Below are 72,089 nucleotides of genomic sequence, written 5' to 3'. Positions count from 1 at the left end.
ATTCCTGGAAAACTATAAACTCCCAAAATTGAACCAGGAAGAAACTGACAACCTGAATAGACTGATGTCTCGTAATGATATTGAAACAGTGATCAAAAAACAAGAGCCCAGGACCTGACAGATTCTCTGGGGAATTCTACCAAACTTTCAAAGAAGAAATAACACCAATTTTTCTGAAGCTGTTTCAAAAAATTGAAGCAGAAGGAAAACTTCCAGACTCTTTTTATGAAGCCAGCATTACCCTGATCCCCAAACCAGGCAAAGACCCCACCAAAAAGGAGAATTTCGGACCAATATCACGGATGAATATGGATGCTAAGATTCTCAACAAGATCCTAGCAAACAGGATTCAACAGCACATTAAAAAGATTATCCACCATGACCAGGTGGGATTCATCCCTGGGTTACAAGGATGGTTCAACATTCACAAGTCAATCAATGCAATAGAAGAAATCAATAAGAGAAGAGAGAAGAACCACATGGTCCCTCAATTGATGCAGAAAAAGCATTTGACAAAATCCAGCATCCGTTCCTGATCAAACGCTTCAAAGCACAGGGATAGAGGGAACATTCCTGAACTTCATAAAATCTATCTATGAAGACCCACAGCAAATATCATCCTCAATGAGAAAAAGCTCAGAGCCTTCCCGTTGAGATCAGGAACATGACAAGAATGCCGACTCTCACCACTCTTATTCAGCATAGTATTAGAAGTCCTAGCAACAACAGTCAGACAACAAAGAGAAATAAAAGGTATCCAAATTGGCAATGAAATAGTCAAACTCTCTCTCTTCGCAGATGACATGATACTTTATATGGAAAACCCAAAAGACCCCACCCCCAAACTACTAGAACTCATACAGCAATTCAGTAACATGGCAGGATACAACATCAATGTATAGAAATCAGTGGCTTTTTTTACACAAACAATGAAAATACAGAAAGGGAAATTAGAGAATTGATTCCATTTATTATAGCACCATGAACCATAAGATACCTGGGAATAAACCTAACCAAAGAAGTAAAGGATCTGTACTCGAGGAACTACAAAAAATTCATGAAAGAAATTGAAGAAGACACAAAAAGATGGAATACCATTCCATGCTCTTGGATTGGAAGGATAAACATTGTTAAAATGTCTGTACTGCCTAGAGCAATCTATACTTTTAATGTCATGCCGATCAAAATTCCACCGGTATTTTTCAAAGAGCTGGAGCAAATAATCCTAAAATTTGTACGGAATCAGAAGAGACCCCGAATTGCTAAGGAAATGTTGAAAAACAAACATAAAATTGGTGGCATCACGTTACCTGATTTCAAGCTTTACTACAAAGCTGTGATCACCAAGTGATCACATGGTACTGGCATAAAAAGAGACACAGAGACCAGTGGAACAAAGTAGAGAGTGCAGATATGGACCATCAACTCTATGGTCAAATAATCTTCAACAAAGCAGGAAAAATATGCATTGGAAAAATGATAGTCTCTTCAATAAATAGTGCTGGAAAATTGGACAACTATATGTAGAAGAATGAAACTTGACCATTCTCTTACACCGTACACAAAGATAAACTCGAAATGGATAAAAGACCTCAATGTGAGACAGGAATCCTTCAGAATCCTAGGGAAGAACATAGGCAGTAACCGCTTCGATATCAGCCACCACAACTTCTTTCAAGACATATCTCCAAAGGCAAAGGAAACAAAAGCAAAACTGAACTTTTGGGACTTCATCAAGATCAAAAGCTCTGCACAGCAAAGTAAACAGTCAACAAAACAAAGAGACAACCCACAGAATGGGAGAAGATTTTTGCAAATGACACTATAGACAAAGGTCTGATACACAATATCTATAAAGAACTCCTCAAACTCAACACACACAAAACAAGTCATCACATCAAAAATTGGGCAGAAGACATGAACAGACACTATTACAAAGAAGATGTACAAATGGCTAACAAACTCATGAAAATATGTTCATCATCATTAGCTGTCAGGGAGATTCAAATTAAAACCACACTGAGATACCCCCTTTCACCATTTAGAATCACCCAAATTAACAAGACAGGAAACAATGTGTTTTGGAGAAGATGTGGAGAAAGGGGAACCCTCTTACACTGTTGGTGCGAATGCAAGTTGCTGCAGCCACTTTGGAAAAGAGTGTGGAGATTCCTTAAGAAATTAAAAATAGAACTTCCCTATGACCCTGCAATTGCACTACTGGGTATTTATCCCAAAGATACAGATGTAGTGAAAAGAAGGGCCATCTGTACCGAATGTTCATAGCAGCAATGGCCATGGTCGCCAAACTGTGGAAAGAACCAAGATGCCCTTCAGTGGACAAATGGATAAGGAAGATGTGGTCCATATACACTATGGAGTATTATGCCTCCATCAGAAAGGATGAATACCCAACTTTTGTAGCAACATGGAGGGGACTGGAAGAGATTATGCTGAATGAAATAAGTCCAGCAGAGAGAGTCAATTATCATTTAGTTTCACTTATTTGTGGAGCATAACAAATAACATGTGGACATAGGGGGATGGAGAGGAGAAGGGACTTGAGAGAAATTGGAAGGGGAGGTGAACCATGAGAGACTATGAACTCTGAAAAACAACTGAGGATTTTGAAGGGGCAGGGGTAGGAGTGTGGGGGAGCCAAGTGTTGGGTATTAAGGAGGGCACATATTGCATGGAGCATTGGGTGTGGTGCAAAAACAATGAATTTTGTTAGGCTGAAAAGAAATATAAAAAAATTTGTTTATTTAATTAGACATGAGTTTATTGTTTAAATACTTGCTAATAGAAGTTTCTGTAGTACACATTCAATAAATATCACCAAAGTATATGGTTATCTTCATAATTTTATAAAGATAGATATTAACATTTCAATTGTTTTCATGTTATAAATTTTCATTTGATAAAAACCTGTGTACTTTCTCTATGTCACACTCTGAATCCCAACAATTTCCTTATGTTCTAAGCCTAGTCTCTGAACTGCTAATATAGGAACGCTTTCAAGCAGAGTACATTGGAAGAGAGTTTTGTTTTTGTTTTTTTCTTTTTTTTTCTTTTTAGACTCTTAAATTTTTCTGACCTTTGAATTAAGATCTGTCTTGTTTTAAAGAATCAGTGAAATCTGATCAGAAAGATTCTTAAATTCTGTTAAGTGAGGGAACTAATTTTGCATCATTATGCTACATGATATATTATTAGCAGCCATTTTCCACAAACACCCTGTCAGTATTTAAGAGTTTCACCATGAGCCTCCATTCTTTGCATCCAACAGTATCTCTACTTCACTCAGCAGAATAGAGATGAACTTACTAGTAAATGTTCTTGAATGAGAAGTAATCACCCCACAAAAATGTCAGTGTTCCAAATTTCTGTAACACTGCTGATCACTATTTTTCATCTGCTAGATTATTTAATACAATCTTTTTATATTTAAGAAAATCCAGTGATGCAGGTAATTATCATACAACTTATTATTTCACTAGAGAATCCCTTAAGAGGTCTATAGAAGATCAATTATAAGTTGTTACATAAACTTTTTTAAAAAGTTCTAACATGGAGGTATAAAGAAAATATTTAACTTTTTTTTTTCTTTTAACTTCCTTACCTCCAAGGCAATGGAATCTTCACTTATCTTTGCCATAAGATTGAACTCTTGTTCAAAACATTTTAAATCTGAGAAGAGATACTAATCAATTTTCAACACCTTCCTGAGAAGAGAAGAGTCAAAAAAATCCATACACAAATTATTCGTATGTTAGGAGCAGCCATTCCTATTGCTAGTATGTTCCACAGTAGCTAATACTACTAAATCAAAATGAATTGACCCTAGAAAGTTTTAAGAGAATGTACAATATGTCAGATGTTTCCCCAAAATACATGAGATTCCCATCCTGGCATTCTTCCAGTTCTCTGTTTGAGGACAAGTACAAAAGAGAGGAATGGTGAAAGAATGATTTAGAGAGTTAAGAAATTCAGGCAGAAAATAACAATATAGCTCTGGATCCTCTGGAAAATGTAGGGAGAAACAATTTTGATAAATGCATTAAGTGTCTGTAAGGATTTCTCATTCTTTTTTCAGAAGTTTATACTCCTGTGCTTAAAACAAAATCTATTGGAGGCATTATGAAAACTTCAATTACAATTTTGTGTCATCTTTTCTATTGGGCAAACTAGACAAATTATTTATTCATGATGATCGCTTTTTACCTTCTGTAATCCGAAGGGCATGCTCATCAGTTGTTGAGAAAAGGAATTTTTACAATCTTGGGAGGAGAGCTTATTCTTCAATGTAGTATACACTTCAACACCTATCTGTAATCTTGAAACAAAATGGAAATTTCTTGCAACAGACAAATCTTACATCTAACAGAAAGCTATGTGCAGGTAAAGGACTTCAGTTATTGGAGTTTCAAGATGAATGAGAACTGTGACTGCTCTTGAGTGCCCTGGAGGTGGATTATAATATTTCAATCACAAGGATATCAATGAAAGAGAGAAGGAAAGATGGAAGCCATTAAAAGACTGCTTGAGGTAGCATATATAGCTCACCATGGAAATGAAAGATAAAAAAAATGTAAGAGAGAACTCTAGGACAGTGAACTTGTCACAAAAAAACAAGTACAGAAGACATACTAACTTTCTAACAGTTATAGTAGAAAAAAGGAGTGGGGAGAACAGACATGTTATGAAAGGGAATAAGAGCTGTTACATATTTGCTAGATCTTACAGGAAAAAGAGATCAAGGAAATAGTATTATAACTTTGGGGTTAAATTAATAATATTCATGAATCAAATACTTCCTTATAACTAGAAGCTATAGGGTTTTATAACTTTAAATTAATTTTAAAATATAGCCTTTATAACAATATTTTTCAGGGATCAGATTTACAACTTAAAAAAAAAATGAAGACTATATACTTACATTTCTTCCCTTCCAAAATATCTCAATGAAGTTATGTTAATTACATACAAAGAGGAATAAATATATAACATAAGTGATAACTAAAGATGACTTGGTTTATTGTGGATCAGCAGCGGATATATTTCTTAAGAACAGGGTATGAGAGATAGAAAAGGAAAGGGGAAATCCAGGATAGAAAACATTGCAACTAGAATATATACCTAATAAGGCAGCCTCAAAGGTTGTACTTTTCTTAATGACAGATACCTGAAAATGATTACAGCCTAAATCAGATAGCATAGATAGCATAGACAGCAGGAGGAGGCTGCAGCTTAATAATGAGTTTAAATAATTTGAGCACTACATATGGAATAGTGTTCCATATTAGTTTCTCATCCCTGTGCTCACAGAGAAATTTTAATTATTACATAAGAACTGAGGCTCAAAACTGATACCTGGTCTCTAAGATACTGACTCATTTTTTTTTAAGGAAATACAAAAATAAAAATAATTCTGGCACATAATTTTAAAATAAATTTCCAGTGCAGAGAACAGAAAAAAAAAAAAAAAAGATGAAGAGGTGGAAATAATCAGAAAAATAACAGAGGGAAATCAGTCCAGAATACTGTATATTCAAATAGGAAACATTCTAGAAGGAGAAGAAGAAGAAGAGGAAGGAGGAGGAGGAGGAAGAAAGTATACAGAAAATGGTGGCTTAAGAGGGAGACAAGCAGAGCAATTATACATAAAAATAATAATAAAACTTTTGAGAAGTGAGTAGATTTATCTATAGAGAAATGTGCCTGTTGAGAATGAAGCAGAATGGAAAATTGTCCACACCTAGAGTCTTGTGGAACTTCCTTATGCCAAAAGTATAGATGGAATTTTTAAAGTTTCCAGAGTCATAGATTTGTATGACTAGAAAGAAATAGTTGTGGTGACATGAGATTTCATCAGTAGAACTGAATGCCAGAGAGGATGTAGAGCAGCCAGAGTGTCATCCACCTGTTGGGTTGTGGGACCTTAAAGAAGTTATTTAAATTCTTTATTTAAAGTTTAAAGTTTATTTTAAGTTTAAAGTTTAAATTTTATTTAAAGTTTAAAGTTATTTCAAGAAGTAATTTAAGAGACTAGAATACATTTGACTTTGTGCTTTGAAAGGCAAAGTTTTAGTGACAAGGATTATGCCAACTGAAATCCAATTAATATTATTTTATATTGAAATTAAGAACCAATAATGGTCACTTTAAAAAAAATAGGTATCACGTTGTTTTAAAAACACTGGAACAAAATTTAAATGTGATTTAAGAGAAAAGATTTCTAATGTAACATTTCTATTATAAAGAAGAGAAAAAAACATTTAATAAACTGTGTTAACTACCTGCAAAATATGATGGAAAAGAAACAAAATATTCTCCACATTAAAGGAGGTAATATTTTTCATTCTTTTTTTCTTTATTATTTCTTTTCAGCATAACAGAATTCATTGTTTTTGCACCACACGCAGTGCTCCATGCAATACTTGCCCTCCTTAATACCCACCACCTGGCTCCCCCAATCAACCACCCTCCACTCCTTAAAAACCCTCAGGTTGTTTTTCAGAGTCCATAGTCTCTCATGGTTCACCTCCCCTTCCAATTTCCCTCAACTCCCATCTCCTCTCCATCTCCCTATGTCCTCCAGGTTCTTTGTTATGCTCCACAAATAAGTGAAACCATATGATACTTGACTCTCTCTGCTTGACTTATTTCACTCAGCATAATATCTTCCAGTCCCATCCATGTTGCTACAAAAGTTGGGTATTCATCCTTTTATTTATTTATTTATTTATTTATTTATTTGTTTGTTTGTTTGTTTGAAAGGGGAGTGGGGAAGGGCAGAGGAAAGTCATTTTTTTTAATTTTAATTTTTAATTTTTTTTTTAATTTTTATTTTTTTAAAATAAATATATAATGTGTTTTTATCCCCAGGGGTAGAGGTGTGTGACTCACTAGGTGTACACATCTCACAGTACCCATCATAGCACATACCCTCCCCAATGTCCATATCCCCACCACCCTATCCTGTCCCCACTCCCCCCAGGAAACCTCAGACTGTTTTTTGAGATTGAGACTTTAATGGTTTGTTTCCCTCCTGATCCCATCTTTCATTTTTTCTTTTTCTAACCCCCCAAACCCCTCATGCTGTATCTCTATTTCATCATATCAGGGAGATCATATGATATTTGTCTTTCTCTGACTGACTCACTTCGCTAAACATAATACCCTCTAGTTCCATCCACGTAATCACAAATGGCAAGATTTCATTTCTTTGATGGCTGCATAGTATTCCATTGTATATATATACCACATCTTCTTTATCCATTCACCTGTTGATGGACATCTAGGTTCTTTCCATAGTTTGGCTATTGTGGACATTGCTGCCATAAACATTTGGGTGCACAAGCCCATTCAGAGTACCATGTTTGTATCTTTAGGATATATACCCAGCAGTACAATCGCTGGGTGATAGGGTAGCTCAATTTTCAGTTTTTTGAGGAACCTCCACACTGTTTTCCAGAGTGGCTGCAACAGCTTGCATTTCCACCACCAATGTAGGAGGGTTCCCCTTTCTCCCCATCCTCGCCAGCATCTCTCATTTCCTGACTTGTTAATTTTAGCCCTTCTGACTAGTGTGAGGAGGTATCTCATTGTGGTTTTGATTTGTATTTCCCTGATGCTGAGAGATGTGTAGCATTTTTTCATGTGTCTGTTGGCCATCTGGATGTCTTCTTTGCAGAAATGTCTGTTCATGTCCTCTGCCCATTTCTTGATGGATTGTTTGTTCTTTGGGTGTTGAGTTTGCTAAGCTCTTTATCGATTTGGAACATTAGCCCTTTATCTGATATGTCATTTGCAAATATCTTCTCCCATTCTGTCAGTTGTCTTTTGGTTTTGTTAACTGTTTCCTTTGCTGTACAAAAGCTTTTGATCTTGATGAAATCCCAGTAGTTCATTTTTGCCCTCGCTTCCTTTGCCTTTGCCGATGTTCCTAGGAAGAAGTTGCTGTGGCTGAGGTTAAAGAGGTTGCTGCCTGTGTTCTCCTCAAGGATTTTGATGGATTCCTTTCTCACACTGAGGTCCTTCATCTATTTTGAGTCTACTTTCATGTGTGGTGTAAGGAAGTGGTCCAATTTGATTTTTCTGCATGTGGCTGTCCAATTTTCCCAGCACCATTTGTTGAAGAGGCTGTCTTTTTTCCATTGCACACTCTTTCCTGCTTTGTCAAGATTACTTGACCATAGAGTTGAGGATCTATTTCTGGGCTCTCTATTATGTTCCATTGATCTATGTGTCTGTTTTTGTGCCAGTACCATACTGTCTTGATGATGAAAGCTTTGTAACAGGGCTTGAAGTCAGGAATTGTGATGCCACCAACTTTAGCTTTCTTTTTTCAATATTCCTTTAGCTATTCGAGGTCTTTTCTGGTTCCATATAAATTTTAGGATTATTTGTTCCATTTCTTTGAAAAAAATGGATGGGATTTTGAAAGGGATTGCATTAAATGTATAGACTGCTTTAGGTAGCATAGACATTTTCACAATATTTATTCTTCCAATCCAGGAGCATGGAACATTTTTCCATTTCTTTGTGTCTTCCTCAATTTCTTTCATGAGTACTTTCTAATTTTCTGAGTATAGATTCTTTGCCTCTTTGGTTAGCCTTATTCCTAGGTATCTTGTGGTTTTGGGTGCAATTGTAAATGGGATTGACTCCTTAATTTCTCTTTCTTCTGTCTTCTTGTTGGTGTAAAGAAATGCAACTGATTTCTGTGCATTGATTTTATATCTTGACACTTTACTAAATTCCTGTACAAGTTCTAGCAGTTTTGGAGTGGAGGCTTTTGGGTTTTCCACATATAGTATCATATCATCAGCAAAGAGTGATAGTTTGACTTCTTCTTTGCCAATTTGGATGCCTTTCATTTCTTTAAAGGTGTGGTGTGATTGCTGAGGCTAGGACTTCTAGTACTATGTTGAATAGCAGTGGTGATAATGGACATCCCTGCCGTGTTCCTGACCTTAGAAGAAAAGCTTTCAGTTTTTCTCAATTTAGAATGATATTTGCAGTGGCTTTTCATAGATGGCTTTGATAATATTGAGGTGTGTGCCTTCTATCCCTACACTTTGAAGAGTTTTAATCAGGAAGGGACGCTGCACTTTGTCAAATTCTTTTTCAGCATCTATTGAGAGTATCACATGGTTCCTGTTCTTTCTTTTATTCATGTGTTCTATCACATTGATTGATTTGCGGATGTTGAACCAACCTTGCAGCCCTGGAATAAATCCCACTTGGTCATGGTGAATAATCCTTTTAATGTACTGTTGGATCTTATTGGCTAGCATTTTGGCGAGAATTTTTGCATCTGTGTTCATCAAGGATATTGGTCTGTAGTTCTCTTTTTTGGTGAGATCCTTGTCTGGTTTTGGGATCAAGGTGATGCTGATCTCATAAAATGAGTTTGGAAGTTTTCCTTCCATTTCTATTTTTTGAAACAGTTTTAGGAGAATAGGAATTAATTCCTCTTTAAATGTTTAGTAGAATTCCCCTGGGAATCCGTCTGGCCCTGGGCTTTTATTTGGAGATTTTTGATGACTGTTTCAATCTCCTTACTGGTTATGGGTCTGTTCAGGTTTTCTCTTTCTTCCTAGTTCAGTTGTGGTAGCTTGTTTGTTTCTAGAAATGTATCTATTTCTTCCAGATTGTTGAATTTGTTGGCATAGAGTTGATCATAGTATGTCTTATAATTGGTTGTATTTCTTTGGTGTTGGTTGTTATCTCTTCTCTTTCATTCATGATTTTATATATTTGGGTCCTTTTTCTTTTCTTTTTGATAAGTCTGGCCAGGGGTTTATCAATCTTATTAATTCTTTTGAAGAACCAGCTCCTAGTTTCATTGATTTATCCTATTGTTTTTTTTTTATTTTATATTTCATTAATTTCTGCTCTGATCTTTATGATTTGTCTTCTCCTGCTGGGTTTAGGGTTTCGTTCTTGTTCTTTCTCCAGCTCCTTTAGGGGTAGAGTTAGCTTGTGTACTTGAGACCTTTCTTGTTTCTTGAGAAAGGCTTGTATCACTATATATTTTCCTCTCAGGACTGCCTTTGTTGTGTCCCACAGATTTTGAATCATTGTGTTTTCATTATCATTTGTTTCCATGATTTTTTTTTTCAATTCTTCTTTAATTTCCTGGTTGACCCATTCATTTTTTAGAAGGATGGTGTTTAGTCTCCATGTATTTGGGTTCTTTCCAGCTTTCCTCTTGTGATTGTGTTCTAGCTTCAGAGCATTGTGGTCTGAAAATATGCAGGGAATGAACCCAATCTTTGATACAGGTTGAGACCTGATTTATGACCCAGGATGTGGTCTATTCTGGAGAATGTTCCATGTGCACTAGAGAAGAATGTGTATTCTGTTGCCTTGGGATGGAATGTTCTGAATATATCTGTGATGTCCATCTGGTCCAGTGTGTCATTCAAGACCTATATTTCCCTGTTGATCTTTTGCTTGGATGATCTGTTCATTTCAGTGAGGGGAATGTTAAAGTCCCCTACTATTATTGTGTTACTGTCAATGTGTTTCTTTGATTTTGTTATTAATTGGTTTATATAGTTGGCTGCTCCCATGTTAGGGGCATAGATATTTAAAATTGTTAGGTCTTCCTGTTGGACAGACCCTTTGAGTATGATATAGTGTCCTTCCTCATCTCTTATTATCATCTTTAGCTTAAAATCTAATTGATCTGATATGAGGATTGCCACCCCAGTTTTCTTCTGATGCCCATTAGTATGGTACATTGTTTTCCACCCCCTCACTTGAAATCTGGTGGTGTCTTCGGGTCTACAATGAGTTTCTTGTAGGCAGCATATTGATGGGTTTTGTTTTTTTATCCAATCTGATACCCTTTGTCTTTTGATTGGGGCATTTAGCCCATTAACATTCAGGGTAACTATTGAGAGATATGAATTTAGTGCCATTGTATTGCCTGTAGGATGACTGTTACTGTATATTTTCTTTGTTCCTTTCTGATCTACTACTTTTAGAGTCCTTCTTTGCTTAGAGGACCACTTTCAATATTTCCTGTAAAGCCGATTTGGTGTTTGCAAATCCTTTCAGTTTTGTTTGTCATGGAAGCTTTTTATCTCTCCTTCTATTTTCAATGATAGCCTAGCTGGATATAATATTCTTGGCTGCATGCTTTCTCGTTTAGTACTCTGAATATATCATGCCAGTTCTTTCTGGCCTGCCAGGTTTCTGTGGAGAAGTCTGCTGCCAATCTAATGTTTTTACCCTTGTATGTTACCAACTCTTTTCCCAGGCTGCTTTCAAGATTTTCTCTTTGTCTCTAAGACTTGTAAATTTTATTATCAGGTGATGGGGTGTGGATCTATTTTTATTGATTTTGAGGGGTGTTCTTTTTGTGGTGAGTTTTTCCCCCTTGTCATTTTGGCCAGATAAGAATATAGAAAGGAGCAAATAAAATGTAAAAAGGGTGGCAAAGACCCCAGAGAAATGTGCTTTAACCAAATCTGAAGAGATCCCAAATCATGGGAGGGAGAAAGGGGATAAACAAAAAAAACAAAAAAAAAAAAATAAGAAGAAAACAAAAGAAATAAGGAAAAAATATTTAAAAAAGAAAATATATGTATATACAAAAAATATAGTTAGATGCAATGGAGGATTAAATATGACTTTAATTGTGAACTTTCAAAAAAAGATTATTATTATTATTTTATTTTATTTTTTGGTATGGTATAGGTAAGATAAACTAGTTAAGAAAAAATGTTAAAAGAGGAATGGGTAAAAGTTAAAAAAATTAGCAGAAGAAAAAAGGAAAAAATATATTGACTGCAAGACTAAAGAATCATGGGGAGAAAGCCATGAATTCCTTGCTTTGCTTTCTCCTCTGGAATTCCACTGTTCTCCTTGGTAAGTGACGCTGGTCTTGGCTGGGTTTCTTGTTGATCTTCTGGGGGAGGGGCCTGTTGTAGTGATTCTCAAGTGTCTTTGCCCAAGGTGGAATTGCCCCTCCTTTATCAGGAACCAGGCTTAGTAATCCACTCAGGCTTGCTTTCATGAGCTTCCCCCCCCCCAAAGCTTTCTATAGAGTGCAGGAGGATGGGAATGTTAATGGCAGCCTCCCGATCTCCCGTCCGGAGGAGCCCAGAGTTTGGGGTCCCACTCCTCAGTGCACCCTCAGAGAAAATCACCCAATCGCTCCCATTTCCCTGGCCTCTGGTCACGTTTGGAGAAAAAAGTGCCCGGTCACTCACACCTGGAGAAAAGCACCAGGTTGATCGCACCTGGAGAAAAGGGCCCAGTCGCTTGTGCCTGGAGAAAAGCACTCAGTTGTTTCCTTCTCCATGGCCTCTGACCGAGCTCTGAGCTCACCCAGCCTGCGACCAGTTCAAGATAACTCAGAGCTGAGAGGTAGCCAGCTTTCCTGCTCTAATATCTGCGAGCTCTGTGACACTCAGACACCCCCATTCCTTATGTGATCCCGTGGGACCTGGGGTTACACTGACCCCACGTGGGCTTCCCCCTGGTTTAGCCTCTGGAGCAATGTCTCTCAGTGGAGCAGACTTTTAAAAGTCCTGATGTGCTCCATTGCTCTGCCACTTGCCTGGAGCCAGCCCCTCCCCCAGTGGTCTCTCTTCCCGTTGCTTCGGACTCACTTCTCCGCAGGTCCTACCTTTCAGAAAGTGGTCGATTTTCTGTTTCTAGAATTGTTGCTCTTTTATTTGATTTCCCATTGGATTTTTAGGTGTTTGCAATGTTTAGATAAGCTATCTAGCTGATCTCCTGCTACCTGATGTCATCTCAGCCTGCTACTTCTCTGCCATCTTGACCTCACCATCTAAAGTGAGGTAATTTCTTAAAGATTTTACTTATTTATTTATTTGGGAGAGAGAGTGCACAGAGGAAGAGGGAGAAGCAGACACTTCATTGAGCAGGGAACCCAATGAGCCCAATGTGGGGCTCATTTCCAAGACCCTGGGATCATGACCTTAGCTGAAAGTAGATGCTTAACTATCTGAGACACCCAGGTGCCCCAAAATGAGATAATTTTTAAAAGCAAAAAAGTTCTAATTATAGTTCTGTATCATAGTGGAGGCATAGTAAGGACTCCTTGGAAAGTACTGGGCAGGAGGCAATGTGGGTAAGAGAGGGAAAAGAGAAAGAATATTAGTCTTATGTAAATGTATATATTTCATCGAGTATGTTTGAGAATTTCCTGGCAAATCTGTATCACAAGTGTTATCTGACTCATAGGTTGAATTAATTACCCTTATGACTTATTTACTTAATTTTTAAAAGATTATTTATTTGGGAGAGAGAGGGTAAGAGAGTATGAGCAGGGAGGAGGAGCAGAGGAAAGGGGAAAAGCAGACTCCCCACTGAGAAGGTAGCCTAAGTAGAGCTCAGTCCCAGGATCTTGAGATTATGACCTTAAATGAAGGCAGACACCTAACTGATTGAACCACCCAGGTACTCCTACTTTGGTTCATTTTGATTAAATTTCTTCCATGAAGAAAATAACATTGGGCATAAAGTGAAATGAAAAGCTACTTTCTTGGTAAACTGGTCACTCTGGAAGTGGTCTAAGCTATTAAAATTATTTCCCTTCTTCTTTATCATGCCAGGAAGATTATGAATGACCAAAAGTTAGAGTTTAACACTCAACAATTACGTTAACATGGTGACCATTTTACAAGCATTTTTTGTTTTGTTTTGTTTTATGTTTGAGTGACTTAAAGTACCAACAGCAGATGACTCAATTGCATTTATACACCTAAAATAACTGTTGGTGGAAATGCAGACTGGTGCAGCTAATATGGAAAACAGTGTGGAGGTCAATAAAAAAATTAATAATAACCCAGCAATTGCACTACTAGGCATTTATCTAAAGGATACCAATATAGTGATTTGAAGGGTCATATTCACCACAATGTTTATAGCAGCCATGTCCACAATAGTCAAACTATGGAAAGAGCCCATATGTCCATTGACAGATGAATGGATAAAGGGAATATGATATATACATGCAACGGAATATTATTCAGCCATCAAAAAGAATGAAATCTTGCCATTTGCAACAACATGGATTGAACTAGAGGGTATTATGGTAAGTGAAGTAAGTTGGTCAGAGAAAGACTATGCCGTATGCTTTCACTCATATGTGGAATATAAGAAAAAAACAGATGAACATAGGGGAAGGAAAGGAAAAATAAAATAAGATAAAAACAGGGAGAGAGACATAACATAAGAGACTTAACAATAGGGAGCAAACTGAGGATTGAGGCAGGAGAGGTAGGAGAGGGATAGGGTAATTGGATGCTGGGCATTAAGGAGGGCACTTAATGTAATGAGCACTGGGTGTTATATGCAACTGATGAATCATTAAATTCTACTCCTGAAGCTGATAATGCACTATATGCTAACTAAATTGAACTTAAATAATAAATAAATAAATAAACCTAAAGTAAATATCCCATACTTTGACACTATAAATATAATAATTTAACAAGTACAATTTAAGTAGAAGGAGAAGGGTAGGGTTTGGTACAGGAATATAATTTCTTAGCCTTTCAAGAGTGAGAAATGGTATGGCTTATATGTGATAGCTAGAGAAACAGAAATGTAAATATACTTACAGAAATGAAAACAGTAAATTTAAAAAATCTAACTAAAAAACTTCAAAAATAATAGAGGAGGAAAATTTTGGATATCATATGACGGTTAAGTACCATATTTTTAAATGTACAACTAGAATATATTCTACTTAAAACTGATTAACTTAAAAGTGGCAAAAATGCATTAAAAAAAAAACTGGTGCATGCAAAAGTGCAAAATACCTTCCAGATGATCCCAAACCGAAAGGTTTTAATGTGATCATTTTGGGGCAAGCCTAGACCTAATCACTGAGGCAAGACACACACCTGCATTTAAATGTTTTACATTTATTAAATTAAGATATACTGTTAAATAAAATAGAATCAATTCTTCTACTTCATAACAACAACAACAACAACAACAACAACAAAAGAATAAGAAATTCATCAATTAACCAAGGCAATGAACTCATTTTTTACTGTGTCTCTCTCATTATATGTTGATAAGTTAGTGGTATTTTATGGAATAAAATGGAGATGCACATAATTCACAAAGAATTACATATATTTTCTAAAATTTCATCCAATGATTTGAATAAAATCACTTCTTGCAGGATTTTAATATAACTACCATTTTACTGTGGGTGAAGCCAAATTGAACAAATGTTTTGAGTATATGTAGTTTTCACAAGTATTTTTTAAATAGTTATTTCAGTTTGAAGAAATTTTCATTCTGCTGAGGTGGAAACAACTGATATTAATTATATTTTAAAACAATATTTAGAAGCTGAGATAAAATTTCCATTCATTTTAGAACACTGGAACAGAATCTGTCCTAGATGTGCTATGTGTTCACCTAATTCCCCTTTTCTGTTCTTTATATCTACCCAGTAACAACTCACACATGTCCCCTTTTCTGGTGAATTGCCCATGACCAAATGATAGCTGCCTTGCCTGGGTGGACACACTGATTCCTCCACCTCCCACCTCAGCCAACTAGGGTTTGTACAAAAGGCCAGTCCCTTGTCACAAGGTGATGCTAAATCTGTGTTGTTACCTGTACTGCTGAGATCGCCTTCTTGCTACCTTTTGGTCTCCTGCCTCATTCAGTTTCTCTCACTCCCTTCCTGTGGCAAATAGCATTCAACATGTCACTTGAACAAAAATCTTCACCTGAGCCTGCTTCTAGGAGTTGTAACTTAAATTTGGATCTAATATGATAAATGATCATCATAGATAAATTTAAAATATTTCAATTTTACATATAACTTACCATTTTCATATCCTATATCTTTTTTTTTTCTTTAAGACTTTATTTATTTATTTGGGAGAGAAAGAGATAGCACAAGCAGGAGAGAGGAGCAGAGAGAGAGGGAGAAGTATCCCTGCTGAGTTGGGCATCCCACACAGGTTTCAATCCCAGGACCCTGGGATCATGACCTGAGCCAAAGGCAGATGCTTAACCAACTGAGCCACCCAGGCACCCCTTCACTGTTTCTTTCTTTTCTTTCTTTCTTTCTTTCTTTCTTTCTTTCTTTCTTTCTTTCTTTCTTTCTTCTTTCTGTCTTTCTGTCTTTCTTTTTTAAAGATTTTATTTATTTATTAGACACAGAGAGAGAGAGAGAGATCATAAGTAGGCAGGCAAAGAGAAAGGGGGAAGCAGGTCAGAGCAGAGAGCCTGACATGGGGCTCCATCCCAGGACTCTGAGATCATGACCTAAGCCCAAGGTAGAGGCGCAACCCACTCAGCAACCCAGATACCGCCCCCCCTCACTGTTTCTTAAAGCAAAATATGGATCTATAAAGGAAGGTAAAAAATAATCATTTTTACATATCACACCTATTACATCTTGTCCTAAGGTGTACAATTGTTTAAGATTTCAGTTTCATGTTAATAACAACAGTTGATAATGGTGTCCTAAATGGTGAGAACCTCTGCAAAAGTAACATGAAAGACATTTAAAAAGGATTCCCAGTGTAAGACATGGAACCATGCTTATGGTTAGATTCCCTGAAGAAAATGCCACTTGAGATGATATTTTTTAAATGAATAGGTGGAAATTTTGCAATTCTGACATAATAACTGAGATAAGGAGGAAATTTGCCATGGAATCTCAGGATGCACTTTTCTATAATAATTTAGAATAAAAAATGACTAGACTTGATGGACATGCTTAAGTTTTAAAAATAAATCAGGTTATTTTTCTGAAGTTTCTGATTTACACTGCATTTTCAGAAGACTATGGTTAAAGGAAAAGTTAGAGACTGAGATTTTGGAGACCTAGTATCCTGTTCTAATTTTCTTATATACTTCTATGCTCTCAGGCAAATCAATGTCTCAGAGGCAACCAGGAAGAACATGCTGTCTACCATATCCAGGGCCATCTCCTATATATGAGTGAGAGGTGGGTGATTGTATCATTAGAAATGTATCAGAGTTGCCAAAACTGCACCAAATTGGCTATATAATAAAAACAATCAATCACATATGTGTTATTCAGAAACACAAAAAATGCCAATGATTTTTTATGACTTAGTACTATCCTTCTGGTTCACACATTTATCCATGTCCTCATGGCTTCAATCATATGAAGGTCTTAGACTTTAAGGCTACTGTCATTCCTGTATGTCCACAGAACAGTGTATTCAAAGATCTGCCATCTCTCAAGAGATATGCTATCATAAAACATCTCATAAATTTATTATATCAAATTACATTTCACTTATTTTCAATTCTTTCCAAAACAGGTTAGAAACATTTTTTTTCCTTCATATAGTTTCTTGAATTTATCTAAATTTACTCTCACTGGTTATGGTTTCCTTCAAAATTCTTAATAAAAGCACATAAAATCCCTTTACAAAGAGGTTTGAGTATATAGGAAACCAAATAGTGAAATCTTACAGTTCTTAGAAGATGTTTAAAATAATCAGGTATGCCCCAGAAATGAGATTTGAATGAATGAATCTTAGTATAGATTTGATTCAAGAAAAAGCAGACATATAATTTGCTGGTCTTTCATTGGCCTAGAATTCAGTACATTTTACGTAAGAGATTCTCTGCTATAAGTGTTTTTCAACGAGGTTAGTTCATGAATGGGGAAAAATTGGCTTGGGTCACAAATATTTAAAAAAAAAAGAATTTTTTCCCATTTGAAGCCATTCAAATCCACAGGGAGTTAGCCACATTTTCATTATTTTAATGACCATAACACAGTGATGTTTATTACTTCTTTTTTTTTAAGATTTATTTATTTGACAGACAGAGATCACAACTAGGCAGAGAGGCAGGCAGAGAGAGAGGGGGAGGCAGGCTCCCTGCTGAGCAGAGAGCCCGATGCGGGGCTCGATCCTAGGACCCTGAGACCATGACCTGAGCCGAAGGCAGAGGCCTTAACCCACTGAGCCACCCAGGCGCCCCGATGTTTATTACTTCTAAAGCTCAATATGCCCAATGTTATTTGAAATTGTCCTCTCACACTGAGATTATTGCCTTAAAGGTGTATTATTTCTGTCATACTACTTTCACATAAGTCAGTACAACATCTTATTTTCTGCAAGAGGAAGAATTCTTTCTAATGTTCAACTTCTATGAAAGAATATCTTAAATACTAAGAGGATACTTTCATTATTGCATCTAAAACAATATTGCTTATCATGAATTTAAATGCCCAGGGATATATGTTGAGTAAGTAATTCTTAACTTTTCTGACTTCTACAATTTTATCCATATGCCCTATGACTGCATTGGTGATTTTTTTAAATTAACATATAATGCATTTTTTTTTCAGGGACACAGGTCTGTGAATCATCAGTCTTACACAATTCACAACATTCGTCATAGCATGTACCCTTCCCAATGTCCATCACCCAGCCTTCCTATCCCTCCCACACCAGCAGCCCTCCATTTGTTTCTTGAGATTAAGAGTTTCTTATGGTTTTTCTCCTTCCCTAGTCCGATCTTGTTTCATTTTTCCCTCTCTTTCCCCCATAAACCCCCACACTGCCTCTCATATTCCTCATATCAGAGAGATCATGTGATAATTATCTTTCTCTGACTGAATTATTTTGCTTAGAATAAAACCCTCTAGATCCATCCACATCATTGTAAATGGCAAGATTTTGTGTTTTTTTTTTTAATGACTTCATATTACTCCATACACAACACATGCATGCCTGCAAGCACACACACACACACTCACACAGGGGACATCTTCTTTATCCATTTTATCCATTCATCTGTTGACAGACATCTGGGTTCTTTTCATAGTTTGTCTACTGTGGACATTGTTGCTCTAAACATTTGGGTGCATGTGCCCCTTTGGATCACTACATTTGTATCTTTAAGGTAAATACCCAGCAGCATGATTCCTAGATCACAGAATAGCACTATTTCCAACTTTTTGAGGAACCTCCATATTGTTTCCCCAAGTGGCTGCACCAGCTTGCATTCCCACCAACAGTGTAGGAGAGTTCCCTTTCTCCACATCCTTGTCAATATCTGTCATTTCCTGACGTTAATTTTAGCCATTTTGACTGGTGTAAGGTAGTATATTACTGTGGGTTTGATTTGTATTTCCCTCATGCCAAGTGATGTTGAACACTTTTTCATATGTCTGTTGGCCATTTGGATGTCTTCTTTGCAGAAATGGCTGTTCATGTCTTCTGCCCATTTTTTGATTGGACTGTTTGTTCTTTGCGTGTTGAGTTTGATATGTTCTTTATAGATTTAGCATACTAGCCATTTATCTGATATGTCATTTGCCAATATCTTCTCCAATATCATCAGTTGTCTTTTGGTTTTGTTGACTATTTCCTTGGGTGTGCAAAAGCTTTTTATCTTGATGAAGTCCCAATAGTTCATTTTTGCTTTTGTTTCCCTTACTTCTGAAGATGTGTCTGTAAAGAAGTTGCTGTGGTTGAGGTCAAAGAGGTTGCTGCCTGTGTTCTCCTCACACTAAAGATTTTTGTCTCACATTGAGGTCTTTCATCCATTTTTCATCTATTTTTGTGTGTGGTATATGGAAATGTTCCAATTTCATTCTGCATGTGGCTGTCTAATTTTTCCAACACCATTTGTTGAAGAGACTGTCCTTTTTTTCCATGGAAATTCTTTCCTGCTACATCAAAGATTAGTTGACCATAGTGTTGAGGCTCCATTTCTGGGCTCTCTATTCTGCTCCATTGATCTATGTGTCTGTTTTTGTGCCAGTACTATACTCTCTTGATGATTTCAGATTTGTAATAGAGCTTGAAGTCTGGAAATGTGATGTCGCCAAATTTGGTTTTCTTTTTCAGCATTCCTCTGGCTATTCAGGGTCTTTTCTGGTTCCATATAAACTTTAGGATTATTTGTTTTATTTCTTTGAAAAATGTTGATTATATTTTGGTAGGGATCGCATCAAATGTGTAGATAGCTATAGGTAGCAAAGATATTTTCATAATATTTGTTCTCCCAATCCATGATCATAGAATATTTTTCCATTTCTTTGTGTCTTCCTCAATTTCTTTCATAAGTACTTTGTAGTTTTCTGAGTACAGATTCTTTGCCTCTTCAGTTAGGTTTATTCCTAGGTATCTTATATTTTTGGGTGCAATTGTAAATGGGATTCACTCCTTAATTTCTCTTTCTTCTGTCTAGGTGTTAATGTATAGAAAACCAACTTATTTCTGTGCATTGATTTTATATTATGCCACTTTACTGAATTCCTGTATGAGTTCTAGTGGTTTTGGAGTAGAGTCTCTTGGGTTTTCCACTTAAAGTATCATATCATCTGCAAAGACTGAGAATTTGACTTCTTCTTTGCCAAGTTGCATGACTTTTATTTCTTTTTGTTGCCTTCTAGTACTCCATTGATTAACACTGGTGATAGTGGACAGCCCTGCTGTGTTTCTTACCTTAGGGGAAAAGCTCTCATTTTTTCCCCATTCAGAATGATATTTGTTCTGGGTTTTAAATAGATGTCTTTTATGATATTGAGGTATGTAACCTCTACCCCTGCACTGAAGAGTTTTGATCAGAAAGGATGCTGTAGTTTGTCAATGTTTTTTCAGCATCTATTGAGAGTAGCATGTGGTTCTTGTTCTTTCTTTTATTAATGTATTGTAACACATTGATAAATCCCACTTGGTCGTGGTGAATAATCCTTTTAATATACTGTTGGATCCTATTGGATAGTATTTTGGTGAGGATTTTTCCATCCATCTTCATCAGCGATATTGCTCTGTAATTCTCCTTTTTGATGGGGTCACTGTCCAGTTTTGGGATCAAGGTAATGCTGGCCACATAGAATGAGATTGGAAGTTTTTCTTCCATTTCTATTTTTTGGAACAGTTTCAGGAGAATAGGTATTAATTAATTCTTCTTTAAATGTTTGGTAGAATTCCCTTGGGAAGCTGTCTGACCCTGGACTCTTGCTTATTGGTAGATTTTTGATGGCTGCTTCAATCTCCTTACTGGTTATGGGTCTGTTCAGGTTTTCTATTTCTTCCTGGTTCAGTTTTAGTAGTTTATGTGTCTCTAGGAATGCATTCATTTCTTCCAGATTGTCAAATTTGCTGACGTAGAGTTGCTCATAATATATTCTTATAATTGTTTGTATTTCTTTGATGTTGGTTGTGATCTCTCCTCTTTCATTCATAATTGTATTAATGTGGGTCCTTTCTCTTTTCTTTTTGATAAGTCTGGCGAGGGGTTTATCAATCTTATTAATTTTTTCAAAGAACGAGCTCTAGTTTCATTGATCTGTTCTACTGGTCTTTGCTTTCTATTTCATTAATTTCTGCTCTGATTTTTATTATTTCTCTTCTCCTGAAAGGTTTAGGCTTTCTTTGATGTCCTTTCTCCAGCTCTTTTAGGTGTAGAGTTAGGTTATGAACTTGAGACCTTTCTTGTTTCTTGAGAAAATCTTGTATTGCTGTATACTTTCCTCTCTGGACAGCCTTTGCTGTGCCCTAAAGATTTTGAATAGCTTTCTTTCCATTTTCATTCATTGCCATGTTTTTTTTTTTTAATTCTTTTTTTTAATTTCCTGGTTGATCCATTCATTATTTATTAAGATGCTCTTTCAGCTCCATGTATTTGAGTTCTTTTCAACTTTCATTTGTGATTGACTTCTACTTTCAAAGCACTGGTCTGAAAATATGCAGGGAATGATCCCAATCTTTTGGTATCAGTTGAGACCTGATTTGTGACCCAGGATGTGCTCTATTCTGGAGAATATTCCATGTGAACTAGAGAAGAATGTGTATTTTGTTGCTTTGTATTGGAATGTTCTGTATATATCTGTGATGTCCATCTGGTCCATTGTGTCATTTAAAGCCTTTATTTCCTTATTGATCTTTTGCTTGGATGATCTGTCCATTTCAGTGAGGGAGGTATTAAAGTCCCTCACTCTTATTGTACTATTGTCAACATGTTTCTTTCAGTTTGTGATTAATTGGTTTATATAATTGGCTGCTCTACTGTTAGGGGAATATTTAAAATTTTTATTTATTCTTGTTGGCAGACCCTTTAAGTATGATATAGTGCCCTTCTTCATCTCTTATTATAAATGGCATAAAATCTAATCTTTGGCTTCAAATATAATTTATCTAGTGTAAGAATTGCCACCTCAGCTTTCTTTTGATATCCATTAGCATGGTAAATAGTTTTCCACCTTCTCACTTTAAATCTGGAGGTGTCTTTGGGTCTAAAATGAGTTTCTTGTAAACAGCATATTGATGGATTATTTATTTATTTACTTATTTATTTATTTTTTATCCATTCTGATACTCTGTGTCTTTTGATGGGGTTATTTAGCCCATTTACATTCAGGGTAACTATTAAAAGATATGGATTTAGTGCCCTTGTATTGCCTGTAAGGTGACTGTTACTGTATATTGTCTCTTTTCCTTTCTGATCTGTTACTTTTAGGGTTTCTATTTGTTTGGAGGACCCCTTTCAATATTTCCTGCAGGGCTGGTTTGGGGTTTGCAAATTCTTTCAGTTTTGGTTTGTCCTGGAAGCTTTTTATCTCTCCTATTTTCAATGACAACCTACTTGGATATAGTACTTTTGGCTGCATATTTTTTTCTTATTTACTACTCTGAATATATGCCAGGCCTTTCTGGTCTGACAGGTCTCTGTGGATAGGTCAGGTGCTGTCTCATATTTCTACCATTGTATATTACAGATATCTTGTCCTGAACTACTTTCAAAATTTTCTCTTTGTCTCTGAGACTTGTAAGTTTTACTATTAGATGACAGGGTATTGACATATTTTTATTGATTTTCAGGGGGCTTCTCTGTGCCTCCTAAATTTTGATGCTTGTTCTCTTCCCCAAATTGAGGAAATTCTCTGTTATAATTTGTTCCAGTATATCTTCTGCCCCTTCTCTCTTTCTTCTTCTTCTGGTATCCCAATTATTCTTATATTGTATCTTCTTATGGTATCACTTATATCTTGAATTCTCCCCTCATGGTGCAGTTGTTTATCTCTCTTTCAGCTTCTTTATTCTCCATCATTTGGTCTTCTATATCACTAATTCTCTCTTCTTCTTCTCTTCACTAATTCTCTAATTCATTTATCCTAGCAGTAAGATCCTCCATTTTTTATTGCTCTTCATTAATAGCTTTTTTGATTTGAAATTTGTTAGGTTTTATTTCTTTTATTTCTCCAGAAAGCATTTTTATTTCTCCAGAAAGGGATTCTCTAGTATCTTCTATGCTGTTTTCAAGCCTAGCTAGCATCTTCATAATCATCATTCTGACCTCTGGTTCTTACATCTTACTAATGTCTGTATTGCTTAGGTCCCTACCTATTGTTACTGCCTCTTGTTCTTTATTCTGAGGTGAGGTTTTCCACCTTGTCATTTTATCCTGATAAAAATAGATGAATGAGAGACAAAATACTAAAAGGTTAGCAATAACCCCATAAAAATATATATACTAAGCAAATCAAAAGAGACTGGAAACCAGGAGGACAAGAAAGGAGAACGATATATATATATAGATAGATAGAGAGAGAGAGAGAGATATTCTGGTGTATTTGATCTGTATGAAGAAACTACCTCCCCAAATTTTAAAGAAAAAAAAAATATATATGCAAAAATAAGGGTAACTACAATGAAGGGATAGAATATTACTATATTTTTAAAAAGTTTAAATTAAGAAAGAGGAAATATTAAAAATAGAATAGGAAATTTTAAATTAAAATATTAATATTGAAACTAAAGATTCATAGGGAAAAGGCCATGAATTCTATGTGCCACATTCCGCTAGCTCTGCAGTTCCATTGTTCTCATTGATTGGTGAACTTGGTCTTGGGTAGATGTTCTTGCTGATCTTCTGGGGGAGGTGCCTGTTGCAGTGATTCTCAAATGTCTTTGCTCAAGGCAGAATTGCACCACTCTTGCCAGGGGCTAGGCTAAGTAATCTGCTTTGTTTTGTTCTTCGTATCTTTTATTCCCTGAATGCATTCCATACAGCTTTGGGAGGAGAATGAAGATGGCCTCCCAATCTCTGACCTGGAGGAGCCAAGAGCTCAGGGCCCCACTCCTCAGTGAACTCCCAGAGAAAATCCGTCAATAACTCCTCTTTCCGTGGTCTCCAGCCATGCCCTATGATCACCTGGCCTGTGACTGAGCATTTCTATCTTTGGCACATGGCACGTTTGGAGCCTCCAAACCCAACAGGCTCCTGTAGCACATTCCTGTACCACTCCTCACTGTGGAGGAAGGGGAGTATCTCCCTGGATCTGCCACTTTTGGGTTCCCTGCTCAAAGAACAGTGGCCCGATTGTGCTGGGAATCATGGTTTATGGCAACCCTGAGCTGAGAGCCCATTCCTTGGCTCTGTGTTTGCATCCAGCTTCCCCACTCCAATACCTGGAAGCTCTGTCACACTCAGGCACCCCTGGTCTTTCTGTGACCATGAGAGATCTAAGACCACACTGTTTCAGTTAGGGCTCCACCCTCTGCTTAGTCTCTGGGGCAACATTCTTCAGTGGAACAGACTTCCAAAAGTTCTGGTTTTGTGCTCTGCTGATCTACTGCTTGCTGGGAGCTCTCCCTTGATGCCATGGACTATCTTCCTGTATATCACCTTGGATTCACTTCTCCACACATCTTACCTTCCAGAAGGTGGTCTCTTTTCTGTTTCTAGAATTGCTGCTATTCTTTTCTTTGATTTCCTGTTGAGTTTATAAGTAGCTTGACAGCTACCTACCTGAATGCTGGTACCCAGTGAAATCTAGGTCTCCTATTCCTCTCCCATCTTGCTCCTCTCCCTGTATTGGTGATTTTGAAACAACTGTTGATTTTATTGTCCACATTGTTTTAGGAAGTATTTCATGTTTTTCTAAAAGACCATATGCCAACTGTGTATACCATGTTGATTTCAGCCATTCAGATAAAAGACCTCCTTTCACTCTGATACAAGGTGAAAGCCCACCAAAATTAATATTGATTATGCCATATAAAATATACTTAAAAAATTAAGTAGGCTCTATGTTCAGTGTGTAACCCAACTCAGAGCTAGCACTCATGACCGAGAGATCAAGAACTAAACTGAGATCAAGAGTTGGACACTTAACCATCTAAGCCACACAAGTGTCCCCAACATATACTTTAAATCAGACCATCCTCAAGCATACACTATAACACTATACACTATAACATAATGGAAATCCATCCAGCTGCTTTAGCATGATATAGTAAACATTGGATTTTGTGGAGAAACTATTTTGGCATTTTGGGTTGGTTAAGTCCTTTATGTTTACTATCCACTTGAACCTTAACCAGAAACACTAAGGTATTACTTTTCATATTTTGTATGGGAAGAAAGAGGGTCTCAGAGAAGTTAAGCATTAATTATCTTACCTAAACTTATGTATCTAGGGACACCTGGGTGGCTCAGTGGGTTGAGCCTCTGCCTTTGGCTCAAGTCATGATCTCAGGGTCCTGGGATCAAGTCCCACATTGGGCTCTCTGCTCAGCAGGGAGCCTGTTTCCCCCTCTCTACCTGCCTCTTTGCCTGCTTGTGATCTCTCTTTCTCTGTCAAAAAACAAAACAAAACAAACAAACAAACTAAAAAACCTTAAAAAATAAAAATAAACTTACATATCTAAAATTTGTAGGAAAATGCATGTAAATTAAAATTGCTTATTTCTTCCATTATACCACACTGCAGTATGTTCTTTATCTTAATGAAAGTGTATAATCAGAAATACTTCACCTAATATACCAAAAGTTTAGTGGAGTAAAGATATGGTATATTTTATTTCCCCACCAAAAATTAGTGGTTGCCATCTTCCTTAGTGTATACAGGCTGAAAAATTGTAATGTTTTACTGGTAATAATTGCTTGATGCTGTTTTGTAACTTGGATCTCAAATTGTCTCTCTCTCTAACTGAATGGAATTTTTCCGCTTATGGCTTAAATGAAATACACCAGATTGTGGAGTACTAGTCTAAATTTGCATGTGACTTTAGGACATGTCCAAATATATATCCCGTGAGTAACTCAAACCTTGATAATCTTGGTAGTCCTGAACACTTACTGCATTTCCTTCCTTTATTTATCTTCACTGAGTTAAATGCAGAGATGACACCAACAGTATAGCCAAAACCATTGCCCATTCTATATGATTAGTATTCATATCATATTAGTTATGGAATATTTTGAATATCACCTTTCAGGATTTGTTCCATTAATAAAATAGCTAAAAAATGAAGGCATATATTTCAATTTTTTAAAGTTTTTCTTTTAATCATTTCAAATGAATTTCCAATTCTCATAGGACTGCATATAAATAAATCAGGATTCCGATTTTCTCTCTTCACTTTTATTTTCTCTCCCCCTGGATTCACTATTTTTATTTTCATTAATTTTTAAATATTTGTATTTATTTGAGAAAGAGAAAAGAGAGTGAGTGAGGGGGAAAGACAGAGAGAATCTTCAAGCATTCATTGGATGAAGCCCACCCAATGTGAGGATTTATCCCAGGAGATCATTTCCTGAGTGAAAACCAAGTCAGACAACCAACCGAGCCACCCAGGCACCACAACCCCCCACACCCCAGCCCAGGATTCACTACTTAATAGTTAAATAATAATAGATTCCTAATTAGTGTTCTTATGTCTCTCTCTCTCTCTCTCTCTCTCTCTCTTTTTTTTCCCCTGTTACATGGTCCATCTTACCTACTTTGTGAAGGACAGCCTGACAAATCTTTATCCATGATTATTCAAAATATGTAATTCAATATTTTTATCTTGGCATTTCATGTCTTCTATAATATAGCTACAACATGTATTTCCATTATTATTCTTCATTAATTCCCTTCTATATCTCTGCATTGATTGATTAACTCTCCTCTTTGTAATAAACCTCCCTTGTTTTTATGTCTGTGTCTGTGATGCTTCCTCCACCTTCCATGGCTGTTAACCGAAATAGTCATGTATTCAAATTCTACCTAACCTTCAATACAAAACTCAAATTCTACTGAACTGATGACATCTTTCTTTGTTCCCTCTGTTGGTAGTAGTTTTATCTCTCAATTTCTATGATTCTGTGTAACCATCCTTTGAGGTACTTATTACATTTGCAGTTCCAGTTCCAGTGTCATTTTGGTTATCTATGTTATAGCCTAGATCTATTGCATAATGAAGGACATCCTCCATTAGATTCTAAGCACTGGATCCTGATATATATATGTATAATGTTTCAGGTGTACAAGATAATGATTCAGCACTTCAACACAGCAATTGGTGCTCATCTCAAGTACATTCCTTTATCACCATCGTTTGTTTAACCAATTGCCCCACCGACCTCCCCTTTGGCAACCATCAGTTCATTCTCTATAGTTAAGAATCTCTTTCTTTTTTTTATTAATTTCTTTTCAGCATAACAGAATTAATTGTTTATGCACCACACCCAGTGCTCCATGCCATATGTGCCCTCCATAATACCCACCACCTGGTTCCCCCAACCTCCCAACCCCTCCCCCTTCAGATTGTTTTTCAGAGTCTATAGCCTCTCATTCTTCATCTCCCCTTCCAATTTCCCTTAACTCCCTTCTCCTCTCCATCTCCCTATGTCCACATGTTATTTGTTATACTCCACAAATCAATGAAACCATATGATAATTGACTCTCTCTGCTTGACTTATTTCACTCAGCATAATCTCTTCCAAGTCCCATCCATGTTCATACAAAAGTTGGGTATTCATCCTTTCTGATGGAGGCATAATACTCTATAGTGTATATGGACCACATCTTCCTTATCCATTTGTCCACTGAAGGGCATCTTGGTTCTTTCCACAGTTTGGTGACCATGGCCATTGCTGCTATAAACATTGGGGTACAGATGGCCTTTCTTTTCACTACATCTGTATCTTTGAGGTAAATACCCATTAGTGGAATTGCAGGGTCATAGGGAAGCTCTATTTTTAATTTCTTAAGGAATCTCCACACTGTTCTCCAGAGTGGCTACAGTAACTTGCATTCACACCAACAGTGTAAGAGAGTTCCCTTTTCTCCACATCCTCTCCAACACACGTTGTTTCCTGTCTTGCTAATTTTGGCCATTATAACTGGTATCAGGTGGTATCTCAATGTGGTTTTAATTTGAGTCTCCCTGATGGCTAGTGATGATGAACATTTTTTCATGTGTCTGATAGCCATTTGTATGTCTTCATTGGAGAAGTGTCTGTTCATGTCTTCTGCCCATTTTTTGACATGATTATCTATTTTATGTGTGTTGAGTTTGAGAAGTTCTTTATAGATCCTGGATATCAACCCTTTGACTCTACTGTCATTTGCAAATATCTTCTCCCATTTCGTGGGTTGTCTCCTTCTTTTGTTGACTGTTTCCTTTGCTGTGCAGAGCTTTTGATCTTGATGAAGTCCCAAAAGTTCATTTTCACTTTTGTTTCCTTTGCCTTTGGAGATATCTTGAAAGAAGTTGTGGTGGCTGATATCGAAGAGGTTACTGCCTATGGTGTCCTCTATGATTATGATGGATTCCTGTCTCACGTTGAGGTCTTTTATCCATTTTGAGTTTATCTTTGTGTATGGTGTAAGAGAATGGTTGAGTTTCATTCTTCTACATATAGCTGTCCAATTTTCCCAGCTCCATGTATTGAAGAGACTGTCTTTTTTCTACTGTATATTTTTTCCTGTTTTATCAAAGATTATTTGACCATAGAGTTGAGGGTCCATATCAGGGCTCTCTACTCTGTTCCACTGGTCTATGTGTCTGTTTAGACACCAGTACCATGCTGTCTTGGTGATCACAGCTTTGTAGTAAAGCTTGAAATCAGGTAACGTGATGCCACCAGTTTTATTTTTTGTTTTTCAACATTTCCTTAGTAATTTGGGGGTCTCTTCTGATTCCATACAAATTTTAGGATTCTTTGCTCCAGCTCTTTGAAAATACTGGTAGAATTTTGATTGAAATGGCATTAAAAGTATAGATTGCTCTAGGCAGTATAGACATCTTAACAAATTTATTCTATTGATCAAAGATCATGGAAAGCTCTTCCATCTTTTTGTGTCTTCTTCAGTTTCATTCATGAGTGTTCTGCAATTCCTCGAGACAGATCCTTTACCTCTTAGTTAGGTTTATTCCCAGGTATCTTATGGTTCTTGGTGCTATAGTAAATGGAACCAATTCTCTAATTTCCCCTTCTGTATTTTCATTGTTAGTGTATAAGAAAGGAACTGATTTCTGTACATTGACTTTGTATCCTGCCACATTACTGAATTGTTGTATGAGATCTAGTAGTTTGGAGGTGGGGTCTTTTGGGTTTTCCATATAAATTATCATGTCATCTGCGAAGAGAGAGGTTGACTTCTTCATTGACAATTTGGATACCATTTATTTCTCTTTGTTCTCTGATTGCTGTTGCTAAGGCTTCTAATACTATGTTCAACAAGAGTGATGAGAGTGGACATCCTTGTTGTGTCCCTGATCTCAATGGGAAGGCTGTGAGTGTTTTCCCATTGAGGATGATATTCATAGATAGATTTTATGAAGTTCAGCATTGTTCCCTCTATCCCTGTGCTTTGAAGCATTTTAATCAGGAAGGGATGCTGGATTTTGTCAAATGCTTTTTCTGCATCAATTGAGAGGACCATGTGGTTCTTCTCTCTTCTCTTATTGATTTGTTCTATCACATTGATTGATTTGCGAATGTTGAGCCATCCTTGTAACGCAGGGATGAATCCCACCTGGTCATGGTGGATAATCTTTTTAATGTGCTGCTGGATCCTGTTTGCTAGGACCTTTTGAGAATCTTAGCATCCATATTACTCAGTGGTTTTGGTCAGAAATTCTCCTTTTGGTTGGGTCTTTGCCTGGTTTGGGGATCAGGGTAATGCTGGCTTCATCAAAAGAGTCTGGAAGTTTTCCTTGTGCTTCAATTTTTTGAAACAGCTTCAGGAGAATAGGTGTTATTTCTTCTTTGAAAGTTTGGTAGAATTCCCCAGGGAATCCATCAGGTCCGGGGTTCTTGTTTTTTGGGAGGTTTTTGATTGCTGCTTCAATCTCGTTACTAGATATCAGTTTATTCAGGTTTTCAATTTCTTCCTGGTTCAATTTTGGTAGTTTAGAGTTATCCAGGAATTCATCCATTTCATCTAGGTTGCTAAACTCATTGGCATATAACTGTTGTTAATAACTTCTGATGATTGTTTCTGTTTCCTTGGTGTTAGTTGTTATCTTTCCCTTTTCATTCATAATTTTATTAATTTGAGCTCTCTCTCTTTTCTTTTGGATTAGTGTGGCCAATGGTTCATCAATCTTATTGATTCTTTCAAAAAAATAGCTTCTAGTTTCATTGATACGTTCTACTCTACCTCTAGTTTCTATCTCATTGATCTTTACTCTAATCTTGATTATTTCACTTCTTGTGTGTGGAGTTGGCTTAATTTGTTGTTGATTCTCCAGTTCTTTAAGGTGCAGACACAGCTGGTGTATTCTGGATTTTTCAATTTTTTTGAGGGAGGCTTGGATGGCTATGTATTTCTCCCTTAGGACTGCCTTTGCTGTATTCCATAGGTTTTGGATTGAAGTGTTTTCATTCTCATTGGTTTCCATGAATTGCTTAAATTCTTCTTTGATCTCCTGGTTGATCGGAGCATTCTTAAGCAAGGTGGTCTTTATCTTCCAGGTGTTTGAGTTCCTTCCAAGCTTTTCCTTGTGATTGAGCTCCAGTTTCAAAGCATTGTGATCTGAGAATATGCAGGAAATAATCTCAGTCTTTTGGTATTGGTTGAGTCCTGATTTGTGACCCAGTATGTGGTCTATTCTGGAGAACGTTCCATGTGCACTTGAGAAGAATGAGTATTCTGTTGTTTTAGGGTGGAATGTTCTGTATATGTCTATGAGGTCCATCTGGTCCAATGTGTCATTCAATGCTCTTGTTTCTTTATTGATTTTCTGCTTTGATGATCTGTCTATTACTGAGAGAGGCGTATTGAGACCTCCTACCATTAATGTATTCATATCAATATGACTCTTTATCTTGAGTAATAGTTTTCTTATGTAATTGGCTGCTCCCATATTGGAGCATAGATATTTACAATTGTTAGATCATCTTGGCGGATAGTCCCTTTAAGAATTATGTAGTGTCCTTCTGTATCTCTGACTACAGTCTTTAGTTTAAAATCTAATTTATCTGATATGAGAGTCACTACTCCAGCCTTCTTTTGAGGCCCATTGGCATCAAAGATGTTTCTCCATCCCTTCACTTTCAGTCTGGATGTATCCTTAGGTTTGAAATAGGTCTCTTATAGATAGCATATGGATGGGTCCTGTTATTTTATCCAATGTACAACCCTGTGTCGTTTTATGGGCGCATTTAGGCCATTCACTTTGAGAGTGATTATTGAGATATACGTTTTTACAGACATCGTGTTACCATTGAAGTCTTTATTTCTGTATATTGTCTCCATATATTTCTGTTCAATGATATTCTTACAATTTTTCCTCTTTTAATGAACCCTCTTAATATTTCCTGCAGTGTTGGCCTGGTGGTCGCATACTCTTAAGCCTTGCCATTCTTGGAAACTCTTTATCTCTCCATCCATTTTGAATGTCAGTCTTGCTGGATAAAGTATTCTTGGCTGCATGTTCTTCTCATTTAGTGCTCTGAATATGTCTTGTCAGCCCTTTCTGGCTTGCCAGGTTTCTGTGGGCAGGTCTGACATTATTCTGATGGGCTTTCCTCTGTACGTAAGGAGCTTCTTTGCTCTAGTGGTTTTCAAGAGATCGTGTCTACAATTATGATTTCTCAATTATACTATTAGGTGCCTGGATGTTTTTTTACATTCTATAATCTTGGGGAGAAACCATTCTGCCTCTAGTACATGAACACTGTTTCTATTCACGAGATTGGGAAAATTTTCATGGAGAATTTTTTCCACTTTATCTTCTAGACTTCTTTCTTTCTCCTCCCCTTCAGGGATTCCAATAATTCTGATGTTAGAACGTTTCATGGCATCATTTATTTCCCTAATTCTGTATTTGTGGCTTCTAAGCTGTTTTTCCCAGGCTTCCTCCTGATCCTTTCTCTCTATCTGTTTGTCTTCCAGATCACTATTTCTATCTTCTGTCTCAGTTACCTTAGCTTTTAGAGAATTTAGATTAGATTGGAACTCATTGAGAGCACTGTGATCATCATCCCTGGTGGCTTTCAGTTCTGCCCTAACATTGTGAACATCAACCCTGGTGGCTTTCAGTTCTGCCCTAATCAATTCCATTTTGTCATTCAGGGCTTTCTCCAACCTAGCTGTTGCCTGGATAAGTGTTAGCTTGAATTCCCCTTCTGACATATTGTCTATGTCAACAGCCATTACCTCTGTTGCGGAAGGCCTTCCTCTGAATTTTTCTTCCGTTGAACATTCCTCCTCCTAGTCATTTTGGTGAGAGATGGCTGAACGGAAGTAGCTGAATATGTTGACTGTGGTGCAGGCAAAGTGAACCCTGGAACACTTCTGAACAATCAGGAGTCCCCACCCAAATGAAAGAAAAAAGAAAGGGAGAAAAAAGAAAAAAGAAAAAGGGAGAGAGAGAGAGGAAAAATAAGAAAGATAAAATAAAAGAGAAGGTCCAGCCCAAATGGGCCCGAAGGTGAGATTTATGGAGTATACAAACAAAAACAGAGAAACAAAAAGACTGATAAAAGTAGATGAGAAGGGGCACCTGGGTGACTCAGTGGGTTAAAGCCTCTGCCTTCAGCTGAGGTCATGATCCCAGGATCCTGGGATTGAGCCCCGCATTGGGCTCTCTGCTCGGCAGGGAACCTGCTTCTCCCTCTCTCTCTGCCTCTCTCTCTGCCTGCCTCTCTGCCTACTTGTGATCTCTGTCTGTCAAAAAAATAAATAAAATCTTTAAAAAAAAGTAGATGAGAAGAGGAAAAAAATATATATGCATATATATATATATATATATATATATATATATATATATATAAAATGACAAAACAAAACAAAAAAAAGAACCTCATCAAAAAGAACCCCAAGTATAAGATTTATAAACTACCAGGACAAACACAAATACACAGAAACACTATGATAGAGGGGGATTAAAAATCTATAATAGATTAATAATCTATAGAGGTAGCATTTATTAGGGAAAAGGATTACCTTGAAGTTTAACTCTATGTGAATATTAAAAAGTAAAGATAAAAGAAAGGATAAACTTGACTAAAGTAAACTAAAATTAAAAATTAAAAAATAGAAAATCAAAAGAAAAACATAGGTATATGTATCAAAAAGTTCAGGTTAAAAGGTTATTATGGAATTCGATGTACTGGACATCTCACTGTGATGGTAAATAGGTTAAAAAGTTATCTATAAAAAAATAATGAACCAGAATAGTGGGAATGAATTAAAAATAAAGTTTATATCTATGAAGTGGTGGTGGTTGTTCTCTTATCTTTTTTTTTTTCTTTTCTGTTGCCTTTCTAGGGGAGGGGCGTGCCGCTTGGGTTTTCAGTCAGTGATGTTCCCTGAGTTAAGTCCTCCTGCCCCCATCAAGGGGATGGGCTCTGAGGAAACCTTTCCCGCTGGCCTGGGGTGGGAGTGCTCAGACTCTGCCTTTGAGAGTGCAGGACTGGCGCCTGTGTGCACCTCTCTCAGGGGAGGGTGTGGGGCGCAACTCAGACTCTTGTCATGCAGCCTACGTGTGTGGATAGTGCCAAGGGCTGTGGTTTTGCTGGCTGGTGAGGCTCACAGTCCCTCACGGGAGCTGCCACCCTGGTGCTCTCAGGTGCTCTTAGGCACGCTCATGTCTCAGGGACCAAGACCTCCTTTCTTTGCCACACTCTCTCTGGCTCAGTGCCAGGGGTGGCTCTCCTGGGTCTGGGGACTTAAGCCTCTGTCCCCAACCACCTCAATTCCCACAATTTCCCCCCACAATCCTTTGCTCTTTTTGAGTGCTTTTAACCAGACTCCAAGTTAAAGCTGGTCCCCAGTCGCAGTGCACTCTCATATTGGTGTATTACTTTCCAATGAGTCACTTCTGGTGGCTCCCTCCCCCTTTTGTTTATCTTCCAATATCAGTCCGATGTTCCCACTCCACTTACCTGCCCACTGGCATCTTCCACCCCTGTAGAGATCCAGAAGTGTGTAATTCTAATCTCAGGCTGATTTCATGGGTATCAGAGTACCTTGGTAGGTAATCAGCTCACTTTAGGGTACGGGATGAAAGAGCACCTCCTCCTAGTTCCCCATCATCTTGTCTCAAGAATCTATTTCTTAATTTGCCTCCTTCTCTCTTTTTTAATTTTTTTCCTTTTGCTCGTTTGTTTTGTTTCTTAAATTCTTATGGCATTTGTATTTGCTTTTCTCTGACTGACTTATTTCTTTTAGCATAATACTCCTTCACTCCAACGATCCCATTGCAAATGGCAAGGTTTCATTCTTTTTATGAATGAGTAATATTCCCTTGTATATATATACCATTTTTTCTTATCGATTCATCATTCAATGGACATTTGGGCTCTCTCCATAACTTAGCTATTGTAGATAATACTGCCTTAAACATAGAGGTGAATGTATTTCTTTGAATAAGTGCTTTTGATGCTTTGGGTAAATACCTACTAGTGCAATTTCTGGATCATATTTTAGTTCTATTTTCAACTTTTTGAGGTATATCTATAGTTTTCCAGAGTGGCTGCACCAATTTGCATTCCCACAGACAGTGAAAGGTGGTTTCCTTTTCTCCACATCCTCACAAATGCTTGTTGTTTCTTGTGTTTTTGATTTTTGTCATACGAACAGGTGTGAGGTGGTATCTCATTATAGTTTTTATTTGAATTCTCCTAATAATCAGTAATGTTGAATATCTTTTTCATACGTCCATTGGTCATCTGGATGTTTTCTTTGAGAAATATCTCTTCATGTCTTCTGTACATTTTTTAAATTGGAATTGGGTTTTAGGTGTTGACTTGTATAATTTCTTTATATATTCTTGTTACTTTATTGGATATCTCATTAGCAAATATATTTTCCCATTTTGTATGTTGCCTTTTAGCTTTTTAAGTGTTTCCTTTGCTGTGCAGAAGATTTTTTTAAAGATTTTATTTATTTATTTGACAGACAGAGACCATAGGCAGAGAGGCAGGCAGAGAGAGAGAGGGAAGCAGGCTCCCTGCTGAGCAGAGAGCATGATGTGGGGCTTGATCCCAGGACCCTGGGATCATGACCCGAGCCAAAGGCAGAGGCTTTAACCCACTGAGCCACCCAGGCACCCCTGTGCAGAAGGTTTTTATTTTGGTGAAGTCCCAGTAGTTTATTTTTGCTTTGGTTTCTCTTGCCTCAGGAGACATATCTAGAAGGAAGCTGCTACAGCCAATGTCAAAGCGGTTACTGCCTGTATTCTTCTCCAATATTTTAATGGTTTAAAGTCTCATATTTAGGTATTTAATCCATTTTGAATTTGTTTTTGTGTTTGGTGTAAGAAAGTGGTCCAGTTTTATTCTTTTGTGTGCTGCAATCCAGCTTCTCTGATACCATTTGCTGGTGAAACTCACTTCTTGCTTTTGGATATTCTTTTTTTTTTAATTTATTTATTTTTTCAGCGTAACAGTATTCATTGTTTTTGCACAACACCCAGTGCTCCATGCAAAACGTGCCCTCCCTATTACCCACCACCTATTCCCCCAACCTCCCACCCCTGACCCCTCAAAACCTTCAGGTTGTTTTTCAGAGTCCATAGTCTCTCATGGTTCGCCTCCCCCTCCAATTTTTTTTTTTTTAAATAAACATATAATGTATTTTTATCCCCAGGGGTACAGGTCTGTGAATCGCCAGGTTTACACACTTCACATCACTCATGATAGCACATACCCTCCCCAATGTCTATAACCCCCTCCCCCCCTCCCAACCCTACCTTCCCCCAGCAACCCCCAGTTTGTGTTGTAAGATTAAGAGTCATTTATGGTTTGTCTCCCTCCCAATCCCATCGTGTTTCATTTATTCTTCTCCTATCCCCCTCACCCCCCATGTTGCATCTCCATGTCCTCATATCAGGGAGATCATATGATAGTTGTCTTTCTCCGATTGACTTATTTCACTAAGCATGATACCCTCTAGTTCCATCCACATTGTCACAAATGGCAAGATTTCATTTCTTTTGATGGCTGCATAGTATTCCATTGTGTGTATATATACCACCTCTTCTTTATCCATTCATCTATTGATGGACATCTAGGTTCTTTCCATAGTTTGGCTACTGTAGACATTGCTGCTATAAACATTTGGGTACACGTGCCCCTTTGGATCACTATGTTTGTATATTTAGGGTAAATACTCAGTAGTGCAATTGCTGGGTCATAGGGTAGTTCTATTTTCAACATTTTGAGGAACTTCCATGCTGTTTTCCAGAGTGGTTGCACCAGCTTGCATTCCCACCAACAGTGGAGGAGGGTTCCCCTTTCTCCGCATCCTCGCCAGCATCTGTCATTTCCTGACTTGTTCATTTTAGCCATTCTGACTGGTGTGAGGTGATATCTCATTGTGGTTTTGATTTGTATTTCCCTGATGCCGAGTGACGTGGAGCACTTTTTCATGTGTCTGTTGGCCATCTGGATGTCTTCTTTGCAGAAATGTCTGTTCATGTCCTCTGCCCATTTCTTGATTGGATTGTTGGTTCTTTGGGTGTTGAGTTTGCTAAGTTCTTGCTTTTGGATATTCTTTCCTGCTTTGTTGAAGATAAGTTGGCCATATCTTGTAGGCTCTTTTCTGGGTTTTCCATCATGTTATATTAATTTATGGTCTAATTTATGTCAATACCATACTGTTTTGATTATTACAGCTTTGTAATATGACTTGAAGTCTGGAATTGTGTTGTCTCCAGCTTTGCTTTTCATTCTTGAAGTTTGGTTATTGGGCATCTCCTATGGCCCCATCAAATTTTAGAATTCTTTGTTTAGCTCTGTGAAAAATGCTGGTGGTATTTTGATAGGGATTGCATTAAATGTGTAGATTGCTTTAAGTACTGTAGACACTTAGTACTATAGACATAAGTACATAGTACTATAGACATATAGTACTTTAAGTTTATTATTATATATATATATATATATATATGTATATATATATATATATATATATTGCCCCCGGGGGGGGGGGCACCTGGGTGGCTCATTGGATTAAGCCTCTGCTGTCAGCTCAGATCATGATCTGACCCCACACCAGACTCTCTGCTCGGTGGGGAAACTGGTTCCCCTCTCTCTCTGCCTATCTCTCTGCCTACTTGTGATCCTGTCAAAAAAATAAATATTTTTAAATATATTTTTTGCTTCCAATCCATGAGCATGGAAGGTTTTTCCATTTCTTTGGGTCATCTTCAGTTTCTTTCAAGAGTATCATATAGTTTTCAGAGCACAGACCATTTACCTCTTGGTTAGGTTTATTCCTAAGTATTTTGTTGGTTTTGGTGCAATTGTAAATTTCATTGATTCCTTCGTTTCTCTTTCTGCTGCTTTACATTTGGTGTAAGAAATGCAGCAGATTTCTGTTCATTGATTTTGTGAATTTACTGCATTCATTTATCAGGGTTAGCAGGTTTTATTGTAGAGTCTTGAGTTTTCTTTCCTTTTCTTTTCTTAAATACTTATTTAGTTAATTTAGAGGAGGAAGGGACAGGGTGAGAGAGAATCCCAAAGCAGAATCTTCAGTGAGTGTGTAACATGGTGTGGGGCTTGGTCCTAGGACCCAGAGATCATTAACTGAGCAAAAACTCAAGAGTCAGTCACCCAACCCACTCAGCCACCCAGGTTCCCTGAGTTTTCTTTTTTTTTTTTTTATTTAAAGGTTATTTATTTATTTATTTATTTGACAGAGAGAGAGAGAGAGAGAGAGAGAGAGAGATCACAAGTAGAGAGGCAGGCAGAGAGAGAGGGGGATGCAGGCTCCCTGCTGAGCAGAGAACCCAATGTGGGGCTCGATCCCAGGACCCTGAGATCATGACCTGAGCCGAAGGCAGTGGCTTAACCCCCTGAGCCACCCAGGTGCCCCCCCTGAGTTTTCTATATAGTGTACCTCATCATCTTCAAATAGTGAAGGTTTCCCTTCTTCGTAAGTGGTGAGAGTGGTCATCTCTGTCTTTTTCCTGACCATGGAAGAAAAGTTCTCAGTTTTTCCTTATTGTGTGTGATATTCATTACAGGTTTTTTGTATATGGCCATTATTTTGTTGAAGTATGTTCCCCCTAACCCTACATTGCTTGAGCATTTTTATCATGAATGGATATTTACTTTGTCCAATGCTTTGTTCTGCATCTATTGGAAAGATCGTGCATTTCTTAACCTTTCTTTTACTAATGTGGGGTATCACAGTAGTTGATTTGCAAATATTGAACCACACCCCCATCCAGGAATAAATCCCACTTGAAATGGTGAATTATTTTTAATGTATTTTAAAATTTGGTTTACTTGTATTTTACCAAGAATTTTTATATCAATGTTAATCAGAGATATAGGCCTGTAGTCCTCTTTTTCTGGTGGTGTCTTTACATGGTTTTATATCAGGGTAATGCTGATCTCATAGAATGAATTAGGAAGTGTTCTTTCCTTTTCTATTTTTTTAAATAGTTTGAAAGAATAGGTATTAAGTCTTCTGAAATGTTCAGTAGAATTTCTGAAATGTTCAATAGAATTTAAAGTAGATAGCCTGTAAAGCTATCTGGCCCAGAACTTTTATTTTTGGAAGTTTTTTGATTACTGATTCAATTTCTTTGCTATTATCAGTGTATTCAAGTTTTCTACTTCCTCTTGTTTTGGTTTTGGTAGTTTATATGTTTCTAGGTATTTCTCTATTTCTTTCAGGTTGTCCAATTTGTTGACATATAGTTTTTCATAATATTATCTTATTTGCCTTTATATTGTCTCTTATAACTCTCTTTATATTGTCTTTTAATTGTTCTTATAATTGTTTTCTGTGCTGTTGATTGCTATTTCTCAAATCTCATTTGTAATTTGATTTATGTGGGTCTATTTTCTTTTGAAAAGTCTGGCTAGAAGTTTACCAAATTTATTGATATTTTCAAAGAACCAGCTCCTGGTAGTATTGATTGGTTCTACTGCTTTTTTAGTTTCTATATCTTTTATTTTGGCTTTAATCTTTATTATTTCCTTCCTTCTGTTGGCTTTAGGCTTTATTTTGTTTGTTTGTGTTTTGTTTTGTTTTCTAGCTCCCTTACATATGAAGTTAAGAAGCTTATTATAGTTTTTTCTTGTTTCTTGAGGTGGGCCCATATTGTTATATACTTCCCTTTTAGGATTGCTTTTGAGGCATCACAAAGATTTGGGACCATTGTGTTTTCATTTTCATTTGTGTCCATGTATTTTTGTTAATTCTTCTTTGATTTCTTGATCGATCATTCATTATTTAGTAGCATGTTGTTTAACCTTGATGTATTTGTGATCTTCCCAAATTTTTTCTAGCTTCACAATGTTGATCAGAAAAGATGCATGATATGATTTCAATCTCACTCTATTAAAGTCTATTTTGTGATCTAATATGTAATCTATTCTGGAAAATATTCCACATGTACTTGGAAAAAAAAAATGTGCATTCTGCCATTGTAAAATGGGATGTTCTGAATTTATCTGTTAAGTCCATCTGGTCCAGGGTGAAATTCAAAGCCATTGTTTCCTTGTTTATTTTCTATTTAGATGATCTGTCCATTGATGAAAATAGGGTGTTAAATTTCCCTACCATTATTGTGTTACTAATCATTAGTTGCTTTACCTTTGTTATTGTTCTATACATTTGGATGCTTTCTTTATTTGTGAATTGTTATTCTGAGTTCTCTGAAAAGGGTTCAAAGATGCCCTACAATTTTCTTATTGCTTCATTCCATTATATTTACCCATTGTTTTTCTCTGCATCCCTTCCTCTACCAGAACCACTGGGGCTCCCAAAATACAGCACTAGTGAACAAACAAAAATGAAACATGAAAGAAATAATTATGTTTATAATTTTCACTTGTAAATTTCTTGATTCCTTATCACAGTTAAAGAACACTAGCAAATTGTTTTTATGCCACGGTGACCCTGTATTAGGCACTCACATATACAGATTACATACAAATCTGCAATGTGAACTCAACTGATGCTGAGAAACTCACCATGTGAAATTTGCTAAAAGGCAGATTCAGATTGTTCTTTGTAATATAGGCATATTTTATTATTAAAAAAATAAATAAACATTGTGAAACTCTCATCATTACTTGATAAGACCAAAATTATAGTTTTAACCCTGTAAAGAAAGTCATAACTTTGTCATTGTACATATGAATACTAAAATATAAGATTATACTAGACATTTTATTCCAATGAAAGTAGATGAAAAAATCAACAAGGCCACAAACATTTTATGAAGCCCATTGTTTTTACAGTATGCTCTAGAAGCCAACAAAAGTCATGTTTTAGGGTATTGCAATAGTCCAGACATAGCATGATGAGAACATAAGAAAGAATGTCATTTAGAAAGAAGAAAAAAATACAGAGAAGAAAAAATATTCTTTTAAGATGATCATGAAGTCCATAATATTCTAAGTCTAAAACCAAATACTGCCAAGGTAGGATTCAAAAGAAAATGACTAAACTACATACAAGAAAGGGGGCTTTTCATACTTCTCAAAAATATAGGTATTTTAAACACTCATTCAGTTAGGGTTTTTTTGGCAGCTGTCTTTATTTAAGCAAAAAAAAAAAAAAAAAAAAAAACAAACTTGATATTTTATAGAGCCTAGAATTTGAATATATAGTACTTTGACCCCTCAAATAACCTACATATGATATTCAATTATTAATGTATTAGCTAAACAACGGTGACATTAATGTAGGCATGTAACTAGGGGAAAGCATCAATATTCACCTAACTCATTTCCAGTTCTTGTGGAAGGCTCTTCACTAGCTTGTGGCTTTTAAGAGTTTTTGGACTGCCCTTGGTTTCAAGACAATTCAATCAATTGACTTTTTATTTGAACAATATTTTCCTCACTGGTAGTTGAGAATAAAGTGATTTTATGATGGTGAAATGTTCTAATATACTGTATGTAGTTGAAACCCTATAAAACTCCCAATTTTTCTATGAATGTACTCTATTAAAAAATAAGAAACATTATGGTGTTTATATCTGTTTAGTTCATACAGAAGGGTGGGGAAAAATGCCTGTCCCCAGGGAGTGACTGACAAACTTTGTCATAGAAGAAAAGTGGTTAATTAGGAGAACTGTGAAAGTTTTCACACTCATACCAGGTTGCTTTGGACCTTGTCCTAGAAAGAAACAACACCTACTGGAAAGATAATTTTACTTATATCATATTATTACTACTAATTATATTGTAATTAATTTTCTGTCTCAGTGGGAAAAGAAGAATCATTATAAATAAAAATCAATTATTAAATTTGAGATAAAAAATTCAAGATATTCTCAAGAAAGTATTTTTAGAATTGGTGACAGAGGTCAGTCTGAGTATAAATAAAGTCTCTCATTATATATTTCTATTCTATCTTTGTATTTTCATTTGTTAAGAATCAAAACAAACTGTTTGATTCTTAAATACTTCACTATTGATAAATCTGGTTTGGTTGCCTCATATAGCTGCCACTGAAGAGGTTAATTCAACTTATTCTTTATTTTCCTCTCTAGGTAATGGTCAGAGACCATTATGTGATAATTCAGAAAAATCATCACATACTAGCATCTGTCTCTAATAAGTCAGGAAATTTATAGGTTTTCTTATGTTTTAGGCTTCCATTAGTTTATTGATTTTACCTACAAATTCTGACAATTATCAAGAATTCTTAATATTTAACATATTTTATAATTGCTTCTTAGAATCACTCCAATCATATCACTCTTCCTTTATTTAAATTATTCCATCTAAATTTGGAGCAAGCAGCTATATCTTTTATTCTGCCAAGGAACCTAAAATCTCAGACTCAGATGAAATTCTAGGGCTAAACCATCTGCTGAAATATCAGTCCCATTAGATCTCTGAATTCATCATTTAAGAACTGTAAGTAGAAAAAAAATGGTTGATTAGAGAGAGATGCTGAAATAACACTGAATAGGGTAAACATCTTTAGTTTTAAAAAATCAAATCACAACTTTTGATTGTGGATTTTAAAAAGTACTGTGACATATTTTTATGGAGTAAGTTGTCACAATTTGGAGATGTTTAAAGGCAATCAATGTCTACATAGTGAAACAACTCAATACACATTCACTGAGCACTCACATGGTCTGTCATGGTCCGTTCTCCATAAAATAATGACATTGGGGAGGGGAGGCGAACCATAAGAGACTATGGACTCTGAAAAACAACCTGAGAGTTTTGAAGGGTCAGGGGTGGGAGGTTGGGGGAACAGGTGGTGGGTTAATAGGGAGGGCACGTTTTGCATGGAGCACTGGGTGTTGTGTAAAAATAATGAATACTGTTACGCTGAAAAAAATAAATAAAATGGAAAAAAAAATAATGACTTGATATTTCACAGAGGAAGGAACTGTAGTTCCGAGAGAGAGAGAGAGAGAGAGAGAGAGAGAGAGAGATTCCCAATGTCTCACAGGCAATATTTAAAAGAATGAGGGGGAAAAAAAAAAAAAAAAAAACTTTGATTTTTAAAAAATGAAATCCACAACCTTTGGGTTTTCAAGATTTCCTTTCACATTGGAAAAAGTGAGAAGACCAGATATCATGAAAGCTTTGAAACTCTTACACGAATGAGCTGGCGATTATAACACCTCTTCAAATAGCATTTGAATTGTGCTGCAAAATTATATCTGTAGCAAAATATCAAAATATGAAAAATATCAGCAATTATGTTAAGAAACATAGAAAAGATTATCTAAAAATGGAATCACTATTAATACAGTAATATGTGTACAAAAGTCCCCATATATTATAGTCTGTCTCTTAAATGACCATGAACATATATAAAGCATATAACCTAAAACACGTATTCTCTTGTTTCACACATCAGGGAACAGTCTAGAAGTCTCCTGTGTGTATATGTGTATTTCATCTGGAAGTATTTTCCTTTTCTCTACTTTCTCCTTTCCTTTTATCCTCAAGCTATGTGTATCTGAATGGCAGATCAAAGGTTTGGAAGTCATTATTTTCACATGGTACTATTCAAATTTCATTTTAAGCATTTTCATGCTGATACCCCTACCAAAAAAAAAAACTTTTATAGATAACTCACAGACAACAAACTATTAATTTAAACTTGACACGTTATTAACTACTTGAATATAGATACACATATTTGTCCACAAGAATTAATTGAAAAAATGGGACAGTATTTCAAAAATAAGATAAAGGGAAAATTCACACTACATAGTAATATACAAAACATAGACTCATGTAAACAAAACTTAAGCAAAATAATCAAATTACATTTTATAAAGATATGACACAGTAGAAGGCATAAATTTCAACCATGCTTACTATCACAGGGTTTCCCAGATATTCTTGGTTAGTTACAAAGTAATCTGACATAATAAGAATTGAACCTTCCTATAGTCAACCCTCAGAGACCAGCTGTTGTTCACTCACATCTTACAAAGTGGTATTAGAAAATATATTCATTTGGACTTTTACTCTGTTTTATTTGTGAATAAGAATTACAATAGGAACTATGAATGTTTTGGTTTCCAAGTAAGAGACTGATTCCCTGAAATTCTGTCTAATTGTGGACCCACATTTATTTTTTGTTTTTTGTTACTGTTTTTGTTTTTGTTTTTTGACCACACTATAAAATCTTTACTTTTAAATGCCATGATATTTTCCACAAAGGAATGAACATTTAATTTTATCCATGAGACATTAGCCAAAAACCAGGACCAATGAAATCTGAAAAATGTTCAGAACTCCTTTTTCCTCAGCTTTGTAAACTGTGAAATGAATGATTGTCCAGTGCCAATTTGCAAAATAATTCCTTAACAAATTATTGTATTTTGTTTGCAGAGCCGAGACTACCAGTATATCACAATATGGTTAAAAACTAAACAAAACAAAACAGAACAAACAAAGAAACAAACAAACAAAAATCCAACAAAGGCAAATGAGAAATATAGAAGCAAAATTGGGCAAGAATATAGAATTTCATTTTAAAAAATGAGAAAAAAAATCCAGGGTGTTAAAATGGCGACTTTCTTCATTTATTTTTCACTACTTTAGCGTCCTTTGTCTTTTAATGTTATTACGTGCATTTGACTGGACTCTAGGAATTTATCGTTTTTGTTCTTCAATAAAGGGCACAACTTTGTTTCTACATTAAAAACAGATTTTTTTTTCATTTTATTTATTTTTTCAGTGTAACAGTATTCATTCTTTTTGCACAACACCCAGTGCTCCATGCAAAACGTGCCCTCCCCATTACCCACCACCTGTTCCCCCAACCTCCCACCCCTGACCCTTCAAAACCCTCAGGTTGCCCCAACCTCCCACCCCTGACCCTTCAAAACCTTCAGGTTGTTTTTCAGAGTACATAGTCTCTTATGGTTCGCCTCCCCTCCCCAATGTCCATAGCCCGCTCCCCCTCTCCCAATCCCACCTCCCCCCAGCAACCCCCAGTTTGTTTTGTGAGATTAAGAGTCATTTATGGTTTGTCTCCCTCCCAATCCCATCTTGTTTCATGCTTAGTGAAATAAGTCAATCGGAGAAAGACAACTATCATATGATCTCCCTGATATGAGGACATGGAGAAGCAACATGGGGGGTAGGGGGATAGGAGAAGAGTAAAAACAGATTTTTAATTTAAAGCAGTTTTTCTTTCTATATTACTTGAAATAATAGATTTTTTAAAGCTTATTGAGTAGAACAGTTATCATTCGTGCAAAGCTATATATCTTTCTTCAGTAGAGATAAGAGAGTTGATATTTTAATGTGTCCCCAGAATGTAAATCAAGGCTTAGTAATTAATATTCAGTAATCACTTTAAAGATAGTCCACTATAGTATTCAATATGTCGTTCTACTAATTAGCACTTAATAGTTAACATCAACGCACCAATATGTCTAAAGGGCTCTCCATTGTTTCATATACTCTAAGCAAATGCTTGTCATATGGACCTCTTATTATATTTGCATTTGAAAATGCTGGTGTCACAATTTTTTTTTCATTACAAAGATAGTATTGTGTAATGGGACACATACTGGTTTGAGAATCAACATCATAGATTTACTGATTAGCTGCATGTTCTTTGGTTAAGTCAAGCAATCTCCATTTTTCATCTGTAAACAGAGGACATTTGAGAATTAGTGTCTCCCAATCCATAATCTAAAAACAACCGATCTGAAACTTTGGTATTGTGTAATACGTACATACTAGTTCAATTGCATCATGATCCAGAATCCAATTCTAATACATATATTAGATTCCATACATATTAAAATAGAAAGTGATTCCTAAACATATTATAATATAAAAAAATCAGACTATATTAGCTCTGAGGCTCCTTCCAGTGCTGATAGTCTGTGAGTCTAAATTTTAATGAAATAATTGCATATGCAAAGTGTCAAATAAAAAAATAACTGGTCTTAGGTAAGGAGAGACTTAATTAGAAAGGATTACTGTAATGAGGACTGGGAACAATTATAATGGAGCAGTGAGGGAGACTATGACAGTAGAGAAATGGCAAATATCTCAAAGGTTAAGTAGATAAGCACTGTTTTTTTGTTTTTTGTTTGTTTGTTTGTTTTTTAATGGAGGAGTGAACACGAGTAGCGAGAATGGGTTATGGAGGTGTGGGATAACAGGATGGCATGACTTTCCAGTTGATCAGGGAATTTTTATCCTTGAAGTCAGCCAATTCTCAGGAGGGACCCATAAAGAAGGACAAATGTTGGCTTCGCTGAAAGTGGGTCAGAGTTCAAGAGTCCAAGGAAGAGCAAAGCCTAACGTGGTTTGTCCCTGAACAACTTATTCTGATTGATCGGCTAGGACAAAGAGTTGAGCTAATCTCTAGAAGGAAAGAAGAGGAATTTGAATGGTCTGTGTCTGGCCTTGTCCCAGGTAACCAAGGTGAGGCATCTGTGAATCTTATCTCGGTATATGATGAAGTGGGGGACTCCTTGCACTAAGCTATTTACTGAACACAACATTTGGGCAGATTTCTTAGTATTGCTGTTTTGCAAGGCTCAGGCACAACTCAAAATTGTGAAAAGCAACTTCTGAATTAGGCAAAAAAAAAAAACCAAACCTTTTGAGACTAAAACTCCACAGGAAAAAGCACTGTTAAAATTAAAGTTGCACTTCTTCAGCAAAAACATTAAAGATTTGAGTCTTCACAGAAGCAGAATACAGTCCTCAGTTTAGTGTAGCACTTCATTCTCTCAGGGTGCTCTCTTGTGAAAGCAACCTCCTGCAACTTTATTTCACAAACGTGAACCACTCCTCCACAACCCTGGATTAATATATTTGACCTTTTGTAGATAAGAATTGTATATGCATATATATGTATGTGTATATATATATATGTACATATACACATATATGTACATATATATAAATATATATAATTCTCTAATATTTTATTGAATATATAGAAGAAGCTCCTTGTCAGCTTAGTGTCCCCAGCATAGGCATGCTTGGCAAGCTGTGGATTTAGAACAAAGGCAATAAATCTGGGGCATCCTGCTCACTGACTGCTCCAAGCAGAGTCTAAACTACCTTGCATAACAATAGAAAGTATTAAACATTTACTAGCTGCTTGTTATCAAAATTGCTTATCTTGTAGTTTTTAATAATAACTCTTTTGATTTCCCAGAGTGCGTCATCACTACTTAGCAGAAAGAAATATCCTTTTCCTTAGGTATTCCACCTCTTCATCCGGCCTGCCTTCCCTGGCCCCCAAGATACATACATACACACATACATGCACACATGCACACACACACTTTTATAATGAACCACTCAAAAAGAAAATTGTGGAGCAGTTAGGAGAGTGTATGCTTCTCTCTCATAGAACTGAGTACTATTTTTAAGCAAGCTTGACAATTTATCTGGTATGTTTTGCTTATGGGAAAAGTTTGGTTGGTGTGGTGGATAAATGATCTCTTCATAAATGCATCTGTGTTCTTGCTTGCAGAGTGTGTCTATATATAGACTCTCCAAAAGAATTTTCTTTCTTTAGGAATTCATGAGACAATAGCAAATCGTTTTCAGCCTTGATTTCATTAACTGCTTACATATTTATTTTATATAAAAGGGTAGGATGGAGGTAGAGAATCTGCCCATACTGAGGATGCTGATTAATTCTTTGGAATTTTTTTTAATACTCTTTAAAATATACTGACATATTGGGGTACCTGGGTGGCTCAGTCGTTAAGGTTCAAGTCATGATCCCAGAGTCCTAGGATCAAGCTCTGCCTCAGGCTCCTTGCACAGCTGGAAGCCTGCTTCTCCCTCTCCCACTCCCTCTGCTTGTATTCCCTCTCTCGCTGTCTCTTTGTCAAATAAATAAATAAAATCTTTAAAAAAATATATATATATATATATATACTGACATATCAAATCACATAACTCCTGGTCCTAGTTTAGAAATTATTAAAGTAATTCTAAGAGACATTTTTAGGAAAGAAAAATCTTGGAAATATTGTATATAAACAGATTGCAATAAACTATTTTTAAATATATTAATGCTATGAATTAATATTAACTAAGATATATTAATTTTAAGGATACTTGCAGAATTAATCCCACTTGATCAACATATTACACTGCTTGTTTTTTCAATTATTTTTTATTTTTAATTCCAGTATAGTTAACACACAGTGTTCTATTAAGTTCATGTGTACAATATAATAACTCAGAAATTCTATATATTACTCAGTGCTCATCATGATAAGTGTACTCTTATTCCCCTTCCCCTATTTCACCCATCCTCTGACCCACTTTCCCTCTGGTAACCATCAGTTTGTTCTCTATAGTTAAGAGTCTGTTTCTTGGTTTTTGTCTCTCTTCCCCTGCCCCCTTGGCTCATCTGTTTTATTTCTTAAATTCTACATATGGATGAAACCATATGGTATTTTTTTTCTCTGACTGAATTATTTCACTTAGCCTTATACACTCTGCCTTCAACTGTGGTGTTCCAAATGATATGATTTCATTCTTTTTTGTGGCTGAATAATATTCCATTGCATATATGTACCACACCTTTTTCCATTCATTTGTTGATGGACCCTTGAGCTGCTTTCATATTTTAGTTATAGTAAATGATGAAGCCATAAACATAAGGGTGCATGTATCCTTTTGAATTAGTAGTTTTATATTTGGGGGATAAATACCCAGTAGTGTGTTTATTAGGTTGTAAGGTAGTTCTATTCTTTTTCTTAATTTATTTATTTATTTATTTGACAGAGAGGGGATTACAAGTAGGCAGAGAGGCAAGCAGAAAGAGAGAGGAGGGGAAGCAGGCTCCCGGCTGAGCAGGGAGCCCGATGCAGGGCTCGATCCCAGGACCCTGGGATCATGACCTGAGCTGAAGGCAGAAGCTTAACCCACTGAGCCACCCAGGTGCCCCAAGGTAGTTCTATTCTTAACATTTTGAGGAAACTCTACTGTATTTTCCAAGAAGCTGCACTGGTTTTCATTCCCACCAACAGGAGAAGTGGGATCCTTTTCCTCCACATCCTCACCAACACCTGTTATTTCGTGTGTGTGTGTGTGTGTGTGTGTGTGTGTGTGTGTTTAGCCATTCCTACAGATGTGAGGTGATATCTCATTGTAGTTTTGATTTGCATTTTTCTGATGGGAGTTAATGATGAACATCTTATCATGTGTCTGTTGGCCATCTGGATGTCTTCTTTCAGGAAAAATCTGTTCATGTCTTCTGCCCAGTTTTCAATTGGATTATTCAATTTTAGGGTATTGTTTTATGAGTCCTTTATATACCTTGGATACTAACCTTTTATCAGATATGTCAATTGCAAACATCTTCTCCTATTCCATAGGTTGCCTTGTAGTTTAGTTGATTGTTTCCTTCACTATGCAGAAGCTTTTTTATTTTGATGTAGTCCCAGTACTGTATTTTTGCTTTTTTTTTCTTTCATTCTTTTTTCTTTTTTTAAACTTTTTTTCTTCTTTTTTAAGATTTTATTTGTTTATTTGAGAGAGAGACAGTGAGAGAGAACATGAGAGGGGAGAAGGTCAGAAGGAGAAGCAGACTCCCCTTGGAGCTGGGAGCCCGATGTGGGACTCGATCCTTGGACTCCGGGATCATGACCTGAGCCAACGGCAGTTGCTTAACCAACTGAGCCACCCAGGTGCCCCTCTCTTTCTTTCTTTCTCAAATAAATAGATACATCTTTAAAAAAAAATATATTTAATTTATTTATTTGACAGAGATCACAAGTAGGCAGAAAGGCAGGCAGAGAGAGAAAGCGTGAAAGCAGGCTCCCCTCTGAGCAGAGATCCCAATGTAGAGCTCAATCTCAAAACCCTGAGACCATGACCTGAGCCAAAGGCAGAGGTTTAACCCACTGAGCTATCCAGGTGCCCCTAAATTGATACATCTTAAATAAAATAAATAAATACATCTTTAAAAAAATCAAAATGGATCATAAACTTAAACATAAGACTTGCTACTATAAAACTCATAAAAGAAAACATAGGGAAGATACTCCTCAACATTGGTCTTGGCAATGATTTTTTGGATATGATACCAAAAGCACAAGAAACTGAACAAAAATCCACAAGAGTACAGCATACTCAAGATCTTCAGCACAACAAAAGAAAGAATCAACAAAATGGAAAGGGAATCTATGAAAAAGGAGAAAATATTTACAAATCATTTATTGGAGAAGACTAATATCCAACATATATAAAGAGCTCATAGAACTCAATAACAGACAAGAAAAAAAAAGTGAAATGAAGAAACAAAACCAATCTGATTTTAAATGGATAAAAGAATTGGATAGACTTTTTAAAAAGTTTTTTTATTTGTTTATTTGACACAGAGAGAGAGATCACAAGTAGGCAGAGAGACAAGCAGAGTGAGGGAGAAGCAGGCTCCCTGCTGAGCAGAGAGTCCCATGGGAGGCTCGACCCCAGGACCCTGAGAACATGACCTGAGCTGAAGGCAGAGGCTTAACCCTCTGAGCCACCCAGGCCACACATGTGGCCATACATGTGGCCAGCACGTACATGAAAAGATGCTCGATATCATTTGCAAATAAAAACTACAATGAGATATCAACTCACACTGGTAGAATCTCTATCAAGAAGACAAGAGATAACAAGTGTTGGCAAAAATATGGAGAAAAGGGAAATCTTGTGTATTGTGGGTGGAATTTCCTTAAAAAATTTAAAGTAGAGCTATTATAGGATCAAGCTATCTCACTTTTGGGTTATATTTAAGGAAATGAAAAAGGACCTCAAAGTAATATCTTTACTTGTATATATCTTTATGATATATAGAATCTATAAATATATATGATACCTTTACTTCTACATTTATTACAGCATTATTCATAATAGCCATGATATGGAGACAGCCTAAGTGTCAGCTGCTAAATAGCTGAATAAAAGTTTTATATTTCAAATGGGTGGAGAAAGAATTTAAAGTTTTAAGGTTTTTTTGTTTGTTTTGTTTTGTTTTGTTTTGTTTTACAGTAAATGCTTTAAGAAAAGAAAGGTCAGGGACTCAGAGTTAGGAAAAAAGATAGTCTAAAGTTTAGTCAAGATAAGGCCTTTTTGGAGGACTGGTTGGTTGTAATAGGATATCATTATTAGCATCTTATTAGAGAAGGAAAATAATTTTTCCGTGGTCATAAAAATTAAATTTTCAAATCAGAGTGAATCAATGGGTCCTTGAATTTCACATCCATGATCTTAACTTCTGTGGTAACCCAAATTGCTAAAGGGGACCACTTTTTATGTATCTCCTTTAGAAAAACTTGTCTGGTGGCTTGCACTAAGTACATTTTTTTTTCTTTTTCTTTTAAGGACCTTTATGCTGTAAGATGAGTTGCCTTTGGCAAATATAGATGTTAGTTGATATTTGTTGAGATGTTTCCAGAAAAGAATTAATATAATCAGAAGCTCTTTTAACTAAGGTGCTCTAAAATGGTGTTCTCAATATTCCCTATCTCTTCTATGAAATAATCTCAAGGCAATAAATATATTCTATACTTCATCCTACCTCTTAAAAAAAAAAAAAGGAAATCCTAGATAATAAAACTCAGATCCTCAATAAGGTGTTAGCATTTGTTGTGCATGGAAATCAGTCAATTAACATACCTCTTATTTGTTTTCTGCTTCTTTTGGCCAGATAAACAGAACCAGCATAGAAATGAAATCATTCAATTTCTTTAGCTTTTGGGATTCTGGAGTTAGATCAGAAGCAGAGAAATTTGAAGGAAGTTTTAGTCCTGGATTGGCACCTGAGGGCAAGAAAGAAATGGGTTGAAAAAATGCAAAATGCAGCATATGTACAAAACAGCATATACTTCATATATGTGCAACTTAATGAATAGTTACCAAGTTGAACACTCTTGTAACACATCTAAAGGAAGCTATCCTGCAGTCTCAGGGAGTTTCAACTTTTTTTTTTTTTTAACTCTTGGGAGATTGAGAGGTTCATAAGAGAATTCAGAAGCTCTGGTCTTAATCTGAATGAACATTTTGCCTGTATTTTTCTGAACCTTTCCTCCTCATTACTTCAACTATTATGTCTATGAAAACTGAAATCTAAAATTCTCCTCCACTGGTTATTTCTGTATTCATAAAGCCTCAGGACTATTGTTGCCAGTCCTGTTACAATCAATGTTCTTTTCCCTCTATCAGCAGAATCAAGTTGTTATTTTGAAATTAATTTACGTCATCTTTCTTTGCACTATTCACTGAGATCCATCTTGTCACCCACATTTCATAGTGTGACATCTTGTCAAAGCAATTTTGCTGCAAGCCTTTTGAAACCAATTTCTCAAGTCAAATGACTGGTCTATATACTAAGAATAAAAATCTCTCCAGTCAGCTAAAATGTTGCTGTTGTCATTTTTAATGAAGTTGTCCTATAAAAGCAAAACACCCAACTCTGACAGACTCACATATACATGTACAGGTATAAGACAAATTTAAATGAATGCAGCTGTAAATAAAAATTGAAACAGATTGTACATTTAGATGAAGCTAATTTAATAAACCAATAAAAATAGCTCCATATGATAGAAATTATATCTGTGTAATTGTTTGCTGTTGTCATGTCTGCCATTTGATGGAATTAGGATGTAGGCTGCCATTGGAATGCTATAGAAGATCAGCGAGTTGTCATCTGAGACAAGAATGCAAAGACAGCACTCTCTCTATTCCCATCAATCAGAAGGAAAATTCAATTCTCTTACACAGTCTTTTTTCTGTTGGATCTTATAGATGTTATTTTTTAATTATAAAATTTCTCAGATTAAAGGATAGCTGTTTATTTTCCAAAGAGTCCTTAAATAAATTTCTCCTATTTTAATGCATTCTTGAATATGTCAACCATAGACAAATAAAAAAAAAATCACTAGATGGTTAGCCTGAGTGGAGTAAAAAATGTAAGTGGAGTGTCTTAAGGACTTTTCATCAAATGAGCTCAATTGAGGCTATTTGCTTCAGCCAGTGCAAAGGAAAATGAAACACTTTATTTTAAGTACCTCATTTGAGCCTTTATTCTTAGACAGAAACACAACTGTACTATGTATCTATTCAGGGATTTATTTTTTTTTTTTACTATATATTTTGGTAGTGCTTTGCTATGTTCAAAGTACCCAAAGATTGTAATCATCATAAAAAAATGAGAAACACTAAACATTATGTGTGACAAAATCAGAAAATTGTCTTTCTATAATTATGGCAGGTAAAAATCAGCATAATAAATATACTGAGTTTGGTCTTCTATAGAACTAATTCTCCATTACACATGGTTTGTAACAGAAAATATGATATTTTCTAATCTCATTTAGTGAAATAAGGTGGTCTACAATGTTTACTAAGGAATTAGAATGAAAGATTATTTTTATAAGTTACAGTATGATTATTATAAAAGTACTATCAAATCAACAATGTATAAGCCTGTATAAGATCAAAGAAAAATATATATGAAATAAGGTTTTATGTATAATGTCTGTGTCAAAGTGATGAGGTATAGAAACAGAAAAATATTCACCTTTAGCCCAGAAGGGTGACCTATAGCCTGCAAAATTCCAGTAAGAATCAAATGTGTGCTGGTTGCTACATTCTTAAAGAGTCCATGACTGCCTTATATCTCACTGAGAGTTAATATCAAACTGAATGACAAGCACCAGAGAAATCTTGCAAAAGTAGTTTTATGAGTCGGAATTCGAAAAGGACATTTATGATCTGATACTCCCTGCACTTCCCTTCACCCCTGAGCACTAAGCATATAACCACCAGTTTCCTACAGCAAAAGTGTAGCTATTTCTGCCCATGCGTCCTGTCCCCATGCTTCTTAAATAAACTTGCTGAGTTGCAGCATACAATATCTCAAGAATTCTTTCCTGACCATTGCATTGGAATGCCCTGCAAAATAAGTATAGCAAAGTTATTGAGTCATATGCTATTTATTTCTTTAATTTTGCCTTTTTCTTTTCTTTGAAGAATTGGCAAACTATAATCATGGCACATAAACAGTCAGTTACTTTTTTTTTCCCCCTTTCAAACCTTGGAAATATTTTTTTTTTGCATTTTTAGTGGATACATATGAAATGATTACATATAGTCTTACATAATATTCTCAGTTTTGTCTCTTGTCCCCTAAAGAGTAAGATATTTACCATCTAGCTCTTTCAGACAATTTCTTGGCCTTTCATTTTAAAACACTGGCAACACCTTCAAGTATGTGATCCTCTTGACAAGTATCATTCCTACTTTATTGATCATAGGGAAATGACATCTAAATCTCCTCATGTAAGTACTTTCTTAACAATTTAAGTTCCCTTCTTCCTTTTGTTTCCCAAGAGATTTTTAGTGATTATTAGCAATTGAAAGGTACGAAAGAATTTCTGCAATCATTGAGATGATGATACTATGTGATGTTGATGTTGCTCCTTTCATCTGTGAATATGGCAAATTATAGTGATTTACTACTGTTGAACCAGTCTTAAATTTGTGTAATAAATACTTTAGAATTATAGATTATTTTAAAATAGCATAAATTATGCTAGCTAATATTTTATTTAAAAGTTTTTATAACTAAATTGATCATTAAAACTGACCTTAGTCTCTCAATCTCACTCTGTAACAATGTTTTGTGTTGTACTAATTATTTTTTTTCAATAGCTACATGAACCTTATGAGATGAGCTGGAGTTTTATCTTTTCTCATTTTTAAATTTATTTTATTTATTTTTTAAAGTTTTTACTTATTTATTTGAAAGTTCAAGACAGAGGGAGAGAGAGAGAGTACCAAGCAGGGGGAAGGGGCAGAAGAAGAGGGAGAGAAGCAGATTCCCCACTGAGCAGGGAGCCCAGTTGTGGGATTCAATCTCAAAACCCTGGGATCATGACCGAAGCCTAAGGCAGATGCTTAACTTACTGAGTCACCCAGGTGCCGTTTTTCCCAATTTTTATATTAAACTTACATATCATGTGAATTCAGCATTCCATGCATATTTCTAAGAAGTCAACTATATCTGAGCCTGGGTTATTATTGGGAAGCATATTGATTATCTACTGTGAAATAATGTAGATTGTGGCAAAAATATCTTTATGTTTTTAAATAGTTAGGGCCCAGAGGAAATTTTACTGAAACTGGGAAGCTGTGTTAGAAGACCAAGCAGAAGTTAATTTACAATTGTATAAATATTGAAAACTCCACAGAGAATTTACCTATCTACAGAAGTATGGTTTTACACTTGAAGGAAAAATAAGTCATTTTTGGATTATAAAGCCTAAGACAATGGTCTTTCACTTTCCCTGGAGAGGATTATTTAAATTCCAAAGTATTAAAGTAGAAATTTCCAGAAAGGCTCTCTGTGATGAGTAGAAGGAGTCAGCTGCCCACATTTCTTCTGAATGTAAATACAGAAAATTCATTTTTTCTATTCCTCACCCTCAAATCAGATTACGTATGTGGAGAATATTTGATTTGGTGCTATCATATTGGAGTAAGTATAAGAACTGAGACAGAACTGCATAGCACACTTTTTATTGGCTATAAAGTAAATAATAAGAAATCTGTTCTGATTCAGAAACCTCACATGTGCATTTAAAACAAAATAATAACGATTAATCTTTTTAAAAAAGCATTTTTCCAGGGGCGCCTGGGTGGCTCAGTGGATTAAGCCGCTGCCTTCGGCTCAGGTCATGATCTCAGGGTCCTGGGATCGAGCCCCGCATCGGGCTCGCTGCTCAGCAGGGAGCCTGCTTCCTCCTCTCTCTCTGCCTGCCTCTCTGCCTGCTTGTGATCTCTCTCTGTCAAAGAAATAAATAAAATCTTTTTTAAAACAAAAAAGCATTTTTCCATGAAAAGTTCTTGTGGGGTGTTCATTAAAATTTAATTAAACCTGTAAATAATAAGGGGAACACTAACCTCTTTGCTATGTTGAGCCTTCCCAGTTCACGAATATAATGTGTGTCTCCATATATTTAGGTTTTCTTAGGTTTCTTTTAACTTTCATTTAAGTAATTGTAAATGGTATCATGTCTTAATTTTGATTTCCACAGGCAACTAATTGTGTTGACTATGTGCTCTGTAATACTTCAGAACTTAATTGCTATTTCTAAAGGCCTTATTTGCAGATTTCTTGTTTGGTTGTTTTTTTTACACAGCCAGTCATATCATCTGCAAATAGTTATATTCCTTTAATGCCAATTTATGTGCTTTTCAACATATTAATGTCCTTTATATTGAAGTGTTGTTGTTGTTGTTGTTGTATTTTAGAAAACACATGTCTTTCTTTCTACTCTGCCATTATCTGTATTTTATTTATTTTTTAAAGATTTATTTATTTTAGAGAGAGAGAATGTGTGCACCCACGCATGCACAGTAGGTGAGGGCCAGAGAGAGAGGGAGAGAGAATTTCAAACAGACTCTCTGCTGAATGTGGAGCCTGATCTGGGCTTGATCTCACCACCTTGATATCAGGACCTCAGCCAAAATCAAGAGTCAGACACTTAAAACTGCCTAAGCCACCCAGGAATCCCTCTCTTTATCTTAATTGAAATATTTTTTTAAGATTTTATTTATTTATTTGACAGACAGAGATTACAAGTAGGCAGAAATGCAGGCAGAGAGAGGAGGAAGCAGGCTCCCCACCGAGCAGAGAGCCCGATGTGGGGCTCGATCCCAGGACCCTGGGACCATGACCTGAGCCGAACGCAGAGGCTTTAACCCACTGAGCCACCCAGGTGCCCCTTAATTGAAATATTTAGATAATTTATATATTTTTTTATATTTGGGCACAAATCTGCCATTTTATTGTTTTTTTTTTCCTGTTACTCATTCTGCCATTTCTCTTTTCTCAACTTTCTGTAGGATGAATTTTCAATATTTTGAAGACTTTTTAAGGAATCTCTCTTGATTTCTTTGCAATATTTATATGAGTTTTGTATAGGCCTCACAGTAGTTGCTGTAGGTATTATGACACACAAGTTATCACAGTCTTCTCGGTAACCCTGATTTACCACTTCAAGAGAGGTGTAGAAATCTTACTTTCACTTAGGTTCCTATACCCTTTCCATATTTTAAGTGCTAGTCTTTTGAATACAATATCAGATGGTGTTATATTTTTTGTTTCAATCATTAAATATGATCTTAAAAATGTATTTTATGGCTTTATATTTTGCTAATTTTTATCTTTAATCTTTATCCATTCATTGTTCTTTATTTCTTTAAGTAGTTCCAGGCCTCCTCTGCTGCTTTCTCTTTTTTGTTCTGAGTACTCCTTTAGCCATTCTTTTTTTTTTTCCTGTTTTTTGTTTTTTGTTTTTGTTTTTTTTGGTCAACAATGTTTTATTTATTTTTTTTATAAACATACACTGTATTTTTATCCCCAGGGATACAGGTCTGTGAATCGCCAGGTTTACACACTTCACGGCACTCATGATAGCACATACCCTCCCCAATGTCCATAACCCCTTTCCCGTCTCCCAACCCCACCTCCCCCCAGCAACCCCCAGTTTGTTTTGTGAGATTAAGAGTCACTTATGGTTTGTCTCCCTCCCAATCCCATCTTGTTTCATTTATTCTTCTCCTATCCCCCTAACCCCCAAGTTGCATCTCCATGTCCTCACTTCCTTACACCATACACGAAAATAGACTCAAAATGGATGAAGGACCTCAATGTGAGAAAGGAATCCATCAAAATCCTTGAGGAGAACACAGGCAGCAACCTCTTCGACCTCAGCCACAGCAACATCTTCCTAGGAACATCAGCAAAGGCAAGGGAAGCAAGGGCGAAAATGAACTATTGGGATTTCATCAAGATCAAAAGCTTTTGCACGGCAAAGGAAACAGTTAACAAAACCAAAAGACAACTGACAGAATGGGAGAAGAGATTTGCAAACGACATATCAGATAAAGGGCTAGTATCCAAAATCTATAAGGAACTTAGTAAACTCAACACCCAAAAACAATCCAATCAAGAAATGGGCAGAGGACATGAACAGACATTTCTGCAAAGAAGACATCCAGATGGCCAACAGACACATGAAAAAGTGCTCCACATCACTCGGCATCAGGGAAATACAAATCAAAACCACAATGAGATGTCACCTCACACCAGTCAGAATGGCTAAAATTAACAGTTCAGGAAATGAGAGATGCTGGCGAGGATGCGGAGAAAGGGGAACCCTCCTACACTTGTTGGTGGGAATGCAAGCTGGTGCAACCACTCTGGAAAATAGCATGGAGGTTCCTCAAAATATTGAAAATAGAACTACCCTATGACCCAGCAATTGCACTACTGGGTATTTACCCTAAAGATACAAACATAGTGATCCGAAGGGGCAAGTGCACCCTTGAGCCATTCTTTAAGGAAAGTTCTCCTGGTGACAGATTTTCCTCTTTTTCATTTGCCTGAGAATTTTTCACTTCTACTTCATTGTTGAAGGATATTTCCACTGGATAGAGATTGCAGGATTGACATTTATTATATTCAGAACTTATAAACAGCATGTCATTTTTTCTGGACTCCATGGTTTTAGGTAAAAATCTATCATTCATTTTTTTTTCCTTTTAAAAACCATCAATCCTGGGGCTCCTGGGTGGCTCAGTGGTTAAGCCTCTGCCTTTGGCTCAGGTCATGGTCTCAGGGTCCTGGGATCAAGCCCCACATCAGGCTCTCTGCTCGGCAGGGAGCCTGCTTCCCCCTCTCTCTCTGCCTGCCTCTCTGCCTACTTGTGATCTCTCTCTCTCTCTGTCAAATAAGTAAATAAATTCTTTAAAAAAATCAATCCCTCTTGATGTTAGCAATTTCATTATCTGAGAGCTCTGATTCAATTTAATATCTTTTAATAAATCTAGGACTCTATTTTTTAGATTTATTTCTTTATTTATTTATTTGATAGAGAGAGAATGTGGTTGGGGGGGTATGCACAAGCACAGCCATAGGAGGGGCAGAGGGAGAAAATCTTGATGCAGACCCCCTGCCCAGTAGGGAGCCTGACCAGGGCTCCATCCCTTCATCCATAAGATCATGACCTGAACCCAGACCAAGATCTGGATACTTACCCATCCAGGTGCCCCTATAACTCAATTTTTTAAAAGCAGTCCTTGCAAAGATTTTTATCCTTATCAAAATATTTTTCTTCCAAATAATTTCATTTGAAAGAGGACAGAGAGTCAGAATTTTAATGGGTATACTTTAACACTTTTCTTGTATGTGGCACTCAGCAACAATACTAACCATTTGCTAAAAAGTGCTAAATATGTATGTATGAGGCCTACCAACAGCAGTAACACACATTACCCTTGAAATGCTCTGTGTTTTGTGGCCTCTTCTCTAAAGAGCTGATTAATTATCCTTACTTGCATTATCCATGCACTAGTTCAGCTAGGTATGAAAGCCACATCGCCTACTGGATTTCTTTTCAGTTCTGAGAAAGTCCCTCTCTCGTACAAAGAAGCTGAACCTCGTCTGTTTTTAAAACAAAAGTACCAGCTTATGGGTTAAAGGATTTTTATTGCATAGTCTAGTCCCAAACCTCAAAAAACAAAAACATATTTTTCCTTTGATTCATGATACACATCTAGTTCCCTAGTTTAGATTGTTGTTCTTTCTAAAAAAAAATAATAATAATTTCTGTCATTTGCATTTTAATTTTCCATGTCAATAAGTTTTTGCTATAAAATAAATTACCCCCAAATTAGTGGCTTGAAACAGTAACCATGTATGTATCTTATATTTCTGTGAGTTGGAAATTGAGGCTGGGCTCAGAGAAGTGTATTTTGTCCCTTCTGGTGGGTGCAGAGGTCCCTTCTGGTGGATCCTACTCCCACAGCCTCTGCACTGACACCCCGTGCAGGCACTGGTCCCGTCGTCTCTCCAGCTCGCTGCTCCCGTACCTTCATCATTTTAAGCGATGATGCAACATTTGAGGAATGGTTTCCCCAAGGGCGTCCCCCAAAAGTCCCTGTTTGGGAGGTCGGCCCTGTCACCCATCGGCCAGCCCTGTACCGGGACCCTGTCACAGACATCCCCTATGCACTGCTTGAGCCTTCAAGATCATCCGTGAGGCCTACAAGAAGTACATCACTGCTCACGGACTGCCACCCACTGCCTCAGCACTGAGCCCTGGCCCACCACCTCCTGAGCCCCTCCCTGGTTCTGGGCCCCGAGCCTTGATCCAGAAAATTTTCATCAAATAAGATGTTCAGTCCTTGGAAACCCCTCTCCTGCCCTGACTTGGGGCTCTTCACTTTTCCCCTTGTCTCCCTGCTTCTCCCCTTTGTTAGCTCTGAGCTTTGCCCAGCCCTTTTCTATATTTCTTTCCCCCCAGTTCCTGCTGGTTTTGTGTTTTTTAATCTAATAAAAAAGAAGGATCCCCTTAAAAAAAAATGATGGTCTAGCTGCCTGGCTAGTCCAGTATGCCCCAGGTTGAATGGTTTGTCCCTGCCTCATGTGGTTTCTTCACTGAGCTAGTTCAGGCATTTACACATGTCAGTGTAAGGGTCAGGAGGAGAAACACACTAAAAGTCTTGAAGTCCTGACTCAGAACTGACACATTTCTGCCACAGGGTGTAGGTCAAAGAAAAACAATAGTACAAAGAAACAAAGAAGCAGAGAGATAGGCTGTCCACTCGTGAGGAGTGGAGACTCACAATCATATCATAAAGGCACTTTTAATGGGAGGAAATAAATTATGGGTAGTTTGACAATCATGTACAGTGTTTTTTTTTCATATTCTTTCATTTTTTAATTTTTATTTGTTTTAATTATTTTAAACATTATTTTTAAATCTAAGTAATATTTTAAAGGAATAATTATATTAATTCATATTTTAGATTGCTAATCTTCCTGTTTATTGTGTTTTATGCTTATTTCATTATATAGTTGGTAATCTTTACTGTGAAATTAAATTTCAAACAGAAATTTTATATGTAGGGAGTGTGTGTGTGTGTGTGTGTGTGTGTGTGTGTGTAGTGGTGGTGAAGTGGGAGAAGGGTCTCTTTACCCATGGGATGTGGAATTTTTGCTAATGTTTTTATGTGGAATTTAAAAATGTGGAATTTTTGCTTTGTTTTTTTTTTTGTTTTGTTTATTTTGTTTTGTATTTTTCCACATGTCCCTGAAGTTCTATGTGTCCAAAAACATTATTGGTTTTGCAAGTGTTATGAAATCTTGCTCCGTACTCACAAAATAAGTTTCTTTTCTTTCTTAAAATATCAGGCAGTGCAAAGAGCCAATGTTTCTGGTATGCATTACTAGTGTGGAAATTCTTTTAGGGCTTCAGCTGGTCAGGCCTTTTAGTTTCAGCTGCCCAATTTGAGGATATGATGATAAAATAATGGCTTCAGGCTCCTTCATAGTACTTATATCCTCAATATTTCCAAGAATTTCATGGTATCAGCTGTGCATTTGTTTCTTGCCTAAATCCCACACTTCCATTTTTCTTTTTCCTGACACAAAGGAATTTTTCTTTCTTTTATATTTAATGTTTTTATTGTTGCTTTTGAATTTTACTTTAAAATTTCTATGTGTTTGAAGCAGGATGGATATTCTATATTAGCTCTCTCTAAAACTATCCCCAAATATTATGAGAAGTTTTTGTTGTTGTTGTTGTTGTTTTTGTTTTTTAAGATTTTATTTATTTGTTTGACAGAGAAACAACAGAGAGGGGGAGAACACAAGCAGGGGGAGTGGGAGAGAGAGAAGTGGGCTTCTTGCTGAGCAGGGAGCCCAACCTGGGGCTTGATCCCAAGGGATCCCATGATCCCTTGATCTCTGGGATCATGACCTGAGCCAAAGGGAGATACTTAACAACTGAGCCACACTGGCACCCCATGAGAAGTCTTTTTAACTGATCTCTGTGTTCAGTGTGGGACTTGAGCTCACAACCCAGATCAAGAGTCACAAAGTCTACTGACTGAACTAATCAGACTAATTGTTTGTTTGCTTGTTTTTAGCTCTAACACTCATCAGTACTATAAAACATACATTCATTAGTAATAGTGAATCATTATGAAAGTTGACCTTAGTGTTTAAATAAACCATCCACGCCTGTCTTAAACATTAGGTAGTCCTTCCATTTTAAGTGAATCCTTAGGTTTTTATCAATAAACACATCTCATTAGGAAAAAGACATTATCTCCTTTATGTACTGTGGCCTTGAAGTCACATTAAAGCTCTGGGCCACTATAGCTGGTTGAACTACTTTTAAAATTCTGAGTCTCTCTATTGACATAGCCCTTATAGATTGCTCTCTCAATATCAGAAGTGTTTTGCAAACCAACAGAGCTATCATTTATATATGCAGAGATTCCACAGGTTGGTAGTTTTAATTAACCTTCTTTTTGGAGTTTCTTATGGTGGAAATTTAGGTTATTGATTTTAGATCTTATCTTTCTTTTTATCTAATCTATGCATTAAATTTATAAATTTCCTTTTTTTCCCCATTTTATTTATTTTTTCAGCATAACAGTATTCATTGTTTTTGCACAACACCCAGTGCTAAATTTCCTTTTAAACACTGTTTTTACTGTATCCTCCAAGTTTGAGAAAGTTGTCATTTTTATCCTCAGTCAAAATATTTTAAAATTTCTCTTGAAGTTACTTCTCTGACTTGTGTTATTTAAAAATGTGTTGTTTAATGTCCATGTGTTTTGGGGATTTTCCAGTTTCCTTTCTGTTGTTGGTTTCTAGTTTAAATTCATTGTGTCCTATTTTTTTTTTAATTAGCTGTTTCTTTAAGTTAAATGTTACAGATAATTATGTATTTTTATTTAGCCCATTTTATTTTCATCTTATTTATTTTCAAAAATTTAGTGTAATTGGCATATTACATTGTATTAGCTTCAAGTGTACAACATATAATTTTATATTTGTATATATTTTGAAACGACACCCAAATATTTCTAATTAACATCCATGACCATAAAAACATTTTTTTATTGTGCTAAAGACATTTAAGATCTACTCCCTTAGCAACTTTCAAGTATACAATACAGTATTCCTAACTATAGATACTACACTCCACATATATTTCACTCCATGACTTATTTATTTCATAGTTGGATTTTTTTTTTTTTTTTTACTTTTTAACACCCTTCACCCATTTTGCCCACCCACACCACACTTTCCCTTACTTCTGGCAACCACCGGTCTGTTTTCTGTATGCATGAGCTCAGACTTTTATTGTTTTTGTTTTGTTCCTAGATTTTTCCATATAAATAAATAAATATATATTTTTAAATAAAAGACATAGTTAAAAATATAATTGATTTCCTTCTGAATATGTTAAATAAAACTTATCTTAAATTTAAATGTCATGAAGTCCCTGGGTGGCTCAATCAGTTAAGTGTCTGCCTTTGGCTCAGGTCATGATCCTAGGGTCCTGGGATTGAGTTCTACACCGGGCTCCTTGCTCCAAGAGGAACCTGCTTCTCCCTCTCCCTTTGCTGCCTCTGTGGCCATTTTTCCTGCTTGTGCTCACTCTCTCTCTTTGTCAAATAAATAAAAAAATATTTTAAAAAATTAAATATCATAAGTTAGATAATCTTTTTGTCTTATTTTTTAAAACATTTTTTAGAAAATTTTACTTATTTGACAGAGAGATCACAAGTAGACAGAGAGGCACACAGAGAGAGAGGGGGAAGCAGGCTCCCAGCTGAGCAGAGAGCCTGATGTGGGGCTCGATACCAGTGCCCTGAGATCACGACCTGAGCCGGAGGCAGAAGCTTAACCCACTGAGCCACCCAAGCACCCCTTTTTTGTTGTTATTAATAAGTAAAATAAAACTTATTTATTATTTATTTATTATTTATTTACTGATTATTTTTTCTTTCACTGTACTTTATTTATTTGCTTTTGTTAGTTCCATGGTTTTATTTAAACTTCAGTTAGTTAACATACAGTGTAATATTAGTTTCAGGTGTAGAATTTAGTGATTCATTTTTTACATACAACACCCAGTGCTCATCAAAGTGCTTCTGCTGCTTTAGGAGACAATGATATGAATATCTCTGTTAAATACATCTGGCCCAGTGTGTCATTCAAAGTCAGTGTTTCTTGGTTGAATTTCTGCTTAGATGACCTATTCCTTGATGTGATGTGGGTGTTAAAGTTCCCTACTATCACTGTATTGTTATCAATGAGTTCCTTTATGTTTATTATTAATTGTTTTATATATTTAGGTATGCCAAATATTTACAATTGGAGGTATAAATATTTACAATTATTAGATCTTATGGATAGATCCCTTTATTATGATGTAGGGTACTTCTTCATCTCTTGTGACAGTCTTTGGTTTAAATCTAGTTTTCATGATATAATTGTTGTTACTCCATCTTTCGTTTGATGTCCATTTGTATGGTAAATATTTCTACATCCCCTCACTTTCAATCTATTGGTGTCTTTAGGCCTAAAATGAGTCTCTTTTAGGCAGCATATAGACGGATTTCGTTCTTTTATCCATTCTGACACCCTATGTCTTTTGATTGGAGTACTCAGTTCATTTACATTCAGATTAATTATTGATAGACATGAATTTAGTGCTGTTTTATTTCTTGTTTTATAATTGTCTCTGGAGATTTTGTTTGCTCCTTTCAAGTCTTAATTTCTTTTCGTCTTTCTTTCCACTCTTTCCCATTAAAGGGAAAATATTAAAAATAAAATATTAAAATTTCTTGCAAGAACTGTTGCAAGAAACTGCAAGAACTAATGGAGTGTTCACAACTCCTTTAGTTTTTGTTTACCTGGGAAACTATTTATTTCTCCTTATATTCTGAATGATAGCCTTGCTAGATATAATATTTTTGACTGCATACTTTTCCCACTGTGCATGTTGAATATGTTATGCCCTTTCTTCTGGCTTGCCAAATTTCTGTGAAAAGATCTAAAACTAAGTTTTTTTTGGTCTTCCCTTGTAGGTTAGCAACTTCTTTTGTCTTGTTGCTTTTAGAATTTTCTTTTTATCTCTATATTTTGTAGATTTAACTACACTATGCCTTGATATTGGCCTACTTTTATTGATTGTGATGGAAGTTCTTTATGCCTCTTGAAATTTTATGTCTGTTTTCTTCTCCCATTTAGGGATGTTTTCATCCTTAATTTCCTCAAAGTTTCTATCCCCTTTTCCCTCTCTTCTTCTGGGACTCCTGTGATATGAATGTTATTACACTTTATACAATCACCGAGTTCTACATTTGTGATCCAATATTTTTCTTTCCCTCTTTTTTTTTTTCAGCTCATTATTCTCCATAATTTTGTCTTTTATGTCACTTATTTGTTCCTCAACTTCTTCCATCCTTTTGGTCATTACATCCAGTCAGTTTCAAATCTTGGTTATTGCATTTTTCATTTGGCATGACTAGTATATAGGCCTTTTATCTCTGCAATAAGGGACTTCCTGGTGTCTTCTCTTGATTTTCTCAAACCCAGTGAATATTCTTATGATAGTTGCTTTGAATTCTGGATCAGCCATATTACTTATGTCTGTTTTGATTAGATCCCTTGCAGTGACCCTTTCTTATTGTTTCATTTGGGATGAATTCCTCCATACTGGCATTTTGTCTAGGTCTCTTTTAGTAAAGCCTGTTGTGTTTCCTGTTCCTGAGAGTAATGGCTTTATGAAAAAGAGGTCACATACTCTCCAAGACCTAGTGTTTCAGAAGTGTCTCTTATGTATGCTCGGACACTTTGGTGCTGTGTTTTGTCTGCTTTTTTCCTCAGGCTGTTCCTCTGTGGAGTTTCTCCTTGCCTGCAGTGGAGAGTGTTTGGACTTTGGCAGATTTTAACTAGATGTGCTCAGATCTGCTTGTTAGAAGAAAACTGATGAAGATCTGCAGAAATCTATGGTCAGTAGATATGATATGTGTACTGGGTGGGGGGTAGTTTGTGCTGGTCTTCTGGGGGGTGGGACTGGCTGCACTGGTTCTCTCAGGCACTCTGGCCTGAGAAAAGCTGTCCCAGCAGTGTGCAGGGGGGTGGACTTTCATGTAAGCAGTTTAGGCTGCCAGTGTTGGGCTTGTGTTGCTTACTGAAGTTAGTTTATGCTGAAGGGAAATGGAGGGAAATGATGCCTGCCAGCTCTCTTATGGAAAGGCAATACTTCTTTCCCAGATGCACTCCAAGAAGAGGGAAGTGCCTGTCCCAGCGAGTCCCGGGGGATCCTCAGATTGTGCCATCTGACCCCAGGCTATCTTCCCTCTTTCTCCAGAGGAGCACTGCAGCCATGCTTTGGACTTCTAAAATTCCAGTCTTTGAGTCTCGCTGGTTATAACAACTCATTAATATCACCCTCTCTCATTTTCCCAATCAATAACTTTGGGAAAGTATTTTCCCTGTAGGACTCTCTCTCTCTTTCCTTCCTCTCTCCATGACCAGGGCTTCCTCCCCTCCAGACACCCAAGATCCATTTTCCCCCAAACCATATCTCCATACCTCCTATCTTCCACAATTTGGCCTCTTCTCTCCCTCTAGTTGTGCAGTTTGTTCTGTCAATCCTCAGATCAATTTCTTGGGTATGCAGAATGACTTGATGTTTATCTAGCTGTGTTCAAGGATTCTCCTGCTACTCTACCACCTAAGCTCCAGATCTGAATGCTTCCTATTCTTTTAAATTTGTCAAGGTATCTTTTATGATTTATAATGTGGTCTTTCTTGGTGAATGTTCCATGTGAGTTTGAGAAGAATGTGTATTCCTCTGTTATTGGATGAAGTAGTGTTCAGATTCAATTTTGCCTATTGATGGTATTTTCAAGTTTAACTATGTCCTTCCTTATTTTCTCTCCAATGGGTCTGTCAATTGTTGAGAGATGGGTGTTAATGTTTCTAAATATTATAGTTGAGATAATCTATGTCTCCTTGTTTGCATTTCTATGAGATTTTTTGCCTCCTGTAATTATGATACTCTGCTGTTAGGTGTTATAAATATTAAGACTTGTTATGTTTCCTTGGACATTTGACCTCATTATCATTATATAATGTTCTTCTTTATTCCTTACAACATTCTTCACTTTGAAATCTACTCTGTCTGGAATTAATATAGCTATTTTTTCCTTTCTTTTGATTTTTGCTAGCATAGTATATATATTTTTTCAACCAATTTATTTTTAGTCTATATACATATATTTTAAGTGGGTTTCTTTTACACAGCGTATAGTGCAGCTGTCTTTGTTGATGTACTCTGAAAATATTAATTGCATTTAGACAATTGAAATGCAAGTAAGTATTGGCATAATTGAATTAATATCTACTACATTTATTACTGTTTTCTATCTGCTACCTCTGTTCTTTGTTCTTATTTTTGTCTTCTATAATTTTTCTACTTTTTTTTTGTTTTTAATAAGAATATCATGATTCCATTTTATCTCCTTTTTTAGGTATAGTCATTATTATTTTGTTTTTTCAGTGGTTGCCTTGGAGCTTGCAATATACACTTACAGGTAATCCAAGTCCATATTCAAATAATAGTATATCACTTTAAAGGTGAGTACCTTATAAAAAAAAATAATTCTAATTCCTTGCTTCCATATTTGTACCATCACTGTCCTTCATTTCACTTACATTTTAGAATATTATATTTAGAATATATATACAATGTTCTAAAATATAAGTAAAGTAAATATATATATATATAAAACACATAATTAAGTAATTGTTGCTAATATTATTTTGAACACTCTTATTTGTTAGATACGTTAAAAATAAGATAAGAAATATAATCTTTCATCTTATTTTCACTTGAGATTTAATCTTTCATTTTACTTTCACTTGTTTTTTTCTTTGATGTTCTTTTCTTTAGGTAGATCTGAGTTTCTGATTTATATCATTTACCTTCTCTCTAAAGGACTTATAACATTTTTTGCAAGTCAGGTGAACTGGTAATAGATTCACTCAATTGTTCTTTTTTTTTTTTTTTTTGAAAAAGTCTTTATTTCTCCTTCATTTTTGAAGGATATTTTAACAGGGTACAGAATTCTAGGTTGATTTTTTTTCTTTCCACATTTCAAATATTTCCTTCTACTGTCTTCTTTCATGCATGGTTTCTTAGGAGAAGTCAGATGTAATTATTGTCTTTGTTCCTCCATCAGTAAAGTAACCCTCTCCTACCTTATTTCAGGATTGTTCGTCTTTGAATTTATATGATTGGAAAATGATATGTCTGGACATAGTGTTGGGGCATCTTCCTACTGTGTGTTGCCAGAACTTCCTAGATGTGTGGGTTGGTGTATGATTTTAATTTGGGGGAAATTTTCAGTCATTGTTTTTTCAAATATTTGTTTCCTTTCTCTCTTTTCCTTCTGGCATTCCCATTACATATATGGTAATACTTTTATTGTTCTCACAGCTTTTGGCTAGTCTGTTTTGTATTATTTTTCAGTTTCTGATCTCTCTGCTTTTTAGTTTACAAGGACTCTGTTGATGTGTGCATTAATTAGCATAGAGATTTTTATTTCAACTACATACCATCTAATAAATGCATCAAAGTCACTCTTCATTTCTGTTAGAGTATTTTTCACTTCTAAAATGTCTTTTTTTGTTGTTGTTAATTCTTAGAATTTCTCTCTCTCTACTTATATTATCCATATATTCTGGCATGTTGTCTACTTTATCCATTAGAGCCCTTAGCATTTTAATCACAGTTATTTTAAATTCCTGTTCTAACAATTCCAACATCACTAACATGTCTCGTTCTGGTGCTTGCTCTTACTCTTCAAATTGTGTTTTTACCTTTTGATATGCCTTGTAATTTTTTTTCTTTTTTTTAACTGGAAAGGATGGTTAAAAAAACGTTTTACATAAGCCCTTAGTATTGTAGTGGTAAAGTGTGTATGTGGGGAATCTTTCTATACTCACTCCTATAATAAAATCTTGGTCTTTTAATAACCATCTGCTTCAAGAATGTAAACTTTACACATGTTTGTTTGTTTGTTTGTTTGTTTTTCCCTCCTTTAGGTTGGTGGGATGGCTTACATGGAATATGGGTGGGTATTTGCCTTTTCTCACATGGAAGGCTGGAGTTGGAGTTGGGTATTTCCCTACCCCATGTTGCTTTTATTAGTTTCCCCTGAATGCAAACTAATAAAGAACAAAATGCCATGGCATACTTCAAAATATGTTTTTTTTTGTTTGTTTGTTTGTTTTGTTTTTATCCTGCTCCAGCAAGAAGCCTAAGGGTATTTTTCTCTGATATCTACTGTAGGACCCTGGTGGAGCTCCTGGAAGTAAATCACACATAGTTGTGGGGTTCTTATATGACCAAGTCCCCCTAGAATTTTTAATTTTCAGAATTCACTAAACTTTCAGCAATTTGTCCATTATAGCTCATGTTTTCTTACTCCAGTTCTGGTTCCTTTGTGGTGTTTCTGCTTGTGAATCTCTGCTCTAGTAAGACTTGAGTCCTGAGGTTGGCCCATATTTCCAATCTTGGGGGCATTTTTTTGCCCTATGTCCATGCCTTTCTTAGGAATCCAGGAAGATATATTAATTTTTAGGTCTGTTCAACTTTTTGCTTATTGGGATGGGGAGGAAACACAATCTGATATTTTTGAATAAAAGATGAATATATCTAATGAAAAATACCCATACCCATTTGCCAAGAATAATTGTTCTCCAAACTTTACTAGAATGTTTGCTATTGTGTTTTATAAATTTTTTAAGTATTAGTTTCTAAACCTTCCCATTATAATAGAAACCTGACACAAAATAATGATTATGGAAAAGGAAAAGGAAGAACACATCATGGAAAGAGATAGGGTTGGATTTGTCCTGTTCTGTTCATTCATGGCACTGAAAAGGAATGGGCTATTTATCAATGATTATGTTTTCAGATTTTTAAAAAAGATTTTATTTATTTATTTGACAGAGAGAGAGAGGCAGTGAGAGAATGAACATAAGCAAGGAGCGTGGGAGAAGAAGAAGCAGTCTCCCCACAGAACAGGGAGCCTGATGTGGGGTTCTATCCCAGGACACTGTGACCCTGGCCTGAGCCAAAGGCAGATTCTTAATGACTAAGACACCCTGGTGCCCCTATTTTCAGGCATTTTGCATTAATATTTTGTTAATTTTACAAAAAAAAAAGATTATATTTCCTACACAGTTTGCTGAGTCTGTGCCGAAGAACTGAATATTCATTCTAAACTAAACAGAAAAAATGATTTAAGGAGAAAATGTAAGATAATTGGAAAGGTTAATCCATGACACATTCCTGAACTTTTATTAAGTCCTTCTATGTCTCAACCACTATGTTAGGCACTATAGATGCAAATGGAAGAATTGGACTTTGTGATTCTCTCTTGTCTGCTAGTTATTAACTATAAGTATGCTCCAGTGCTGAATTATTTTTGGCCTGTCCAACTAACATGTTGTATAATACATCTCTCTTGCATTCTAAATCTCTTCAGCCTTTTGAAATTAACTCTTTAATATTTTTAATTATTATTGTACACTAACCATGGCAGAGTCCCTTTAACGTTTCAAACAACCCTATTATACCATCACCTGGAAATCTTCATGTCTGTCTATTTTTCAACCACTCGTGCAGGATTCTAATCTCCCAGTGTCTACCCTATAACCTTGAAGCCAAGTTGGCAATATTTCTTAAGGCACCATGTAGAGATATTTAATCCTAAAATGACCATGAAAAATGATGCGCGTAGTTCCAATTTAAATCCTGCACTTCTTGAGTGCATTTGGCAGAGAGAAATTATATGTAGTTACAATGAAACCTAAAACTTCCTGGAAGACACAATAATATTGTAAGAAAATCAATAGGATATTTAAAAGATAACAAAAGTGAGTGAACTTATCTGAATTCATGATTGACTAAATGCTGTGTAAAAATTAACTATGTTATAGAAATAAGTTTTAATTTTATTCAATGTGAATTTAGGTACTACATTTTACTATACTAGATTTTAAGTGATTCATAATAAAGAGACATTGTATAAGATTGTCAATGAGGAAGTAGAACTGCTTATAAATAAATAAATAAAATGCAATGTATTCATTTATTCACTTATGAATTTATTTCATATTTGTTAAGCAATGCCTTTGTTTCTAAAGAACTCTGCCAGTTTTGTGATCCAAAGATAGTTAAGAGAGGCTTAGTTTTTTAATACCTGCTTTCAAAGGGGCTTTAATGGAATCATTATGTTTTTGAAAATAAATAATAATTCCCATTTCTTTTATAACTGAAAAGAGATAAAGTTAACCATGGTGACTTCATATTAGTGTCAAATATCATTTTCTGCCATGATGACTGATCAAATCAGGGAACTTTTCTGAAACTAGGTTGCATCATTTGTTTGATCTCTATCAATCCATTCTAGATATCAGAAATATATTAAGCATTGTGTTCAATATAAATTTATATAAATTCTTGTGTACTACTCTTACGAACAAAGGAAATAAATACCTCTTCCTAACTTTCTTGTAAGGAAATGAGGTTTATATGTTTATATAAGGTTTCATTGTCCAAAATTATTCAGGTTAGTAAGCATTAGTACTAGTATTTAGGTCAGACTTATTGGCTAAGGTAAGACTCAAATTCTTGCTATAGGACCACTTTGCTCTCTCTGATGGCATTGGGACTTCAGTCATGGAGGGTTATGAGGATTCTTAATTGACTGAGATAAAACCTGTAAATTCTAATTAATGCTACAAGTGTAGCATTATTTTATATATTTATTATATATATATATGTTATATTATGTAATATAACATATATTTGTAATCTACTAAAACTTACTATTTCCCCCAAAGCATTGCAAATTTGAATGGAAGTTTATATTCATTATAAGAACATTTTCTTTGATTTGTTATTTTGATTCCCTTTGAGGTAATTTCTTGTATATGTCTTTATGTAGCAAATAGTTACACAAAATAGTGAAAAGTATAAAGATACATAATTGCAAACTGGACAAATGAAATTATATAGTGATCAAAGAAAAATGTTTTAACTTCCTTCTCTTATTTAAAATTAAAAAAAAAATAGAGTGGGGTGCTTGGTTGGCTGTCAGTAAGTGTCTGACTCTTGATTTCAGCTCAGGTAAGATCCCAGGGTTGTGAAATTGAGAACACTGCTTTGGGCTCTGCACTGGGCATGGCATCTGCTTGACTCTCTCTCTCTCTCTCACTCTGTGCCTCTACCCATCTAAAAATGAAAATGAAAATGAAAAGAAAGAAAGGGAAAGGAAATCACAGGCATTTTATTTTATTTAAATATTTATTTGTTAATTAATTTATTTTAGAGAGAAAGAGAGCATGAGTGAGGGGATGGGCAAAGGGAGAGGGAGAAAGAAAATCCTCAAGGAAACGCCTCACTGTGCACAGAGCCTTCACAGGGCACAATCCCAGAACACTGAGATCATGACCTGAGCTGAAATCAAGAGTTGGATGCTTAATCAACTGAGCCAC

Source organism: Meles meles, chromosome 11 (genome assembly GCF_922984935.1).
Source record: "Meles meles chromosome 11, mMelMel3.1 paternal haplotype, whole genome shotgun sequence".
NCBI lineage: Eukaryota > Metazoa > Chordata > Mammalia > Carnivora > Mustelidae > Meles > Meles meles.
This window is presented reverse-complemented; position numbering follows the sequence as displayed.